At 44.5% G+C, this 72,089-nt stretch overlaps 3 protein-coding genes across 3 annotated transcripts in view; all 3 read right to left on the bottom strand.

Annotated features, from left to right (window-relative positions):
• Window positions 1-18,091, bottom strand: part of LOC308110124 (high affinity choline transporter 1-like) — a 19,684-nt gene extending 1,593 nt beyond the window's left edge. The window contains exons 1-9 of the mRNA XM_080464222.1: window positions 17,846-18,091; window positions 9,187-9,396; window positions 8,702-8,815; window positions 7,385-7,540; window positions 3,803-3,951; window positions 3,123-3,266; window positions 2,157-2,310; window positions 1,849-2,066; window positions 1-854 (exon numbers count right to left, since the gene is read on the bottom strand). The exon at window positions 1-854 is cut by the window's left edge and continues 1,593 nt beyond it. Coding sequence (XP_080320348.1) covers window positions 318-854; window positions 1,849-2,066; window positions 2,157-2,310; window positions 3,123-3,266; window positions 3,803-3,951; window positions 7,385-7,540; window positions 8,702-8,815; window positions 9,187-9,370 — 1,656 coding nt within the window. The 5' untranslated portion in view covers window positions 9,371-9,396; window positions 17,846-18,091 and the 3' untranslated portion in view covers window positions 1-317. The remainder of the gene's footprint in view (window positions 855-1,848; window positions 2,067-2,156; window positions 2,311-3,122; window positions 3,267-3,802; window positions 3,952-7,384; window positions 7,541-8,701; window positions 8,816-9,186; window positions 9,397-17,845) is intronic.
• A 16,170-nt stretch (window positions 18,092-34,261) lies between these two features.
• Window positions 34,262-41,665, bottom strand: LOC308110123 (high-affinity choline transporter 1-like). Its single transcript, XM_080464221.1, has 8 exons — window positions 41,438-41,665; window positions 40,025-40,138; window positions 39,787-39,942; window positions 39,569-39,717; window positions 37,804-37,947; window positions 36,612-36,765; window positions 35,665-35,882; window positions 34,262-35,112 (listed from the first exon to the last, which is right to left on the bottom strand). Exons 1-8 carry the CDS (start codon window positions 41,619-41,621, stop codon window positions 34,555-34,557), a joined length of 1,677 nt encoding a protein of 558 aa, XP_080320347.1. The 5' UTR covers window positions 41,622-41,665; the 3' UTR covers window positions 34,262-34,554.
• Window positions 41,666-44,177: 2,512 nt separating this feature from the next.
• Window positions 44,178-58,141, bottom strand: LOC308110452 (multidrug and toxin extrusion protein 1-like). The gene is made up of 16 exons (XM_080464741.1): window positions 57,974-58,141; window positions 54,780-54,881; window positions 54,579-54,647; window positions 54,244-54,392; window positions 53,605-53,647; window positions 53,153-53,197; window positions 52,941-53,038; window positions 52,141-52,238; window positions 50,573-50,754; window positions 50,396-50,504; window positions 50,075-50,150; window positions 48,747-48,816; window positions 48,525-48,657; window positions 47,386-47,480; window positions 47,244-47,307; window positions 44,178-46,230 (listed from the first exon to the last, which is right to left on the bottom strand). Exons 1-16 carry the CDS (start codon window positions 58,118-58,120, stop codon window positions 45,983-45,985), a joined length of 1,728 nt encoding a protein of 575 aa, XP_080320867.1. The 5' UTR covers window positions 58,121-58,141; the 3' UTR covers window positions 44,178-45,982.
• Between the last annotated feature and the right edge of the window lie 13,948 nt (window positions 58,142-72,089).

Genomic DNA, 72,089 nt, shown 5'->3' with positions numbered 1-72,089 from the left:
TTGGATATTTTTGGCTATGGAAACTTTGGTTGGTGGATTCTGCGGGAACTGATCGCATCTCTGTGAAAACGACGTCCAAATCTGGGACTGAGCAGATTGTGGTTGTAATAATCTATCGACCACAGTATTTATTTGTACAAATATACAAGTCTGTCATTTCTTTATGAGGAGGATTAAAGCAATCAGGAGGTAACAGTTGTATTTCTTGGCGGTCGAATAATTTTTCTTCGGGTTTTGTGCTGAGATTCAACGAGGGAGTCTTTGTTGGGGGGTGCTGACTCCATCTGCAGCTCGTCCTCTCTCCTCTGCGAGCCTCTTCAGCACCTGCTGGTGTCCAGGAGCTGCTTGTTCCCCGACATGTCCTCGGAGTCCGCAGGGTTGACGTTGGACACCTTGGCCGCCGGCGTCTGCCTGCGTTTGATCTTGAAGACATCCCACTTGTCGGAGAGCAGCCCCTTGTTGAAGATGATGGACGTGAGCCAGGAGAAGAGCAGGATGGACAGCAGCGAGGTGACCATGATAGAGGTGCGGAAGGGGAAATACTGCGTCATCTTGCCCTCGGCGTCCAGCCGGAGGCCGGGGAACTTAATGACGGGCGGCAGGCCGATGAGGGGCTCGCCACTCAGGACCCTCATGAGGATCCCCATCAGGTAGCCCACGGTGGCGCCGTAGCCGTTGGACACCTTGAAGAAGAGGATGCAGACCAGCTGAGGGAACATGATGGTGTAGGACATGTCCACGCCCACCAGCCAGAAGACCAGGACACTGCTGTCCAGGAAGGTGAGCGCCGTGCCGGCCACGCCCACCACCACCACCGAGATCCGGATCACCCACTGCATCTCATTGTCCGACGCCTGCAGGGCGAGATTAGATTAGATTAGAATAGAATAGATTAGATTAGATTGGATGGGATAGGATGGGATGGGATGGGATGGGACGGGATCAGATCAGATCAGATCAGATCAGATCAGATCAGATCAGATCAGATCAGATCAGATTGGATTAGATTGGATTAGATCGGATTAGATTTACAGCAGTTTTCAATGCACTCGCTCCCCATCTGAAGTAATCAGCTGACATATCCTCAAATCAGAGGCAGGAGACGTAAGACTCCACCTCTGAGTCTGGTTCTGCAGATTTCTTCCTGCTAAAGAGTTTTTTTCCCTTTCTTGCTGTACTTGCTCACATTGGAATTCTTGGTTTCTCTCTGGATGACTGTGTCGTATTTGACGTTGTCAAAATAAAATGAAATTGAATTGATTTGAATTCAAATGAGACGTGGCTCTGAGAGCCGACAGAGAACCGGCTCATTGTCTGGAACATTCCACCATGGATGAAACGCTCAAACACCTCGTTGTTTCGGCAGAGCAAACGTTGCACAGCGTGGGCTTTCTATACATTATGTACGGCTCAGTGAAGTCAATGGCTGCTTTGTAGCACTAACTGTCTTTGGAGAATAATGAAGCAACCGTAAAGAATGTAGACTGTAAATGTCTTGTAGCTGCCCACCTATGGCTTTCAATGATGACACACATTAAAGGAATTTTGTTTGTTGAAATTCCAAGAAAGGACAGATTTGTGAGCGGCTTCAGAGTCACACACATTGCACAATGAAGGACCTCACACACACACACACACACACACACACACACACACACACACACACACACACACACACACACACACACACACATATATATATATATATAAAATGAAGCATGAGCAATACTGTAAACTATGTAAATTGATTCTCCTGCAGCATTAGAGCCACAAGTTCAACGTTTACTTGCCTAAACTGAACTTCAACTGTACCTTTTAGGTTGTTTTCATTGGTTTCTCTCGCCTCACCTGCTTCCTGAGGATGTTCTTGTAGATATTTGATGAAAACAGCGACGCGGACGACAGCAGTGCCGAGTCCATGGAGGACATGACCGCAGCAGCCACCGCTCCGATGCCGATGACAGACACATACGATGGCGTGAGGAACTGCAGAGCGATGGGGAGGATAGACCCGGCCTGGTCTCGCTCATACGGTGTGGGTAACCCATAGCTGGTGGAGTTCCAGTCTGGGTGCAACATGAAGGGAGAGAAAGGAAACCTGAGTAACACTGAGCCAGCGGGAGACTTGTCCTGGGGCGAAAGTGAAGAGTGTGTACCTGTAGAAGCAGCCACAGCCCCCACCAGGATGGAGGGGATACCCAGCACCAGGCAGAAGGCAGAGGAGGCGAAGCAGGTCACCTGAGCCTGAGAGTAGGATGAGGCCGACAGGATTCTCTGGTAGAAGGCCTGGTAGGCCAAACCGCCCAGCGCCTAGTACACAGGGTTCACACACCACACAGTCAGTTGAATCCGCATCGGTAAACCCATTTCACCCCGGTTGACAGGGTCACGACCAACATGAAGAATAATCCCGTTTATGTAATTTTCATGAGCTACTAACTGATGACTAGGTTTCTGTGAGGTCGTTACTTTTATCAAAGATAAAAACAGTTTCCAAACTGACTTCTGAATGAGCCAAAGCTGTTATCATTCCCACTGACCTCCTGCGTACTGGAAGGAGGAGTGCTTCATTAATCTGGATTAACTCAGTTTCACTGACAGGCACAAGGAAGCTGTCCGACATCAATATTAGCATTAGGAGCCTTAAAGACACATTACTTTTATGGGACCTGGTAGTTTATCTCAGCTGTTTTGTTGCTGTATTGGAGGTAATCATTAAATTCTAAATTAATTTCATCCAGATTATAGAGCATCTTCCTCCTCTAACAACCAGATTATAGTCCCATGGGCTGCGCCAATGAAACAACCAGGCAGTTCTCATGATTGGGTATGGGACGTAAGCTCAAGTTGATGGCCCTGTTGCTGGCCACCTTCGATGAGGGTGTCAAGCTGAAACATCCCCTGATTCAAAGGTACATGACTGATCCAGATTATAGAGCATCTTCCTCCACTAACTTCATTTGAATTTAATGAGTGAATCAGACTGGCCCACACAAGGCTGACAGCTCAGCTATGTGTCTATTGAGGTAACTGTAATCAGGGACTAGTATTAGTATTTTAACACAGATTAGGATTACGTTGAAGTCTTCTTGTATTCGTGCGTTGACCTTCCTTACACTCACCAGCACCATGAAGTCGTCAAACCACTTCCCAGCCTGATTGAGCTCCACCGTGCCGACCCAGGGGGCCTGGAAGGTGTGGTTGTAGGCCGTCAGCGAGATGTCCAGGGAGTGAGGGTTGGTCAGCAGGAAGGGGACACACACCCACTGTAAACACAAACAAAACCACACAGCTCATCAGATTAGAGGGCCGGGAGGGGAAACCCAAAAGTTGAAGTCAGAGGTGTGGAGCTCAGTGGCTCACATTGTGAGAACCTCACAGGGGTTCATTGTTGACACATTCATCGCTCCACAAGATCCATTTGCTGCACTTTCTTTAAGCTGATGGAGTTTTCCTGAGCTTGTGATGGTTGTTTTCACCAACAAATCCTTGTAAGTGTGAATAAATTCAGTCATTTAGGAAAACTACCTGCTAATAAACAGCACGTGGCATTACCAGTTGAGTCTTATCTCCTCGTCTGAATCAGAACTACTGTGACCTCTGGGTTCAAGGAACTTCCATTCCGCCTGTAATTCAACCAGCTCGCAGAGCTCACAAGCGCCACTGAAACTGTATCTGCTTATTTGGTCCCGTTTGTGTTTCTTTATGCGGAGTGAGTCATCTGGTCCAAGCTTCGGTGCCGTTCATCATTGACTGAGGGATCGTATTCTTGGACAAACAGCTGTGTGTGGACGTGACGCACCAGGCTGATGAAGATGAGGATGAGCTGGATGACGTCTGTGTAGGCCACAGAGTAGAGCCCCCCCAGCAGTGTGTAGATGATGGCCACCACTGAGGAGATGAGGATGGAGTAGATGTAGGGCAGGTCCAGGATCACGGCCATAGTCCCACCTGGAACAACACAGCAGAGAGGTGAGGGTCCGAGGAGGGTTGTCACCACTAACGTACTGACATCTGCTTCTACAGGTTCATGCACACACACACACACACACACACACACACACACACACACACACACACACACACACACACACACACACACACACACACACACACACACACACACACACACACACACACACACACACGCACACACATGCATTCATTCTCATTACAGATTTATAAAGCTAAGATAAACCTTGTTATATTCTACTTTTAACAGTGAAACAGTGACACACTGAATCTGTGGTCGTTCATTTCAAAGCTACATTTGAAGTTTTAACCTTTAAAAAGCACCCCGGAACTTTTAAAGAGCAACAAGCCAAACTGTAAAGTGATAATGATGAAATTAGAACAGAACAAAACAGAAACGCAATAACAGAAGCAGCCTATTGATTGTGACGCTGAAAATAATCCCTCTCAAGTGGATTATCACCTTTTCAATTTTCATCATTTCAATTACAGTGTAAAAGGATCAAAAGAAAGGTAAAGAGGGAAAAAAAAGGAAAAAAAAGTTTATAAGCAAATCTAAACAAGTGAATAAAAAAAAGGACCTCTTGTTACTCAAACAAGACAAGCAAAACATCACTACCTTCACCGTCTCTTCTCCCACATTGCCAGGGTCGCCCCAGCCGCGGCCTGCAGCCACACCACAACAATGCCCTTAAACAGAGAAGTGTCAGATCGCCACCATCGATTGCCACTCAGCACCCTGCTGACCTCTGACCCCCCCACCCCCCCGCCACCCCCCTCCCTCCCCCCACCACCCCACCTCGTCCGTCCCTTTGCCCCACTGTTAATGCATCGTCATGCAGTGGAGGCCCCGTCGCTGTGCGCTGACCTTTCACCCCGTTCCTGGATTTCACTGTGTGAGTGTGAAACACTGTCGAATCCATCCACTGCATGTTTTCTAATGAAGGGCAGTTCTTTGAAACCAGACGCATTTTATCAGTCATTGAAACATTTGATGTGTTTTTAGGGTTTTTGACCGGAGACACTGGGAGTGGGATGATTCCCACCAACAATAAAACAAAACCTAATTAAAGATATTGAAAGTACGAGCTCTCTGCTCACACTTCCTCCAAACTCAGCATGTGGCGCCTCATCCAGGCAGACAGCGCTCAGGTTGTGAAATAGACGATAAAAGATTTTAAAGCGGCCTCAGAACCCCGCCTTGTAATTTTACCGATGATTTAGTTTAGTGATGTTTTTGACACGCTTCCAGGAAAGCAGGATCTGTCAGCCGAGAAGCTTCTGGAGCCATGCGCGAGCTGAAATCCATCTGCACTGAATGTGGACCTGATCTGCTGGAGTCTGGAAACACACTCAGGAGAAGCTACGGGACCAAAGTCCGGGAGAACCTGAGGCACGACGCCACATAAATCACTGCATTGTAAATAATTCCCGGGTGGTCTTCTCCTCCCAGATATAGCATCTGATCTCTAATCTCTGTCTCTATGCTGAGCTCTGCTCTTCCCCGCCGGGCTAAATTAAGGAGGAGGAAAGGTGGAGCGATATTCAGGGGCCTCTGGGCTTTAATGGGCAGCACCAGCGATGGACAGCAGCAAAAAGCTGGCTGTGTTGTTTTTAGATCTTTGTCACACACACACACACACACACACACACACACACACACACACACACACACACACACACACACACACACACACACACACACACACACACACACACACACACACACACACACACACACACACACACACACACACACACACACGTCTTTCACCATGACTGTGCATTGTTGAAGCTTCACGGTGACGGATAATGCAGAGTGTATTTTAAAAGTTAAACCTCTTAGTTTACGCTACCGATACACACGACAAAGGGTCTCCCTCCGGAGTGTCAAGTTTTTCTGCGAGTGTGTGAGATGGCGAGCGACGTCTGCATCGCGGTTGAGAAAGCGAGGATGGGAGGTTTTACTGAGAAGCGAGGGGTCCCTTGACTCTACACTGGTTTAATGTGTTTGGACGAAAGCGTCTCGGGAACATTCCTGCGTCGCTGCCCGTCCTTTTGAAGAGCGTCAGCACAGCTTTGGTGACTCCGACGCTTTCTTCACACTTCAAGTTCTACCTCGGAATCTAACGCTGAACGTCCGTCAATAAGTTTTGGTTTTGAGCTACAGAACAGAACTAAACAAAAAAGAAAAAAACACTGATCACCTTTCACAATCAACAGGCTGCTCGATGTTTAACCCCTTTTCTCAATTAACACTGGAAAAGAAGACAGCATTAAAAACACACACAGAAAAACATGATGAGCACACACTTTTTTCTCCCCTTCACACTCGCACGCTATAGAGCACATGCATAACACACACACGCGCAAACACCCACACACTCAAAGCATTAAAATAAATACGAGTGATAATAGAAGCACTGATCAACTCCGCTCTTCAAATAAAACGATATTCTCACGATAACGATCCACTTCTAATGGAGACAATGAAGCACAGCTGCAGTTATTTTTACCGACTGACCCTCATTTGTTCTCATGGTCGTCGACAACATTTGTGTTTTCATTTCAGTGCAGTGGAGTTGGACTTGAGTGGCTTTATTGCCTCATTATGATTAAAGTTATTTTATTGAATCGATTTCTGATTTATGACTATCTAATTTAAAGCTGAGCCAAAGCTTGTGTGGCTTTATGACTTCATAAAGTCAGAATAACAATAGAACTGAGTCATTGTACTTTTGGTTTCTGATATTAAAGTTTGACTCATTTGAAATTTCTGGAGGCGCAAAAGCACATTTCGAAAAAGTCAAAAACGGTGTCTTCAAATTAATTCATGACCCCATTATTAAATCAAGGGAACCTGATGTTATGTATAATATCCAGTAAATGTGTAACCAAGCACGTGTGGCTGGAGTACTTAATACTAAAATTATGACGCATTAGATTCTAGATTTTGCTGTGAAGTCTTTGTATTGAATTAGTTAACACCAAGTCACACTAATTTTGCATTGTTTATAATAGAAATTCACATTTTTGGAGCTGTGCATTCTTTTTTTTTTAAATCATAAAACAATAACTATGCTGTAAACAGTGTTATTTTCAAATACCATTAAACTGTAAAAACAACGAGATTGGTAAAGAAACCTCTTTTACTGTTTCCGGAGACGTTTATAGTTAAAACTTGACCTCACGATGCCATCAGGTTGTTTTTTTGACCTACTTTCTTTGAATACTTGACAGTAGTACTGATATCACCAGATTGATGTCAGAAACGCAGCAGAGCCCAGCTGGTTTTCTCCTCTGCGGTTATTTTACGCCATGTACTCTGATCTCTGGGTGCCTGCATGATTGCATAACTATGTGCATGCACACATTTCAGTGCCAGGCACTTTTACAGTGTGAAGTAACTTACCCAGGCTGACGAGGGTACGTGCGACCCACAGCACATCGGCCACCCACGCGGGAAGGATGAGCGCGGTCGCCAGGGCGTTCCCGTACTTCTTTTGGAAGGGGTCCATCATCGTCACGTACTTGTTTTCTCTCATAGGCTTAGCGAAGAATAAGCCACCTGCGGAGGGAAGGAGGACGTGAGCCCAACGTCTGATTCCAGAAAGGGTGACAGTTTTAACACAGGGCTCTATTGGTGCCATTTAAAAAAAAAAACAGATGGGAATGAGAGGAAGAGTGAAAGAACAACTGAGTGTCAACAATAACAGAGACAAGCGTTCCTTCCAGATAAAAACAAACACCTTCCGTGGAGCTCATGGGTCCACTCGGCCAACAATGGACCCCAACACAGCAGGGAATATTATATTTCCTGATGGGAGGTCAGCGTTTCCCCTTCCTATAACCCTCGTGCTTCACTGTGACAAGCAGGGCCTGTTGCACTTTCACCCTCCACCTGTTGCAAATGTTTACAGACGGGTTTGTCAGTTTGGTGAAATCAGGAGCTCCAGATCCAAGTGGCTGGGTAAACTCATCGCTTTGCACCTGTTGCCTTGAGTTCCAATCCTAAACTGATTTCGCATTGCGCTATTTTTACTGTGAGCAACACTTTAATTAGTGTGTGGAGTCAGATGGTATGGTGGTGGTGGTGGTGGTGGTGGTGGTGATGAGGGTACTGGTAGTGACCCTTCTGGGAACTTCTGCTTGAATCTGATGATGTCGTCATTGCATTGTGCAATCAAATGTGTCTGAGTTGATTAATGCTTTAAGTTCATGATGAGAAGAGCAGGAGACGCTTGAGCGTTTGGTGACAGATCGATGTGAACGCCGTCATCCCACTAAACTTTCACGAACCATTAAACAGAGGGGGCAGGAAACTGGTGATGAAACATTTTCTCTTTTCAATATGTGTCCCGATTTCAGCAACACAAGACGAATAACAGAGAAGAACAGAAATGGGATGTGTTGCTTCATGAAGAAGGCCGAGGATCACTTTGAGCTTTCCTGTGTGCAGTTTGCATCCGTGCATCTCTTCTCTCTCACTTCCTCTCAGTGTTTGGTGACCATCACTCGCTCAAGATCACCCAAGTTAAGGCGGCTGTGATTCAGTGAGGAGAGCTGGTCGTCTCCCTGGTTGGTGGTTTGATTCACCATCTTACCCTGACAATGTCCTCAAGACACTGAACCACAACGTGTCCCTGAGGTTTTTCTTTGGATCCCTCAAAGCAGGGATTCACTAACTTTTGACAATTGTAAACATAGGCAAAGGTGTGGATGTACTAACCTAAGAAGAAGGTCACAATGTAGGGCACAGGCATGAGAGCCCACACGGCGCCCAACGTCGGGTTGTACGTTGCTTCAGCTATACCCAGTATGAAGCCTCCACCCACCCAGGTAGCTGCAGGAAAAAGAAGCACATGTCAGTTGGAGAAATATCCCACAGACACTCACAAACCTGTGATATGATATTTTACACATGGAAATGAATAGTGTTCAATGGAAGATCTGACGTTATTAAAATATGATCGGAAAATGTTAGAAAACATAAGAGTTTCTAGCATGCCCAGCAGACCTGAAGAAATATACATTGCTTTTGTTTTAAAGGCTTGTTTTGGCTTTATTAGAGATAATCTATGACGAAAGAGACATGGGGAAGCTCTGATGTATACAACATTATGATATTCCAGTTTTTAACTCCATGTTTTACCCACAAAACATTGGAATTGGATGACTGGAAGTGACAGCCCAACCCCTCCCGACTGCTTTTACCAGTTAGAGTGAAGATTCCAACAAGCAGGTTGATGTTGCGTCCGGCCAGCAGCGTGAACACCATGCCATCCCCCGAGCACTTCTTCTCCTTCTTCTTGGAGCGCATGGACGCCCAGATGCCCGTGCCCAGGACGAGCAGGTAGAATCCGGCCATGACCACCAGACCCGGCACGTTGAGAGCCATCCTGAACTACCGTCTGTGTGAGACTCCTGTTGACAAACAGAATGAGGGAAACATTAAACATCTGTGGCGAGAACAGCCACAACCAGAAAAGAAAAACTCAAGTTTTGTTTGCCTAATAGAGTAAAAAAGAAAATAGAGTCATACCAGTGAAAAAAGAAGGGTGAGAGAGGATGAAATGAAAGTTTAATCCTTCTTAAACAATCAAACGAACAAACAAACAAACAAAAAAGGGCCACAGTGGCAAAAAAAAAAAAAAAAGAAGAAGTATCAGCATCTGAGATGAATGTTTCTGCTTGCTGGGGATGTGGGGACGGAGGTGAGGAGGGGGAGCTAGAAGTTGGTCAGAGGAGAGAAACAGTGTGGAGGGATGGAGGGGTGAGGAGTCGAGCAGGCGTAAGGGGTCTCTCACCATAATACTGGTCAAAGATGGTGGACAGATGTTGTCCCCTGTCTTCGGCGGTTCGGCGCCCTGAGTTTCGACCCCAAACATCGGGAAGTGAACACATCTCAGAGCCATGTTAGTGTGCAACGGTGTGTGTGTGTGTGTGTGTGTGTGTGTGTGTGTGTGTGTGTGTGTGTGTGTGTGTGTGTGTGTAGTTACTGCGACTCTATTCTGAACATCTCGTTTTTAATATCAGACATACAGTAATACAGAAAACAGTGGTGGACACCCTTAATATACCTTCACATCATCAAAACAATATTTAGTCGTCCTTCCATTAGCATGCAGTGGAGCTCTAATGCTGCTTGGCATGTTCCTCCACAAGTCCTTCAAACTGTTGACGGGTTACGTTGTCCTATTCTTCTTGAATTGCGACTTTCAATTCTTCTAATATCTTTGGTCGACACTTTGAAACAGACCTTTTGATAATCCACCACAGATGCTCAATGGGGCCGGGGATTGAGATGGCCCCTTTCGGACCAGGACATTGAGCTCCTGCAGCCTGCAGCCACGCCACACTGGCCCCGGAGAAGCAGCAAGGGGGACAATCTTGTTGAAACATCCAGTTTTGACCTCGACAGAACAGTGCATGTGCCGAAGGGAGCATGGGGGTTTGGTGAATGACACAATACTTGTTCAATGAGCCATCACAGACAGTGAGATGACCAACACTGGCAGCACTCGTGCATCCCCATACCATGATGCTGCCACCACCATGCTTGAGAGTAGGTATACGCAAGAGATAATGCTTCATTTGGCCATCTGTGAAGCTTCACATCAGCAGGAGGAAGACAAAGCTGGAAACTGGACTCATCTGAACACAGACTCTTCTTCCATTTACTGGCTGATCAGTTCTTGTGTATTTGGGCCCTCTGCCTCTCAATGACCAGGGGCTTCTTGACAGCCTTGAGCCATGATCTTATAACTCAGCTGCGTACAGTGCCGGTGGAAACCTGGACACCACTTTGGTTTGACCACTAATGCTAGAACTCCTGGGAAGTCATTTGCCGGTTGTCCCTGAACATGTGGATCAGGATGCACCATTTCTTTGCAAAGAAATGCATTTTCATGCATTTACATGAAAAGTTGCATCAGTCTGATGGCTGCTTTGCACACTGACGTGAATTAAGTTAATTTACTGAGTCAGCTGTGGCCAGTCCATACAATGTGAAGGACTAAAGAGTTCTCCTGGTGAAATATTACAGTCAAGCATTTCTCTTTTAATACTTTATTATACACAGGGAGTCATATATCATAGACACAGGGATATTTACAGTATAAAAAAAAGACATGGCTCTCTCCCAGTGCAGTTAAAAACACAAAGCATCCAATAAAATTAGAGGAAGAAGGAATGCATGCACGCATATACATTCAGGATAACAAGGGGAAAAAACAATTGTAAATGTAATGGACGTAAAATAGGGGCAGGAGGTGACTGTAAGTGTGTGTGTGTGTGTGTGTGTGTGTGTGTGTGTGTGAAGGCATGGAAGGAAAGGGTGAGGAGTTTGGGGGGGGGGGGGGGGGGGGGGTTGGCTCACAGCCAAAGTCAACAAATGCCTGAAAAGCTCCATCATGTGGGCCATGTGTTTTGCTGTGCTCTTTAAGGATGTGTAGATCTGCCCAGTGCACATACCAAAGACTTTAAAGGTTTCAAAACTGCAGCTTTAAGATACAGCTCTGAAGGTCCGGGCCAAAGCCATATAGGCTCCATGAAATCCGAAAATTGCAAACACAACTGCAAAACATTACAAGTCATGGCTCCATCCCAAGCCACAAATATATAGGCAGAAAAACATTTATTTTTTTCTATACGGCATTGTGAACTTTTTTATGGCGCCATTATGCTCTGACAGCTGTCGTTACAAGGTACACGTTCTCCCGGGTTTCATTGGGAAGTGTGAAGCTTTGAGTCCCAGTTGGATCTGTTCACAGTACAAACAGACCATCTTAACGCCTCACCTCTACTCAGTCAACTCCGACCCCGTGAGCGATTCCACGATAAAACTTCTTTCCGGTTCTTTCACCAACAAGCACTGAACTCAAAAGCTTCCCCTCAATGTGTAACTTCAACAATCTTAAAAGTCACAGCCTCTCACATTGCATGAGATGAACGTAAACATTCATGCCAGCAGGCTGTACGAACAAACGCTGACTCGCAGCCGGCGTGGTTGCGCAATCGCGAATTGCGCTATACAGATCGGGGAACAATAACCCGCCCGAAACTTACACACTGAACTTCAGCCTTGTGGCATTAATTTGTTTGGAAGGAAATCCCCAAAATCAGAAAGAGGAGAATATGGACGAGGTCGTGGCTCGGAGAGAGAGAGGACAACCTGGAGGGTAATGCCGCAATGGGAGCTTGAATTAAGTTGTTAGCATCTATTAGCATCTATCAGCATTCTACGTCAGCATCTACTGTCGTGGTTTTTCATTTTTCAATAATACACACTCAATGTACACAAAACAACCAGGAAGCAGGTTGTAGCAGCAGCTACGATCGCCCCGAATATCTGACACGGTCTGGTATTGATCGCAGACTTATGATCACCAACTCGGCCGTCTGGTGAACCGAGCACACGGCGTGATGTTACAAACATCGATTAAAGCCACGACCACCGATTTACTAATGATTCTCCCACAATCCAATCTTTCATCTCGGACGGCGGAATATCGTACAGTGTATGGGAGACATTAAGCGTTTGTTGGAGAATGTTTGGCACCTTTTCAGGGACCAATGAAACATTATGGGGCTTCATGAAACCACAGGAGTGTAACATGTCTCTATATGCTTTTTATATCAGCTTGTGAAAGCAAAATAGCAGAATAACTTCTGAGACTCCTGAGATATTCATCCTGAATAAGAATAACAAAGTTTGACATGATGTAGGTCACAAGTCAATCAAAGTTTGAGGCTTGCAAGTGGTTTTTAAATGATAATTAATGTCAATGGATCAAAGATAACGTTTAATGAGGAAAATGTAAGCGCCACCTACCAAGTGGCGCCCTGCATGTAAGTCTACGAAAGTCCCATTTACACCACAAAGTTTTCACGTGAAAACACAAATCATTTGCCAGACTATTGTCAGACTATTCAAACGGGGCCAACTCTTCTCTGTAACAGTATGTAAGACATTTCACAGAGCAAGGAGAAGCCTGGAGTCTCTCTGTAGGGATAAACTGTACATGCCTATATTGACCTCTTCTAGAGTTGGAAAAAAAGAAAGAAGCTCTCGCTCCCCTTTTTTCTTACTATGAATAATATCACACACACACACACACACACACACACACACACACACACACACACACACACACACACACACACACACACACACACACACACACACACACACACACACACACACACACACACACACACACACACACACACACACACACACACACACACCCTCAGGTCCAAGCAATACATTTTTCCAGGCATTTTTCTTTGATAGCAAAACAGAATACGCCCGTCATTCATAATGCTTTCAAAAAACAGGATATGCCACTGTCAAAGATCAGCACACGCAGTTCACCCAACGCACCAAACGCGTCAGACGTGTCAGACATGCCACAACAGCTACTGTCCAAAATAAACGACACAAGGAATAAGACTAAAGATGTTGTACATCAAATGTAAACAATGTAAACATAAAAACTATGAAAATAAATAATGTGCGGAGTAAGGGTATGTTGGTGTGACTCCAACACCCGAATCTCCTGCCAGAGGGCAGCAGCTCAAACACCCCCTGTCCTGGGTGCATGTGTTCTCAGGACGCTGCGAGCCCCACTGAGACAGCGAGTTCTGAAGAGGTCATCCAGGGAGGGGACAGGGTGCCCTGTGATTTTTTTTGAGGGCAGTGTTAATGACCCTGTGTATTGCCTTCCTGTGAGCCACAGTACAGCTGGAGAACCACGCAGAGCAGCAATGTGATAAAACACTGTCCATGGAGCAACGGTGGAAGACAGCCAGCATTCTCAGAAAGTAGAGATGCTTCTGGACCTCCTGGACGACCTTTAAGGTCTTAGAGCTCCAGGAGTGGTCTGCATCAATGTGCACACCCAGGAAGTTGAAGCCGACTTCCTCCTCCTGAAGTCATCACTTCTTTGGTCTCAGAGATGTTAAGGACCAAGTTGCTGGCTTCACTCCGCCCCACCAGTCTCTGAATCTCGTCCCCGTATCATTATATATTATCCCATATAATATGGCTTGCCATCCACTGAATGCCCAGATTGCTTGCAGCTTTAGGAGTCTGGATTCAATAAAAAAAAGATAGATTTTTTTTTCATTACTTACTCTTATAATTGATTTAAAAGAAGTGTGCTCAGGCAAGATTTAACTTGTGTGATTTGTGGGCCACTTCCAGTGCGTCAGTGCCATTAGAAGAGAAGCCACTCCAAACAGGATAATGTTCATGGTCACGTTGAGCTTCCTTCATTTTCTCAGAATGAATTTGTCATTCGTCTGTAACGGCAGTCCCCATAAATGATGCAACAGCATCCCAGCGCCCCTGCAGACGGGGTCATGCTCCTATCTTTAGGCTCTGCAGCCATACATGGGCCATGTGGGCAGGTTGAAAAGAGGGCAGCCATTCATTCACTGCATAACTGGGTTTCACCACACTTGAATGAGCAGTACTGATATTTATTTGTTGAGGACCAGATTTGTGGTTGCCAACTTCTTTCAGAGGAACGCTGCCAGATTTACTCTAAGAAAAGCTGCAGACCCTTTCTGCGATCCCTGTTATGCCAAAGCACTAAAGTGAAGTCAAATGCTGGACATACCCACTCCCGCCGACGCCGAAGAGCAGGAGCCTCCAACCTAAACCAATGAGCAGCTGCTCCGCTCCCCGTCTCTACAAAGTGTTTTCTGTCACACCTTTGCCAAATTGTTGCTTCTATAATAATGTAGGATTATCAAACGTGTCGAGGGGCTGACACGGACACACACCGGCCATGAATTCTGCTGATTTATGTCAACGCTGCCACACCTACACAACACAACCGACAAGGTCACGATGAAGAATCGATGACGTAAAACGCTCCGGTCTTGACATGTGTCCCACCTTCTGGAGGTAAACTGGGATTACTGGTAGCTCGCTCTGTGTGTGTGTGTGTGTGTGTGTGTGTGTGTGTGTGTGTGTGTGTGTGTGTGTGTGTGTGTGTGTGTGTGTGTGTGTGTGTGTGTGTGTGTGTGTGTGTGTGGTCAAGGAGGCTGACCGATAGGACGCACGGATACACAACAAGATGGTTTTACGGAAACATTATCGACTCAGATATCAACCACCCACATGACGATGTGCCCATCATCCGGCACATTCGCCACTTCAAACCAGTTTTCCCACTCATCTGCAAACTTGTAGATTTTCACGGCTCCTCCTACAAACCTACAGAATATATTCACAAAATTCAAGGTCAGATATTTTTAATTGTCATTGTAACAAGTCCGAGATTTAAAAGTGCAATCCCACCTGTGTATGGTTTATATATAATCAATCAACATTTTTAATTTACAGTCACTTTTAGAGGCAATCAATATTGATAATAGTAGAATTCATCATTACATTTTCGGGAGGAATTTGTGTTGAGATTTCTTTTTGTGATAATCACTCTAGAATTTCATCTTCCATTCCTTCAGCTTTCATTATTAAAACGTGTCTACGTGATAAAACAGCAGTTTGCGTGCGCCTCCACTGATGTAAAATGAAGGAAACAGTTGATAAAACTGATCAGTTCTGATCGAATGAATGGATCAACTGCAGTTTGGTGTCATAAATGATTCCTGAAACATTCACCTTGGGATGTTTGGGATGGGAAAAGCATCCAGGCTCCTTCTGGGTTGAAACATTTATCAGATTGGGCAGAATAATTGCTCATTTCTTTACATTACTTTCAGACAGATTACAGTAATTAAAGGACAATAATAGAATATGTGATTAAGTAGTTTGACTTGATGACAGGAGAAGATCATCTTGGGCAGATTATGGAGACTTTATGAGACTTCTGCTTTTCTCATCGTCACACTTTGATTTTGTCTCTTACTTGTGTATTTATAATGTTAAAGACGATAACATGTCTGATCACATTCACTGTAAAACTTACATCCAGCAGATTTATATCGAATTTCATTGTTCTGTGTGATTTTTGGTTAATTTTACATTTCAAAACCATTTTTGTGGAATATCACCAGATGGAAGTCAGCCGTACAATGCCTTCAAAAAGTATTAAAAGTTATTATAAACAACGGTGAAGTTTTATTTCTCTTAAGTGTTTCAGTAAGAGCTGTTCAGTTTGTCACTGGTTTTGAATGTCATGAACTGAAAGCTGTACATTTACTTTTTCTACAGCACAGCAAAGGCTGCAGGTGTTTAACGCTGACATGTTGGTATAGTTCAGGATTTCCTGCTCAGGGGCCACATGGCTGATGGTCTCTTTTCCTTTTTCTTCCTTTTAAAAACATTGTCTCTGGCTGATTGTCTCTTTGATTACACCATCTGAGGAAAGACGTGAACTCCGGTTGGTATTTTGTTTCATACAGGGGCAGAAGCATTTCTTGGCTTTTCTACAAATACTCCTCTTCCTCCTCATCCCACCTCATCGCCTCTCCTCCCTCATCCCTGTCTGGGTAACTTTCCATTTGCACACCGACTCTTCTGACTCTTCTCCAACGCGACCTCCTGCAGTTTCTGCAAGTCTAGTAACGCACGCAGGCACGCAGGCACGCAGGCACGCAGGCACGCAGGCACGCAGGCACGCAGGCACGCAGGCACGCAGGCAGGCACGCAGGCACGCAGGCACGCAGGCACGCAGGCACGCACGCACGCACGCACGCAGGCACGCAGGCACGCACTGAAATAGGAGTAATACTGAATAGATAAAGAAGTAGTGAGTCTAAAACGGATCGAGTTTCACACATGTGCCCAGGCAACAGCAGTAAACATCACATCAGCTACGCTCTGCATTTCTGTGTCCACTGAAGTGTGTTGGAGTGAAACTTTTATTTTTATTTTTTTTTCAGTTTGTTCATGATGAAATTAGGGGGGTTGGTGAGTATATGAAGGGTAAAGCAACAACAGGCTCAGTTAGAGGTTAAACTGAAGCTAATCTCTCTGGGTCCCATTGGAGTTGCCTCAGCACAGCGGGGATGACTTTGATTAAGAGAGAAGAACTTGAATGATCAAGAAAAGAGTGAGGAGAGAATACAGGCTGATAGTGAGGAAACTGAATTAAAAAAAAGAAGGGAAAAAAAAAAAAAAGCAGAAACAGAAACAACTACCAGAAAAAGACCACGATTTAAATAACAAATCAACCCATAGAGAACAGATTTCTTCAGGATAGACAGTATATAATACAAACTGCCAATATTCACCGGTCCAGTACAGCCACTTTAAACATCATATCATAGAATACATATAATTTTCATCAAACAGCTTTCTTCCAAGAGTTAACAACAGCATTTAAACATGAGTCAGCAAAACACGAATTAGATCAATTTACAGAAAAGTCTCTCTTAGTACTTCTCAGACACAGAGAGGAGGAAAATCACAGCTCATAAAAACAACTGATAGCGAGGATACAAACATGCAAAACAAAGATATGGTTCTGAAGAGCCAGTTTGGCACCGCAGGAGTAGTAATGCCCCCCTCAGAGCTATTTCTAGGTTAGGCATGCTCTCTCTCTCTCTCTCTCTCTCCTCTCTCTCTCTCTCTCTCTCTCTCTCTCTCTCTCTCTCTCTCTCTCTCTCTCTCTCTCTCTCTCTCTCTCTCTCTCTCTCTCTCTCTCTCTCTCTCTCTCTCTCCTCTCTCTCTCTCTCTCTCTCTCTCTCTCTCTCTCTCTCTCTCTCTCTCTCTCTCTCTCTCTCTCTCTCTCTCTCTCTCTCTCTGACCTGATCTGTCCATGTTAAAATATCCCTTGTTGCAAGTTTTACATGCACACAGCTTTTCAAGAGTCAAAAAAGGGTTTAAAAAAATACAAAATCAGAGAGCATTAATTAAAAGTGAGCACAGGAGAGTGAACGATGTTTGGATACATACCTACGAGGGTGAACAGTACGTGTCAGCTCTTAGTGATGGAGGCTATTCAGGGAAAGAGGCCCAGGTGATAATAAATTCAGTCCAAGATTCATAGAACCCTTCTCCTTCTCCACAGCGTTGGGATTAAGCCAAGAGGTTGAGAGCAACACACACAAACAAACAAAAAAGTATTTTGCAGTGAAGAGGGAGATGAGTCTGAGATGAAGTTCAAAGCTTCAGTGTGGACGGATGGAAGTCTCTCGAATCGACAACCGCTTACCCCCCTGGTTTTAAAGCTCCCAGGGTGGGAGGGGTCAGATGTATACAAAGCAGAGGGAAGCTGCCACAACAGCTCCCTGATTGGAGACTGTGCAGGGGCAGACCGGCCCTCCTCGCCTTGGTACACAAGGATGGCTTTAAGTGTAAGGTGGCACTGGCACCACAGGGTGAGTACACAGCAAGCACAGGGAATCACTCTGCTGCCTTTTGGACACAGCCACTAGATGGCAGTGTGGAGGGGATGGAGACCAAAAAGCACCAACGAAACACAGCATGGCGCTGACAAACATAGGTATCAAAAACATGAAACACAAATGAGTGAATGAATTAAAAATCTCATTTTAAAATGCTGGCAGTAGTTTGGGATCAATTTATAGTAGTACATTTGTTTCTTTATTTGTACAATGAGTTGTTGTTTCTGTAGCCCCCCCCACCGGCCAGCCCAGTTGGTAGAGCATGAGACTCGCAATCTTAACGTAGTGGGTTCATGTCCCACGCCGGGCGCCACCTTCCCGTGGGCTCTCCACCTGTAGGAAAGGTTCTTAATCAGTGCTATGTGATCTGGGTGACGGTGCTCAGACTGCCACCCATGTGACCTGGAAACGGATAAGCGGGAGAAGATGGATGGATGTTGTTTCTGTCCTATTCGCTTCTATTTGCTGCATTGGGGGGGCAACTATCTAAAAAACGCTCGGGCTCCGTCTCCATGGAAACGAACATCAATTCCATGACAATGCCACGTAAACACAAAACCTTTCTGATAGGAAAACACAGCTACGATGTTCACGAAGCTCTGATTGATAGAAACAGCTGATTCTTATTCTGACATTATCGGCTGTTTCCAACTGAGACTAATTGATTGATTGATTAAAATCCACGATACTCAGCTCAGTGGGTTACTCGGCCACACTGCTCAGGAGGAAAACCCACTGCTTCTTGAAAAGCACCCTTTTTCCCTTTGACCGTGTTTCTCTTTACCTTCCCTGACGTGAACTGACCCACGTCTGCAGCTCCTATCGACAAAACCTCATCCACCAGGCCTGAAACGTTACCAGAAGTGATTTACTCCACTTCTCCATCCATCATGTCTCACCTACACGCTGCGTTTCACAGCGACTGTACCGCCCGCATGACGAATACCACCGAAATCCGCGAGCGGCTGCAGCGTGTGGAGGAAAACATCTCTTTCCCCACTCAGTTGTATTGGTGTGTGTGTGACTGTGGGCGTGGAGCCTCCCCACCCGGGACCTCCACAAAGCTTCGCCTGTTCTGCCCTCATGGTTTAATGCACACGTGTCGAACTCCAGGCCTCGAGGGCCGCAGCCCTGCACGTTTTGCATGTCTCCCAGCTTCAACACAGCTGATTGCAATGAGCAGCTCGTTATCTGGCTTTGTGCTGAATGTGATGATGAACCATCAGGACATTCAGGGGAGGGAGACATTGAAAACGTGCAGGGCTGCGGCCCACGAGGATCTGAGTTTGACACCCCTGGTTTAATGCATCAAGCAGTTAGTAAATCACATGGGAAGAGCCATACAGAAACTACAGAGTCACAGAAGGGGAGCGAGAGTTGATTAAAAAAAGAGAATCCAGTCAAAGATTTTTCAGACACTGTTCAAATATTCTCACATCAGTGGGGAAATAAAAATAAACCGTTTCACATTCAATCACTGTGACATACGTGTGAAATCTTTTCCTTTTACAGGAGTATTTCAGCAAGCCATCGTTCAGTGGACAAACGAGGATGACATGTACCAACCCCAATCAGATAAACAACACAGCCATGGAAATCCAATCCAAGACAACTGCACATACTAAGAGGTCCGTAAAGATTGAAACTACCACAAAACAACTCTTTTTACAGCTCATATAATAAAACTCCTGACAGAGAGCAGCACAGCAGCACCACGCATCAACTCCACCTCGTCTCGGCTGGAATTTTCCCGCAGTCACAAGCATTTACCGGCGGATTTGTCCCGTTTGTATTTTTTATCTTTTTTTAACATTGTGTTTTTTCTGCTTCCACCAACAACAAGAACAGCTGTGAGGAGCAGAGGGGACTCTGTCCCTTTAAGAGTGCCTTGCCTGTGAACATGAACAGATCAGGAGCTCTCCACTTCAAGTGTGTGTGTGTGTGTGTGTGTGTGTGTGTGTGTGTGTGTGTGTGTGTGTGTGTGTGTGTGTGTGTGTGTGTGTGTGTGTGTGTGTGTGTGTGTGTGTGCTCTATCTGATCAGACTTCTCTTCCACTCTGTCTTGCATGCTTTTCAGCTCAGCTCACTCTCTATCTCTCTGAGTTCTGTTTTCAGTTGTTTACATCTCTTCAAGTGATGAGCGACTTTTTTCTAGCATTACAGCAAACTTTCCATAATTTCTGCTTTGAACCCGGCGGCTTAAACAATGACGGTAATTTGTGGATTCTTTAGGGGTAAATGAGCTTCACTGAATACATGGGTGATGCGTTCAGGTGCATCGCGTAACTCCACCCTGCTGCACTCCGGGGCGGACCAATCGTCTTCCTCAGAGGAAAATCTCCTCTCCTCAAAATCTCAATCAGCAAATACTTTATCAACAGAGATAAAACCCTCAGTGTTTGTGTATTTTGGCAGTAATTCGCCTGCCCTCTCTCCCTTTCCCTCTCTCTCTCTCCCACTTAAACCTTGTTTAAAACTAGTTTTTTTCTTAAACAAACAAGCAAAAAAGAGAACTCAACCCCACAGTGAAATTCATGCCCTATTACAACGCGGACACCTCTGCCTATAGACAAGCCTATACTGCATATGTACAAATTAATCTTTTCTTTTTAAATTTGGTGGGTGCAGCTTGAGTTCATTTTTTATAAATAGTGTACACTGTGGGTCAGATTTACGAGATCATCGACAACATCAACATTTTTCACAATTGCACGTTTAAATCGCGCAATACATTATATTACTGTACCGGAAGAACATATCCTGAAAGCTCAAATGAAATTGTTTTCAGTAAACTGCACCACATCCCTGTCCTGTCCATTCCTACAGGACCCCAGGCACTGCTGCGTCAATTTTCATCAGGATTCACAGCAGCAATTTTGTTCACAATCAAACACTAAAATCACATCTAATGAAAACTGTTGCTGTGAAGGCAGATTTTTAAAAGACTGAAAAGAACTACGCACCGTCTTTTCATTCTCTTTACAGACATTTACGCAGAATTGTGTGAATGCTGAAAGAAATCGCAAAATTACTTCTCAGTCTTCTGTGTGTTTTTTTGGCTCACTTCATCCAATTTGGCCTTTCGACGATCGAAACGTGCAAAAGTGTATTTCTGCATAACTTTAAGCTATGAAAGTAGGATTTTTGAATTTGCTGTTTGGTTAAAGTTCCAAACGCCAACGGCTAACGGAGAAGATAAAGAGATTTGGTTGCAGATTTATTGTCAAAACCATTTTCAAAATGGACTTTTCCAATCGCACGGAGATCCTGTGCAAGTTACTAGCTCACTACAACTTCCATGGCCGGATTCAGGATTATATTATTTGCCATTATATTATTTTCAAGACCCCGAAAAGCTGACGTTTGTCACCCTCCTTGACCTCCAGAAGCTTCAGGAATAGCAGCTGCTTTTTTTTATGCAGCTGCAGCAGAAGGAGAGTTGTGAACTCCTCTTTTTCTTTCCCATCAATAAAGGTATTTACTCGGGCTACACGAGTATCTATCTGTGATGCAATGGCTCTTTATACTGCGTTTCTGCATGACAATATTGTTTTTGTCGCCATAGAAAAGTTATTGAGGGGTGGATTGACTCAGACCAGCACTAGTGAAGCCCTGGGTCTGAGATGCGCGGCCCGCCACTGGTATCCATACGACACTCCTGGGCTCACTTCTGTGCGTTTTCCATAACTTCCCCTGATGATCCCGAAAATATCTCCACTTCTGGCTACGGTGTTCTCCTTTCCTAAAGTTGTTTATATTTCACTCTGGGAGTGAAATTTCCAACTTGGAGGTTATAGACATTGAATGAATCGAGGTCCGAAACTGAGTTTGTAATGTCAAAAGTTCTCACAAATGTGAAAGTTAAAAGTTTGTTTATCCATGTCAGTGCTGACCAGACCTCACCGTGCCCACTGAACAGTAAACTAAAAACAACCTGTGCCCGAACAACAGAACAAAATGCACAAGTGCATCTGCGGACATCATCACATGGTGTAAACAGTCCAAACAGTTTGGACATCCAGTCTTGGACGGACACACAGAGAAATCAGAAGTGATGACGCCGGTCCAGCTCCGATTGCTGTGATGCTATTACAGTCCCAGCAGGTTGGAGGCCGACTCCCTCCAGCGATGTTTGTTCCCTCACTCTGTTTTTGTGTTGCTGTACAGGACAGGCTGCTTCTCTGATGTGTTCCGCACTCGAGCAAACAGTTTCAAGCGACGAGAGCCAAACTGTATTTGGTCATTTGGCCAGAGGTTATTTTTGGCCGCCGAGGAATTGGTTCATGCGTCGCTCTGCTGTTCCTCTAATCACCAGCGATTCAGAATTAAAGAAGAACCAACAACATCCAATGCAGTGACATGTGGTTAGGTCCTCTGCTAGAAAGAATGGACTTCTCATCATGAGAGAAGGTCATTTTTGAATGATCATTTCAAACTCCACCTGCCGTGTGAACGTGATCGGACCAGTTGTTTTCGGGCCCCAGAGCGCAGAATACGACGTGAAGTCACGCCGAGCACGCCATTTTCACATGGCACACCGGTCTCAGCACCCGGGTTGCCAGATGTGACTCACTGTTTCCAGCCTAAACAACGTAAAACCCACACACGTCAATAAATCTCAGCTTGTGTAAAAATGATGATAAAACTGTAAAACTATTATATGTGAAATAAAGAACACGCCATAAACACACAAATGCACGAAATAAACAAAGTTAAAAGGTAAGAGTGTTTGGCTCCCCAGTTAGTGATATCGCCATACCTGGCAACGCTGGTCAGCCTGTAGATCCATTTTCTAGTGGTTGTTAAATACGAGCCGACGAAATCTAGACAACATGACGAGGGAAAGAAGGAGAATGAGGCAAAAAGAGCACGGCTGTTAACATTGTTGACGGAGCCACTTCCTCCGGCGTTAATCTGTGATGTCAGTCACACGTCTAAGACAAAACAGTCACATGTACAAAAATATCTGAATTGGTGCCTCATATGATCGAGGACTGAGTCTGCTGTGAAATAAAAAGGAATAGCACTTTCACACGACCATAAAACAGGTCGGATATGGGTCACTTGGGCGCAAAAAATCTGAATTGGGTCGCTTTTCCCTGCAGTGTGAAGGAGGTCTGTGAACAAAGACCACCGTCGAGACTTGAACCAAAGTTCTTCCGACAATGGAGCCAAAAATGCTTTATAACTTTTCAAAAGAGAGAAACTACAACTTTTGCCTCAGGCCTCGTTTACACAGCAAAACCTTTGTTCAGTTCTCGGTGTCTGTTTCCATGACAATGATGCTCAGAGCCACTGAAAATGCAGCTTTTTGAAAACGGCTCCCCCGGGTGGAACTTTTCGAAAACGCTCTTGCTCTATCTCCTAGTAGATGGGCGAAAATGCTGCTCCGGGTTCTCCTGGGACTTAGTGGGGTTTTTTTAGTTGACAAAATAAATGCATTGAAGAGTCATAAAGACGAGCAGTGAGATTGTGGGAGTTCAGCAAAGCACTCTAACTAATCTGTTCAACAGAGAAATAATCAGGAAGGCTAATGTTGCTCTTCCCCACCGCTCTCAACCCTTACACGCTGAGTTACAGGTTTTGCCTTCTGGCTTTTTGCTCAGGCTTCCAGGTATGAGGATCAGGTACAAACACTCTGTGGCAGAGAGGTGGTTAAGCCCTTGAGCCCCTGGGAATCAGGTGTGCTGCCTCACCTCTCTGCCCATAAAAGGAGGAGCCGCCAGACACACCGGGTGACAGGCAGGAGCACAGAGACTGAAAAGCCTGTGTGCGAACATCGAGGTTTGAGTTTTGTTTGTGATTTGATTTAATAAAAGTAGGATTTGGGGAACGTCTGACTCTGCGTCTCTGTGGGGGAACCCAACGGTGGCGTGCTCCACTGCCACACACTCCTTCATCCCTGAAGCCATTTCTGTTCTGTAGGAGGCATAACTCTGCACTGATGTCCCTTTAATATTGCTGATCTCAAAGCTGATAGTCTGTAAAGGCCGACCAATTTTAATTTATTTCACAATCTTATTGTGTCACTACAACCGATGTTCTTTCAGCTCACTGATTTACCTCCTCACGCTTTGAGTTTTAAATGTTCTATGTTATGTATGTGTGTAGATATGAGGTATGTATGTGTTAATACATTGCAGCAACACCAATTGCCCTATGGGGACACAAACGCGGGCAATCTCCGAGATGTGTCGTTCCACAGGAGACGTTTTACCTGAGGCCCCGTTTACACGACAACGAATTAGAGTGTATCCGCAAAACTTTCTTCACTTTTGGGGGGTCTGTTTACACGGCCCCAGTGTGCGGATGCACTGTATCCGCAAAGTTTTTAATCCGGCTCCCAAGGTGGAAAGATTCTTTCACGGCCGCTAATCCCTCCTGCAGAGACTGATGGAGGCTACAGAGCCTGTTACTGCACATCTCTCCCCCCTCCCTCCTGCTCATCCAGTTGTAAACAAACATGGCGGCTCAAAGTGGTACGACCCGCAGTCCATATTCTAGTTTTATCGTTCATGTCAGTAGTTTAATAGTTGAGACTCTCCCCTGATGTCATCCGATGCGTCATCAGTCCATGCGGATGTCGGGTTCTCTCCATTTTCTTCACGTTTATAGTGTTTTGTTCTCTGCACACGTCTGTGTAGTTTCATTACAAAATCAAGCAACAGCGCCCTCCCGTGGCCCAGCATACTAACTACATCATTGTCTCTGTGTCTGCTGCAATGTAAACACACTTCTTTTTTTTAGCGGATTAGGTGTTGTCACGTGAAACCTTGTCGTGTAAATAGGGCCTGAGAAATAAGCAATGGAACAAACGAGACATTATTGCAGCATTGGTTTTTTTTTTCCACCTGGAGCTTCAGCCCCGTGTGTTTTTGATTGCATGTGGACAGAGCTAGTGTCGGTGGGCTCCCCATGAGCAGACCAAGGCAAACGCCACAAACCTGAATCCCCAGATTCCTGCTCTGATCGCTGTGGAAAATGAGCTGATGACCAGTCCAGTCCTGGCTTTCCATGACTGTGTGAATTGCATTTCCAAACTGAACCAAGTCCATATTTCATGAGGCGGTGGTCTGTTTATGATGCGCTCTGCACCCCCACGTCCTTTCATTTGTACAGCTGGAGAAGCCAGGACGATCAGACCAGGACGACTCGACACATGCTCCGGTCTTTTGAAGGTTGGTACGAGTGCGAGGGATCGCTGGTAGTCAGGCAGTTGGAAACAAGCCAGAGAAATTTTTCTGTGGAGGACATGCTCACGCATCCCCACCCCCACCCCCACCCCCGCACCCCTCCTCTATGACACAAATAGTTCCGAGACTGCAGTCAGGGATTCAGCAGTGGATTTTCCCCTTGAAGTTTTCTCCTCAAGCTTTTATCTGAGAGACTGTGGTGGGGGGGGGGGGGGGGGGGGGGCTTCAAATTTTGAGTTTTCTTTGTTGTGGTGCAAAGTATACGAGATGGAAATGTTTATATTTTCACACAACTGAATGAATTACTATCGTCTCATCATAAAGCCAATTTTGATGAAACCTTTTGGTCCAAAATACACTAAAATGTCCAGAAAACTTCTAGAGCTGTTGCATTCTGGGTGTTTTCACAAACTCAAGTACTGAGACTTGGAGAGTACCAGGGAGTACGACCAGACTGAGGTAGCATGAAGGACAGAAGTATCTGAGGACAAGATTATAAGTTGAGAATTATGGTGATAGTCAGTGTCTAATCCTTGTCAGGTGAACCTTGAAAAGGTGTAGTTTGGAAGAAGCTACACCTTGAAAAGGTGTAGTTTGGAAGAAACCCAGAGTTGAGCCACCGCTGGGCCACATGGACAGGAAGCGGTCGACGTGGTTCAGGCAGATGATTCATTAGATCACAGGAATTTCAAAGGGTTAAATGAATGCAACCTTTGAACAAAAAAAGCCCTGTTTTGGATCAAGGGAACCTTCACTGACACGCTGAGTCATTCCAAACAATTGTTCAGCAATTTAATCTCTGTGGCAGGAGAACTTGAAACCACAACAAAAACACAATGAGTGGCGTTGGCAGAGGGAAGAAATCCTGAGCATATGAACACTTCAGCTACGACTTCATCCTTCCTTCTGCAGGACTATCAGTTTTTGTACTCATCCTCTCCTCTAGTCTCCACATGACCTGGCCTTGTCCGTTATGGAAGCAAATGTGACTCAAAAATCAATTTGAAATGTATTAACAGAAACGCTTAAACTGCATTTTTTGACTGATGAATAAAAATGAATAATCAATCATCCAAACTGCTTTTTAATTTTCTTTGACAATACTGCTTATTCTGTGACTTAATGAAAATGAAAAAGAAAATGATGATCAAGATTTAATTCTAAGAAATAAATAGCAAATAGTGACCAAAATTCATTTAGAATTGTCAAATTTGAAAATCAAAATGCATTTGCAAAAATGCTTTTTCATTTCAGGGATATAGCTGCATTATGTGACTCATAAATGGAATCATAAATTTGTATTTATGACTCAAAAAAACCCAGTTCAATCTGAAAATGAAAAAGCATTTCGGTTAATACATTTCAAATAGATTTTTGAGCCACGTTCGCTTCCATAGTCCGTCTCCCCTGGGTCCTGCTTGCTTTCTGTTAACTGTGTGAATGGCTTCAGTTGTCCTCTTTCCAGGACTGTGTGTTGGACAGGAGCTCTGCGAGGTTGTCGGTTGGGGGATGAGGACTGAATATGTCAGACATTGTCTCAGTTGAACAAAAAACTAACTTCGTTTCAAAACAGAAACAAAAAATCTAAAAACCAGTGGGAAACTGCAGCACAGACACAGGAACGCTGAGGGAACACGGAGGGAACGCGGAGGGAACACGGAGGGAACGCGGAGGGAACGCAGAGGGAACGCGGAGGGAACGCGGAGGGAACGCAGAGGGAACGCGGAGGGAACGCAGAGGGAACACGGAGGGAACGCGGAGGGAACGCAGAGGGAACGCGGAGGGAACACGGAGGGAACGCGGAGGGAACACGGAGGGAACGCGGAGGGAACGCAGAGGGAACGCGGAGGGAACACGGAGGGAACGCGGAGGGAACGCAGAGGGAACGCAGAGGGAACACGGAGGGAACGCAGAGGGAACGCGGAGGGAACGCGGAGGGAACACCAAGGGAACACGGAGGGAACGCAGAGGGAACACGGAGGGAACGCAGAGGGAACACGGAGGGAACGCGGAGGGAACGTGGAGGGAACACGGAGGGAACGTGGAGGGAACACGGAGGGAACGCGGAGGGAACGTGGAGGGAACACCAAGGGAACACAGAGGGAACGTGGAGGGAACACCAAGGGAACACGGAGGGAACGTGGAGGGAACACCAAGGGAACACGGAGGGAACGCGGAGGGAACACGGAGGGAACGCGGAGGGAACACCGAGGGAACACGGAGGGAACGCAGAGGGAACACGGAGGGAACGCGGAGGGAACGTGGAGGGAACACGGAGGGAACGTGGAGGGAACACCAAGGGAACACGGAGGGAACGTGGAGGGAACACCAAGGGAACACGGAGGGAACACGGAGGGAACGCAGAGGGAACGCGGAGGGAACGCGGAGGGAACGCGGAGGGAACACGGAGGGAACACGGAGGGAACACCAAGGGAACACCAAGGGAACACGGAGGGAACGCAGAGGGAACACGGAGGGAACGCAGAGGGAACACGGAGGGAACGCGGAGGGAACACGGAGGGAACGCGGAGGGAACGTGGAGGGAACACGGAGGGAACGTGGAGGGAACACCAAGGGAACACGGAGGGAACGCGGAGGGAACGTGGAGGGAACACCAAGGGAACACAGAGGGAACATGGAGGGAACACCAAAGGAACACGGAGGGAACGCGGAGGGAACACGCAGTGACGCAGACTGACCGACAGCCAGAGCTCACGAGACAAGATCTTTGTATACCAAAAGGCACCAGGTGACCACAATCACACACTAAATGCAAAATGTACAGGTCAGTACACTTATAAAGAGAGGAGTGGGCTGCAGGTGAGAGTAAAACAAATCCTATGAGTCAGACACACATGAGTGGCTGAGCTGCATCCAGAGACAAGAGACGAACAAAGGTAAAGAAAGAAAAACAATTTCCAGCCAAGTCAACACCGTCCAGCTTTCACCATCAGACTGCAGTGAAGAAGAAAGAAAAAGAAAGTCACTTCTTCGAAACCTTCTTTGATTATCTTTAACTATTTAGTTTTATTTGACAGATTTCAGCATAAAGCAGCTTTCAATTAAAATATTTCTTACAAAATGTGAATACTATATTAAAAAAATCATGTTAGCCTGATTGAAAGGCTTAAAGTAATTGCACCAATTTAACTATTTTACTTAAATAAAGGTTAAAAACATACAGGTTCTGAAATCTGGAAAATATTTCTCTATTTTTTTTTTTAAATTTTTAATTGATATTTTCATGGTTCAAAAAATTCTTCACGTAACATTTTGCCTTTGGCATTTATCTATACATTACATTTAAATCTCCACAAAACATCCAAACCTATATAAATGGAAAAAGATTTATTAACTTCAATGGCACATAATGGTCTCATAATAACTATATTTTGCTTCCCCAAAAAAGAAGACATTTGGCTGAGCCTCTAATATTTGAAATGAGACAAAAATAAAAGTCAAGAAAATCCTATCTGGCAACTTTCCCAGTTCCCCGCTGCATGAATTCAACAGCCTTTAAATTAGGAACTAAAATCTACATAAAAATGGTATACTCCTTTACACTAACACTAAATATTGATCAAGAAGGACTTCCTACAATCTGTTGATGGACATCAGTGTTAAACATTCTGTTGTTTTGTGCTGCTACAAGCATTCATATGTCATCATTGTCTCTGGCTTTACATGTCTCAGTCATGCAGTCTGTGCATTCTCCTTTTTAATGAGGAAACACTCCTGAAATGAGAAATATTCTGACAGTTCTGAAAGCTGGAAGCAGCAACGAGTGAATCTGCGCAGAGCAAACCAACAGATGGACTGACGCGACCACGTCAGCGTTTTCTCTGACCTTCACATTCACAGAAACAAAAACAACTGGTCACAATGTCCAAGCTTGGAATCAATGCGATTTCATCACTGTGGTACGGTGGAGCAGTGGTTAGCACTGCAACCGCACATGAACATCATGCCCAGTTGGAAGCTTCGCTGAGGAATTCAGCTTCTTCACACAATCCAAAGACTTCTCATATTAATGAGGGACTCTATAGTGTCAGCAGGTGTGAACGTACATGTGGATGATGAAAGGAGCGTTTGTTTATGGAGAGTCGACGAGCAAACATTAGAGATTTCATCGTTCTCATTTTCCTCTTTTCCCTCACAGCAACACGACGACAACCGGCTCACGGCTGGATTTCTTTCGGCCACTTCCAGTGGACCTGCACCCAATCACATCAAAGCCCTATATCATTGTGTTTATATCTATTTCTTGGGGGACTCAGAGAGGGTCGTCTTCCACTCCCAAAGTTGGCGGCTTGATGCCACATGTCACTACATGCACGTTTTGAAAGGGTCCATTGGCGAGACATTAGACGCAACGTTACCATGAGTAATGTGTGAAATTCCTTAAACAGTCAAACAAGCTTGACATACCTGTCAAGCTTGTTTTACAGGATGAATCTGATACTGGAGGCACGAAGCACTCCGACGCTCCATAATCCAAATGTTTTCATGGTTATATAGTGAATGCTGGTGCAGTTTGTGTTGCTCTGTGCAAAACGGTGAAAGTAGAAACCAAGACCCGCTGTGGAGGTCAAACAACAATGAAATGAAATCATACTTGTTCATGTTTACAGCAGCATCCCTGGAAACCCTGATTACGAGAGAGAGAGAGAGAGAGAGAGAGAGAGAGAGAGAGAGAGAGAGAGAGAGAGAGAGAGAGAGAGAGAGAGAGAGAGAGAGAGAGAGAGAGAGAGAGAGAGAGAGAGAGAGAGAGAGAGAGAGAGAGAGAGAGAGAGAGAGAGAGGGAGAGAGAGAGAGAGAGAGACAGAGAGACAGAGAGAGAGAGAGAGAGAGAGAGAGAGCGAGAGAGAGAGAGAAAGAGAGAGCAAGAGAGAGAGACAGAGAGTGTCAGTGTCAGTGTTTTTCCATCACGTGTCACCAGTGTGTGTGTGTGTGTGTGTGTGTGTGTGTGTGTGTCCCCTCTTGAGGTTATAACAGTTCATTGAAACGTGTGATTGACATTGTAACTCAATAGAAAGGATTGAAGACGTGACTGCAGTACAGGAGAAATCAAAAACTGCAGATATCATCGGGTGATTATTGATGAGTAAGTGAGCTGTGACATATACGACTAAAACAGAAGCATCATGTCAAACTCTGTGACCTCAATCGGAGGAGTTACAAGTTCCCTGAAGTCGTCTGAATTGTAGTGAAAACATAAAACTTCTGTTGTGTTTTGGGTTCGTTTACACAACAACGGTGCTCGGAGAAACTTTTTGGAAGCGGCTCCCCAGGTGGAACTTTTTGACAAACGAATGTCCATGTTCTCCCAGTGTTCATGTTTAGAGCTTATTGTTCTCCGCTGCGCGTGTTTGTGGTTTCGGTACAAAAACACACAACAGTGCCCACGAGTGGCCCAACATGCAAACTACGCCATTTTCAGTGTCTCTGCCGTTTCCATGGAAACGGACATTGTTTTCAGAACTTTGCCAGATGATCGGAGAGAGTGCATTGACGGAGAACAATGATATAAAATGTTGGGAAACTGCAGCGTTGGTTTTGTGCGTGCATTACACACGCACACACGCAACCAGTGTCCACAAACCGAAGTAAGAGTAAAGATTTTTTCCAAAAGGACCTGAGGGCTGTTTGGTGCAAACCCATAAAAAACTGTAATGTAACTCATGTATAACAACCATCCTACAGGAACAGATTCAGTCTGCTTGTGTTAGGAAAGCCACTTTAATCTTGAACTCTACAGGAATGCAACCCGCTCCTGATTCCTCTTGTCAAAGTGAAGGTGGCTGAAAGCAGTAAACAATCTGCTCCCGCTGCAACTGGAGGCAGGTGTGATATAACCGAGGCTATTACTCTATGAGACAAGGGGGCTCGTCTTTCAGCCACTTTCACAGAGTACTTAAAATAAAAGTACTGCATACTCGATAAATACTGCCCTGCCCGTAAATCTGCAGCTCATATCTTTTCAGTAATTTTAACATTACATTAACTTTAATCTTATAAATGATTGAAAAAGGAAAAAAAAAAAACCTGTAATGAAAAACTTCAGAATGAATAATTGATGTTAATGGATGAGCCAAGCTTCAAGAGGGGATAAAGATTACTGCATGTCATTGAACCGAGCATGAACTAGGCAGGAAGATGAACATCCATCCATCCATCCGGAACTCGGTGAACTAAAACATAGACGCTGATAGAAAACAAAGAGTTTGGGTGTAAGTTCAGGACCGTTTTGTGGCTGTTGCCAGACGAGCAGGTCACACAGGTCAAACACGCAGTGAATGTGGACGACAGGAAACGTGAAACCCGCAGGGAGCGTGCTCCAGGAACAGGACAGGAGCCAAGAAGACAGACAATATGAAGCACCTCCAAGACAGCAACCAGGAAGTGGACCTGGTTGTTTTTGTTTCAAGAGTGCCGACTACTACATTCCAACTGTCTGATTCAGTCACATTGAAAAGACGTCAGTCAGCACCTCCTAGGACAGGGGTCTCCAACCCCGGTCCTCGAGGGCGCCTGTCCTGCATATTTTAGTTCTCTCCCTGCTTCAGCGTACCTGAATCTAATGATGATGTCATCACCAAGGTTGTGAAAAAGCCCAATAACGAGCTCCTCATTGCAATCAGGTGTGCTGCAACTGGGAGAGAGTGAAACCCTGCAGGACAGGAGCCCTTGAAACAAAAACAACCAGGCCCACTTCCTGGTTGCTGTCTTATTCTCTGGAGTTTGCATGTTCAACCTGTGCATTGTGACTGTTCACCCATTCACGCAGCAACGATGATGGTTGCCATGCAAGGTGTTCAATCTCCATTGGGAGCTTCAGCATACGACCGGGGATTGAACCGACAACCTGAGCCACAGCCGTCCAATATTTACCAGCTGCTTATGTGAGACACCCATCAATCTTCTTTAATCTGTTTATTGAACTTCCTCCGTGGGTTTGAGCCAATAGCTGATATTGGCCGAAAAACAAGGTATGTCCATGACAGGTCGTCAGTCAGTCACCGGTTCAACACTGACAGACAAAAAAACAGACACACATTTATTCACACCTCGAGGCAATTTAGAACCACCAAAAAAAATTGTCCCTGCGAGGCCAAGCACATGCAAGACAACACAATATTATCTTATGTGCATCACAGTCATCACTCAAGTTCTAACCAACCACAATCATCTGAACTGGGGTGTGATACATAATCCGAGCACGGTGAAAGCCATCTGGAAGCTTTTCAAGCACAGCCATTCAACCCCCCCCCCCACGAGTCACCACCCGTCTTGTTGACAGCACAACTTAAGCTTTTAAATCTATGTTTCAATCATTATTGGCTTGCAAGGCCTTAACTAGGATTCACTTGTGACGGTTAAACAATTTGTTTTTACAATAAGTCATGAAACAGACATTTCGCACCTCCTACCAAAGGCTTCTTCAGGTAAGTCAAACTGGCATCTGCTGCTCAGGCCACGTACCCTTGATTCAACCCTTCTTCTTGGGATAATATGACCTGGACAACAGAGGAACGTCAGACATCTCACGCTGTGATGTAACATCAATCGGGCTGAAGGTTGTATATGTGCAGAGGTGCTCATGGCGTCTTTTAACCTTTATCTCAAGTGTATAGCAGCTGTCTTTGGGGGCTTTAAATACAGAGCTTCCCCATCAGAAGGGCCGGTCAGCGGCCAAACAGTTAAGGTACTATTTCTGAATTCTGGGGCAACAATCCAGGGCATCAGTCATGGCAGCACGGCTCGCATTGGACACACTGAGACATGACACTCATGACAAAGAAACATGAGTATTGAGGATTCTTGTCTAAATTTACGATCTGAATCTATAAATTCTACCTGGTCAAAAATAGATTGACCCACATTTTGGCTGGGCGACCTTTTTAGGCCCTATACTACCCTATCCATCTGTGTCATAAGCATTTGGTGACAACCCCATGCTGGCCAAAGTTCAGCTGGAGACTTCCTCCTGGAGACGTTAGCCTGTCTTTACAGATAAGACATTCAGCTTAAGAGGATTCACCATCCCTAAACTGATGAGCCCCGATAGCATTGGGAACGTAATACTCATCAAAGTACGTAGCTTGACGGAAACAATCGTGGGGTCTACAGCGGCAAAGGGACATGTGCTGAGAAGTATCTGCCCGTCGAGGCTTGTGTTACGCTTATGAGCGAGCAAATATAGCTCACCGAGGACGTAATGGGATGATTTGTTGACAAAAATTATTACATAACTCAAACATGCGTGAAGAAGGGAGGAGCTGCGTGCAACACGGAGGAATGACACGGAATATGGACGATCCTTAAAACCAACTTCTGAATGACACGTGAAGGTTCTGCACAAAACGTTTATGTACTGAACGCATATTGAAGAAGCCTTGGATTTGATGTTGTTGCTTTTTGGTAAAATGTTCAGGTTTGGACCCAGAAAAAAAAAGATTGAAAGGAAGGCTGATGTCCCTCTTAAATATTAAAAACCTGACTATAAACGCCCCCCAAAAAACCTTCCTCGTATCACTTTTAGACCCTGTTTAGAATAAAATAGAAATACTGTATTTATCCCAGAGGGATATTCCATTACACAGCAACGTTTTCAAGTGATTTCATTATAAAAACAACAAATAGCACCTACTAGTGGCCCAACATGAAAACAACATTGTTTTCTGTTTGGTGTTTCTGTGGAAACGGAAATGATTTTCAAAACGTTGCCTTGTAAACACAAACTACTCTGAAATGAAAACGCAAAAATGATTTCAATTTTCAATGGAAACCTTGTCGCGAAAATGGCATTTTAATTTGAAATTGCATTTCCTTTTCACGATACAATGAAAGGTGGTGGCTTCAGAACTGATTGACGTCACTATTAAACAATGATGTTTGGTTTTTTGTTCTGATCTCACTCTCACCAGGACCAACTGACAGAACGCCACTTTCCTGTGACTATTGAGCTTAATTGTTTCTGTGTTTCTGGCTAAACTGTTCATCTTGACCATGAGGGTCGACTTGCGGTAAACCTGAAACAATGAAATATGGAGGAAAGACATCAGTTACAATTCAGTCTGCGACAGCGGCTGTAGTTCGACTCCTCGACTGTCCTCATCACATTCTGCGTCACTTCCGGCTCCTTCTCTCTTCTCAGCAGCGCCCTCTTGTGGTGCATTAACACTTTGTTTCACCTTGAAAACGTCCCACCTCTCAGGAAACACGCCACGGTTAAACACGCACTGAGCCAGCAAGGAAAAGAGTAAGATCATCAGTAAAGTGCAGAGCATGGAGATAGTTCTGACGGGGGACTTCTGCACCAGGACGCCGTCCTCCAGCGTGCAGCCGGGGAGCTGCAGGGTAACGGGAAGCCCGACGGCGTTCTCCCCCAGCAGGACCCTCAGAGTCAGGCCAGCGACGTAGCCCGCCATGGCGCCGTAACCGTTCGTCACTTTGAAGAAGAGCACGGCCACCAGGTGGGGGAACATGAGCGTGTAGGACACGTCGGCGCCCAGCAGCCACAGGACCAGCGTGCTGTTGCAGTAGAAGGTTATGGACGTACCGACCAGACCCACCACCACCACCGTGACCCGGATCACCAGCTGGACCTCCCAGTCGGAAGCCTGCGGAGAACCAACCAGCAGACAATCAGTCATCAGGCTCCGTTTACACTTTTTAAGAGAAAACGATAAAGTTTCATTGCATTTTGGGTCCGTTTACACAAGAGTGTATGATGTTTTCTGAACAGAGCAACTTTCTGAAAACGCTTCAACTCCGTCTCCGTGGAAACGGGGAAAACTGCTACTGGTCCTGGTCACCACGGCCATAGTATGCTCAATAGCTGGACAATCAGAACAATGTTTCCTCCAGAGTGTCATGACTCCCAGTCCATATTCTCCTGGGACTCGCAAGTTTTATTTTGACAATCACCGTAATAATAATCCAACTTGGCCGTCTGTCCACTAGAATGTCCGTGTTCTCCCATTGTTAACGTTTATAGTCGTTTCATTACAAAAACAAACAGCACCCACTGATGGTCCTACATGCTAAATACCTTGTTTTTAAAACGTTGCAGTGTAAACGGAAACTCTTCTGAAACGACGTGTATTAATTTGAAATGTCATGTAAACGGGGTCTTTTTCTGACCCACCCCACCCCTACCCCCACCCCCTCACCTCGGTGCGCAGGATGTTCTTGTAGATGTTCTTGGAGAAGACGGACGTTGCGGACAGCAGCCCGGAGTCGGTGGACGACATGACGGCGGCGGCCACGGCTCCGATTCCAATGATGGAGATGTAGGAGGGGGTGAGGTACTGGAGGGTGAGTGGCAGAACCAGAGCGTGCTCACCTCGGACGTGTGGCGACGGAGAGCCGTACTGGGTCAAATTCCAGTCTGACTGAGACGAAAAAGCATTAATTCCTCTCGATGAAGACGCAGCACACAGAGACAAGATCGACTTTTCGCTTTCAGCAAAGTAAAAGTGATCGGCTCATATGGAGATGAAAAAATAAATCATCATACAACCAAAATGTCAAGAACTGGAAATACAGTTATGAACATGAATTTGTAAGAAATATCTCAGATTTTAATAAAAAAATCTTCCAACAATTTCTTCTTCTGCTATTTTTCTTTGATTTTACATTTAAGCTTTCAGTAAAGTATTTCTAAGTAAAAAAAAAAAAAAAAGACTAAAGTAGTTTATACACTATTCAGTTCAAAATGACAAATTCATGGTATATACATCTTATATTTTTTTGTCACGTTAATTATTTAGTCATTACAGTTAACAACAACGAGTTTTCCAATTTATATTAATTTGGAACATTTTCTGTTGATAACACAAAATATTATTACTAATTTCAAACTTAAAAACACAACAAAGTTTTATTTACATTGATTTCCATTCATTATCCAAAAAAGACAAACAGATTAAAGCTAAACCAAACTCCTAAAAAACACATTTAAACATTTCACTATTTCTCATTAGATACATGTCATTTTGTTTTCAGTGTATCTCCACGCCATACGCACAGTAAATGGGTTGTGTCATTGGATTCCTGCACTCAAACAGAAAATGAAGCCTGTTGAAGTGAATCCTGAGTTTTAAAAGTGATTTCCCACCTGTGGAGGCGGCCACGGCCCCGACCAGCGCCGGGGGGATTCCCAGGATGGAGATGAGCAGCGCAGCGGCGTAGCAGGTCAGCTGTGCTGTTCGAGACGAGCGGGAAGACAGCGTCCTCTGGTGGAAACTCTGGAACGAAACACTGCCGAGGCCCTGCGGACGGAGCAACAAGAGCAAAACGCAGAAAGACAAAGTCAGGATTCCCCCATTTCAAAGTTTAATTTAATCTCACGGTGGTTTTCTGGAGCTTCAATCGTTTGAAAAATCATTCAAAGCAACTTATTTAACTCGTTTACTACGGAAGAGTTTTATTGCCACTGAAGAAATTTTTTTTTTCGGAGGCTACAAAAAAAACAACAACCTTCGTGGCCCCAGAAAAAGTCGAAAATCAAAGTCGAGATTTTTTTTTTTCACGGTGAAAAAAAAAATCCGTCCATCCACATGCCAGCGGTGTGACTGCTTCCTCAAAATGCAAATCAGGCGGTTTAATGAAGTGATGAAAAGACGCTTCAGGACAGAATATCGCTCATAAACACACTCCGTTATCATCAGTATCAGGACCAGAAGAGACAGAGCAGCCTGCTGCCTGGTTCTGTAGAGGAACACAGTTATCATCAGTATCAGGACCAGAAGAGACAGAGCAGCCTGCTGCCTGGTTCTGTAGAGGAAGTTCGTCGAGTACGAAGGACAAAGACACGGGTCCCGGGGTGCTTATTTAAATGTTCTTATTAATCAACCAGTGTAAAATCACACGTCCATAAGCAGTAAGCAACCCGATATAGTCAGAATTAAGTGATTTAATGTGAATTCACATCTACGGGCAAATGATGAGGGACGGACAGACGATGAGGGACGGACAGACGTCTCTCCGTGAAAAAAAAAAATCTCGACTTTGATTTTCGACTTTTTCTGGGGCCACGAAAGTTTTTTGGGTTTTTTTGCCTCCAAATTTTTTTTCTTCTTCAGTGGCCCTAAAACTCTTCCGTAGTTTACAAATCACACCCACCACTATTTGGACGATATTTACTGAAGATGTAAAATAAAGTATCAGCTACATCCACAGTTTGAACCCTTGCTAGAATGAACCAATCACTGGAACGGCTGAAGGTTTCACCGGAACATACGTCAGACATGAACACCTGGAGCCGTCGTTACGTTACACAAGCTGGACGAGGATCAGACTCGGTTCACCAGCATCAAGAAGTCGTCGATCCATTTCCAGACGTCGCCGTGCTTCAGGGTGCCGACCCAGGGCTCCTGGAAGGTGTGGTTGAACGCAGTCTGAGCGATGTTAGCAGACGTGGCGTTGATCAGAAGGAACGGGACACACAGCCACTGCAGACAGACACACCGTGTAACCGTGAGGGGAATCTCAACAATACCAAACTTTAAATATCTAGCGCTGCAGGGAACACATGGAACCCGGAAGTTCTGCTCTTCTGGTGTCCGTATTCAACTATTGTTCTTCATCGAGGAAGACGATTGTTTTCAGATGACTGTGCAGTATTGAAATAAGCTTTTTTTAATGGATGTTGGACGTCCATCCATCCATCCATTTTCTTCCGCTTATCCGGGGCCGGGTCGCGGGGGCAGCAGTCTAAGCAAGGAAGCCCAGACTTCCCTCGCCCCAGACACTTCCTCCAGCTCCTCCGGTGGGACCCCAAGGCGTTCCCAGGCCAGCCGAAAGACATAGTCTCTCCAGCGTGTCCTAGGTCTGCCCCGAGGCCTCCTACCGGAGGGACATGCCTGGAACACCTCCCGAGGGAGGCGTCCATGGGGCATCCGAAACAGATGCCCGAGCCACCTCAGCTGGCTCCTCTCGATGCGGAGGAGCAGCGGCTCTACTCCGAGCTCCTCCCTGGTGACTGAGCTCCTCACCCTATCTCTAAGGGTGCGCCCAGCCACTCTACGGAGGAAACTCGTTTCAGCCGCTTGTATCCGGGATCTCGTTCTTTCGGTCATGACCCAAAGCTCATGACCATAGGTGAGGGTAGGAACGAAGATCGACTGGTAAATCGAGAGCCTCGCCTTTTGGCTTAGCTCCTTCTTCACCACGACGGACCGATACAGCGACCGCATAACTGCAGACGCTGCACCGAATGTTGGACGTATCCTGCTCAGATCTGAAAGAATAAACCGTCGTTATTTGGCCCTTAAGCCTTCACGTTTCCTTTGACAGGTGACACGTTTCCTAAATGTGGTTTCACCCAAACGTTAAAAAAAAAATGTAAATCATAAAAATGAAAGACATTTTTTTTTAAATGACACAAAAGATGTGATTTGCCGACGTGTTTCGACAAATCACCGCTTCCACGCAGCCAGTCAGTGAGTTTAACCAGAAAGTTAAAGAAAATTACTCTCAAATTCTTCTCTCAAACTATATCTGATCAAATTTAATGAACGGGAAACACGTGAACACAACAGGATGGAGTTCAGAATGCATATTCATAATGCAGGAAAGTAGGACGTGTTTGTATGTCGGCTGTGAGAATAAGATTGCTTTGAAATATTTATACATTTTCAAGCTGAAAATTTCCATTGGATCGCATTATTACTAAATTGTGTTTTTTTTTTTAATTGTTGTGAAGAAAAAAACAACTAAAATTGAGAAAAACAACTCAATAACTGCGTCCATTCATCTTTCAGTGTCTCGCACATGCACAGAATGTGCCTTAATGTGTTCGCTCGTAGAGGAAGACGTTTTTAGACTTTTTGTCTTCTGTCCATACAACTGGATGATGGATATGTTTCTGTTAATATAAATCATAATCTGCCTTCTGTCTACCTGCTTCGGCTCCATTTTCCCATTGATGTAAAGGAATAGATAGAGAGATGTTCATTCTGTCTAATAGATCCTTTGATAAATGAGAATCACCGACTGTGTTTTCATGAGTTGGCCTCTTCCGTGCTCACTAAACAACACTTTAAGATTAACAACCGGTGAGCTGTGTCTCACCAAGCTGAAGAAGATGAGAGCGAGCTGGATGACGTCGGTGTAGGCCACCGAGTAGAGGCCTCCTAACAGAGTGTAGACGATGGCCACTGCTGCCGAGAGCCACACGGAGTAACCAAATGGCAGGTCCAGAATCACGCTCATGGTGGCGCCTGTTGCAGATACAGACACTTGAAAATTTGACGGCGTGGCATGTTCATGTGCCAGACCGGTGTACTTACCCAGACCGAGCAGCGTGCAGGAAACCCACAGCACGTCAGTGAGCAGGCACGGCAGCACCAGGGCGGCGCTCATCAGGCGGCCATATTTCAGCTGGAAAGGGTCCATCATGGTGATGTACTTCCGGTCCCTCATCGGCTTGGCAAAGAACAAGCCGCCTGACACAGCGGGTGAGATGTGAATCATCGTCGTGTGTTGATCCGCCGCTTCATGCTGCCTACCCGGTGTGAGTCGTCTTACCAATTATGAAGGACACGGAGTATTGGACGGGCATGAGAGCCCAGATTAAGCCCAGTTTGGGATGGTACACGGCCTCAGCGATCCCCAGGATGAACCCGCCTCCGACCCACGTAGCTGCAGGGTGAAAAGACAGAGTAAGAAAAACACGAGTTACCGAGAGCAAGAGTCGTCAGTCCTTCAGAAAGAATACGGTGAATGAAAAACTAAACATTTCACTCCATGAACACGATTGAAAATAATGTTACAAATGTGATTATATGATTCTAAAATAAAATGATAGATAATAATGACAGTAACCCAGTGGAAATGTCCAGCAACGTAAAGACATCTTGTTCTAACTTTACAATCACAAACCTTTTCACAACTGTTAACACAGTAGAGGCAAGTAAAGGCGCACACACACAATGAACTCTGTGTGACGTTTGCATGTTCTCCCTGTGCCCACAAAGCTCGGACAATAAGTGGGTTTGGGATCCTCCTGGTATCGTTGCTCCGGCACAGCCTCAGGACAGGATTCGCTCAGCCGCAACACACCTGACTGCAATGAGATGCTGCTTATTCCAAGCTTGATGATGACATCATCACTAGATTCAGGTATGTTGAAGCAGGATGCGTCTAAGGCCCGGTTTACATGTGAAAATCGTTTTAATTTCATTTTAGAAAAGTTTCGCGTTCACATGAAAACATTTTGAAAATGATGTAGTTAGCATGTTGGGCCACTAGTGGCCGCTGTTTGTACACTATAAACATTAACAATGGGAGTATGCGAATATTCGTAGGGACAGACAACCAAATTGGTGACTATCAACTATAAAACTACCAAGTCCCAGGAGAATATGGACTGGGAGTCTTTGACAGTCATTTTCAGTTTCTCTGAGCTCCGTTGTCGTGGAAACAGACCCCCTAAAACACTATGAAAGTTTAAAAACATTGTTTTGTAAACGGATCCTAAAACACGCAGGACGGAGACCCTTGAGGACGCCGCTTTGATTAGTATCAGCGTCTCAAATTATGTTTTTAATGCATTTCTTTTAAATTCAAACGTATGTTAAACAAACATCCTGTCAGCATAAGCATCCATCCATCTTCTTCCGCTTATCCGTTTCCGGGTCATGGGGGTGACAGTCTGAGCACCGTCACCCAGATCGCATAGCACCTAATTAAGAACCTTCCCACAGGTGGTGAGCCCACGGGAAGGTGGAACCCGGCGTGGGACACAAACCCACTACCCTGAGATTGTGAGTCTCATGCTCTACCAACTGAGCTAGCCGACACTTCAGCATAAGCAGTCAGTAAAATAAAGAAGAACTTGTCCTATAAACAAAAAAAAAGAAAACAGTCGTGCAATTGTCACCATAACGCCCTCATTATTGATCATTCTGTTCATTTTCACAGGATTAGGTCTCCATTTACCGGTCATGGTGAAAACTCCCACCAGCAGGCTGATGTTTCTGTCCCCGAGCAGGACCACCTCGGTCCGTTCTCCGACGCTCTTCCTCTCCGCCCTCCTGGACTTTCGGGCGGCCCACAGCCCCGTTCCCAGGATCAGGACGTAAAACACCACCACGGCCACCACGCCGGGGACATTGAGGGCCATGGCGGTACCTGGCTGTGCTGCACACTGGCAGGAAGACGCTCTGGCACCACAGCAGGTATCGCACATCCACACGGGGGAACAAAGTTCACCAGAGCAAACAGGAGCAGTCCATGTTTTGATGCTCTGCGGAGTTCACGGAAGGCAACGCTGCAGCTGAAAGCATCACAAGTGGACATTTGACCATTGGAGAGACAATCACAGGAAGCTTTGGTGTTTGAAAACAGCTGCAGCGACACAAGAGACGCTTTTCCTTCTTCACGTCTTTTAGAGGATTTCTAAACTTTCATCAGTCTCCTATGACGTTTTAAGAGAATCACATTTTTTCCAACTACAGAGAAACTTTCTGAAATACTACTTGCCAATTCCTGATTCTGGACTTGAGCCAAAAAAAAAGTGAAATATATTTTTGTATGCATTTTTATTATTTAATGATTCAAATTATTTAAATTTCAGTGCGTCAAATATAATTAAGATGAAAAACTGATAAAGTTGCATCTACATGGTGCATCGACCTTCACAAGAAAATGTATCTCAATCTATTTTCAATTGGAAGAGCATCAAAATAATACCACAGTATTTTACAAACCCAAATATCCCAATTTGTTTAAATAGAATTTTTATGTATTTTTTATAAATGTAGTTTTATCAATCAACATATTTGTATAAATAAACACAAGTGTATAATATATTAATACAAATACAAGCATAACTTCATGATATATAGAAAACTGTCAAGTAAGTGCCTATAAGACAAATTCATTATAAAAATGATCCATATTCAAATGTGAAAACTATAAGAACAGACCTTGTAGCCTTATTAAACTACAAAACTGACTGAATACTTTCAATGATTTAGTGACTTTTAAATTCAAGATGAAAGTTCAGTGGTTTGTTGAAACAGTTTGTTATGTAAGACTGGGAAAGTGAATGAGGGCAGCTGATGAGCCAAAACAAACAGGAATCTCTGCGTATTTACCCCCGCCGTTATTAACAGGCTTTGTGTTCATGGGCTGCATCGCAGAGGGTCATTGGTCCTCCTCATCCTCATCTTCGTCTTCCTCCTGCACCCCACCCCCCACCCTTCAGATATATAGGAAGGAGGCGCAGGACGACACTTTTCTACTAAAGGAATGACAACATAATACACACTATGGTCCACAGTTTTTGCACACGGTGTGATGTGATGTGGTGGTTGGACTCACAACAAGAGGCTCCCTGTTCAAATCCAGGCCAAAGCTTTTGTGAGTTCATTTTCTCATTATACAGGCATGAAGAAACATACATCAGCCGTAACAGTATGACCACTGACATGTTGAACCACACAGATGGTTTTTTTATCCTGGTTGGGATTCACAGTATTTTGCAGAAAGTGAACAATTTTGCTCAATTTGACATTGGAAGACTAAAAAGATGACGTGAGGCGAGGCGAGGCGAGGTGAGGCGAGGCGACTGAGGAAAACGTTACAAGAGAAAATGCTTTCAGAACACATTTTTGTTTCACGGGTTTCACGTTTGCATGGCAATGTTTTCAAAACGTCTGTTTCCGCTGCAGTGGTAGAAAGACTGATGCAGTATGTAGTTTTCATGTTGGTCCACCAGTTGGTGCTGTTGTTAGTTTTTGTAGTGAAACCACAAACACATGCAGCAGAGACTAACAATTGAAGAACAGTTGGATTGTTATTACGGTGACTGTCAAAATAAAAGTACCAAGTCCCAGGAGAATAGGAGTCATGACACTCTGGAGGAAACATTGCCTTGATTGTCTCTACTGAGCATGTGCACAACTATACTCGTTACTGCGGCCGTAGTTACCAGGACCGGGACCAGTTGCAGCGCTTCCATCTTCTACTCGGGCCGGAGCCCGAGCGTTTCCACAAAGTGTCATTTCACCGTCAACACGAGAGAACGAACAGTTTAAAAAATGTCCACCTTGGGAGCCGTTTTCAAAAAGTCTGGTTTTCAGTGGCTCCGAGAGCCGTTGTCATGTGAACATACAATCAAAATGATCCCAAAGTTTTGCGTTTTCACTTGAAATCGAGCAACTCATGTGGAGAATTACAGGAATTAATAAAAACTCCCCAGCGATCTGGTGGAGTGCGTACCTCAATGGTCTGGTTGGTTTTGGCAGCCAAACGAGGCTCCGCCCACAAAATATCGGGGAAAAAAATTATTGGTGTATACTCTTTACTTGTGCATATATTGTATGTAGCGATCCCGTCAGAATAATTTTCAGTTTTGCTTTATAAATGTCCTTTTCTAAAAGTATGTTAGAGATTAAAAAAATAAAAGCACCTTTACACAGATGACACTGAATTTTATCATCACAGGTGGAACCTCTTGGTGAAATTAAGCCGAAATACAAGCGTGACAGCAGTTTAAATGATAAAATACTGCAGCTGAGACGCTTCAGTTCACATTAAAGTGTGGAAAACTGAACACGAACCAAAGATGAACAGCTCATAGCACCAACAGTGGAGTTAACGTGAACCCAAGTGTAAGAATGGAAGTGATACATGAGACTAGGTATGTGTAAAAGGAATAAAAAGGACAACTATTACAATTCACAATGTTTTATTAAATTTAAAGGCTGACCGAGACTCTTTTTGGTATGTCTGATGTTGCGTGTGCCAGTCAGATCGAACACGGGTAAGCAAAACTCTTCAGCCCCGATCTGAACCTAAAATCTTGGAATATCCCGCTTTGGTCACATTAAACAAACCTGTGATGGAAGATCTTTGTATAAATACAATCTTACAGGGGTTGATGTTTCTTTGTGGACCCTGTATTGTACAACAGTGGATTCCAGCAGCTAATAAAAAGGCAATCAATTCCTAGTTAGTGAAACCAGAATGTACAGAATGTAAACATTTAAACATGTACACTAAAACTTCCTAAAAACCCCTTTTCTGTCACCTCTCCAGCTACTGAAGGAAGGTCTGTGGATGAAAACTGTTTGATGGGCTGGAAAACCAAACATGGTGTAGATCTGCTCCGTTCAGACCCTTAATGACTCTTGATGGGACGGAGACCAAGTTCTCTACAACAGGCGTCTGCAACCTTGACAATTCAAGTTTTAAGTTTTCGAGAGCAGCAGAAAACATTTACCGTCAAAAATACAGCAACAAGTCACCCAAAAATAAAACAACACAAAAGCTTCTGGTAGATTACGTAGTTACAATGATAATTCTTGATAATAAATGTTACTTTTTAAAAAGATGAATTCCCTTTTTGAATGGTGCCACACTTGATTGGAACGACCCTCGGTGAAAGACGCTGATCTTTTCTATGTTTCATACTTTAGTTTGGTGCGAGCGCTGGCACCAATTGCTTACTGGAATCTCTTTCAGGCGACATTCACCAAACACACGACAGTCCAGTGGACGTGGCGAGACCGCCGGGAGGAAACTGATCTCTCCCGGAGAAACAGCTTCCCCGCCGTCACACAGAAGACTCGGCAGAGACGAGGCTTCCTGGTGGAGCGCAGGAAGAACGACCTTCTACCACTCCACCATTCAGAGACTAAAGTCACACGTTCATCGATTCAAACACACTCTGCAATTCACAAACTTCTTCGACATCAACGCAAATATAAACCTTTGTAGTTGCTATTGTGTATATTTTGTTATTTTTTTACCTTCGCCAGCGAAAGTTGGGGGAAGGTCATGTTTTTGTGTGCGCGTATTTATTTTTTTATTTATTGGTTTGTATATATGTTTACCAACTTTTCGCAAAAACTATTAACCCAAATTGCATGAAATCTTCAGTGATGATTTGTCATCCTCTACGGACCAATCCATTGGATTTCGGGACATTAATGGCGAACTATGTTCAAATAAACCCGAAAAAAACTGAAAAAATGTCCCGTACAAAGTCCCATGAGAGGCCCCTCATTGAGGAGATCAAAGGAGATCAGTGTCTGTTGCCATGGAGACACACTGGAGGGCTGCTGCTGCCGTTAGCCGTCTGCTAGCACACTGCTAACGTCATTCCCCACCCCTTTCTCCACTCTCAGCCAATCACAGGCCAACTCGCTCTAATGGTGCATTCAAGTAACAGAAAAGAATAGGCACCAACAGAACATCATCATTCAACCAAACATTTTAACATTGCAAGGTGGCGTTGGCGAAGGTCTGCGCTCCACCGAGTGCCCGGTCGACTTGCACGATTTTCTGTTCCATTGCAGGACGAGAGGAGCGGCTCTCTTTTCTCCTGAACAAGAGCAGAGGCTCACAAATGACTCTGGCACCATTTAAACAGGAATGTGTTGGTTAGAACAAGGAAATATAAAAAAAAAAAAAAAACACAAACAAAAACACAAGTTTCGCTGAGTTTCTGTGCCGAACGCTAACCGCCTTGTCTAATTAAGGTTTCAGCGGCTTTGTCAAGGTTAACGTGAGGATTCCGATCGCGAGAATGATGACCACGAAGAGCAACGCCAGGCAGCGCCGTACGACCAGCTGCTTCACCGACAGCACGTCTCCCACCGTGGTGGCGGCGGCGGCGGCCGGCGCTGAAGCCGGCACTTCCCGGTAGATGTGGTTCTCTTCGGTAGCTTCTGGAGAATTCTGACCACTGGCCGCGGTGGCGCTGACCTCCATCTTTTTTGATCCTAAGGAGTTTTAAAAGACAACGTTTAAAATGGTGCTTCCCCCCTTCGTCTCAGGAATCCCGCTCATCGGTACCAACTGCAGCTTCCTCGTCTTAAATGTGTCAGCATTTCTTTTTCCCCCTCACCGTACAACGCGGTGAGGATAACGCGATGCCTTGCATCACACGCAGATACGCAAAAGAGCGCAAGCAAAGTTTGCGGTTTGGATATTCTCTAAAGACTATAAACTACGATTTAAGAGGAGGTGAACAATAGTTTGTACAACACTGGCAACTTAATCACCGGAGACATTTAGACCGGCAGAATTTGCCTCCAAACACCCAAAATCTTAATAAATTATAATCTGAACAAAGAAGTCCAACTCGAGGAAATGGCGCCTCAGCAACTTTCAGGAATTGAAGGAACTGCTGCTAAAACACTGAAGCCAGAGCGACAGCTTGCCTTTAGGACGGAGTCCACACTGTGATGGGTGGAGGCTTGTTGGGGACTAATACTGTACATGAACCCTTTATGATGGTTTGTTTACAAGAGACAGCATTTCTTTATGGGAGCTTCAATGTTGTTGGTCCACTCAACATCTGGTACATATAACTAGAGATGTGTCTTATGATGGTGTAGTAAATTTCCCCACAAACATTCTGTCCGTACATGTGCGAGTAGATAAAACTATCTACCGCGACCTTCAGTACGACTGAGTATTTCAGGTCTTTTTCCTGTTTAGAAACAGACTGGTGCGTTTGGGAAACAGTACACTACGGGACCTGTGACTTCCAAACAGCCACAACTCGAGGAAAATTGACCCTTTTAGCTTTAAAACATGTGACTGGGGCCTTGGGCAGGAGGTGGTGCTGATGTAGCTGATCGTGGTCTTATACCTTTCTCATCACGTCTCTTCCTGTTTGATCTTTGGATGCCGACACTAATCTGAAAGTTGCTGATTGTCTCCTTTCCAATAAGAATTAACACACAGCTCTGGCTTGTTTAAAGAGCTCTTTGAGTCCCGTCACGCTCACCTGGATTCTCCTTCTCAAGCATCTCGTTCCCATCACTGACCTGGACTCCTGCTCTCTGCCGAGCCTGATCGGGGACAAAAGGTTCAATAAGAGCATCGTCTCATCCAGTGAACCAGCTTGGTCAACTGCTGTGCGTACCCACCTCTGTACTCGCCACGCTCCAATCAAGTCTATAAAAATAAGCAAAGAAGAAGGATGCCTGCGACAGTACGCAGATCGTGAGTCCCGTCCACAGACCTGAGGAGAGAAAACACGTCCAGGTGGAAACTCAAAACTTTCATTGTGTTTTGTGTGTCTGTTTAGACGACAACGGAGCTCTGGCTCCATGGAAAAGGCGGAAGGGCTGCTACCGCACATGCGCACCACAGTCGTAGTAACTTATTTACTAGCAGAGAAGGTTGTGCGCATGCTCAGTAGCTGGCCAATCAGAACAAAGTTTCCTCCAGAGTGTCATGACTCCCAGTCCATGTTCTCCCGGGACTTGGTAGTTTTATTTTGACAGTCACTGTAATAACAATCCAAATCGGTCGTCTGTCCACTAGAATGTCTGTGTTCTCACATTGTTATTGTTTAGAGAGGATTGTTCTCTGCTGCATGTGTGTGTGTGGTTTCATTACAACAACAAACCAACAGCATCAACTAGTGGCCTGGCATGCTAACTACATTGTTTTCAGTGTTTCTGCCATTTCCATGTAAACGGACATCATTTTCATAATGTTGCCATGTGAATGGGAAAGCTTTTCTGAAACAAAAACACAAAAGTGATGCGTTTTCACTTGAAATGTTGTCGTGTAAACGAGGCCGTAGAGTCTAGCAGTGATTCCCCAAACTGTAGACCGAGGCCCCCTGGTGGGTCCTGAAGGAACAGGAGAAGGACCCAAAATGTAATAACTCAAAATATTGTAAAATATAATGTAATAAAACCCAAAATGTAATAACTGGTTGATAATTTAATAAAAATGCTATAACAAAAATTTTGTAAAGCCCAAAATGTAGTAGCTGCTCAATAATGTGCGTTTTGTCCTCTGCTGCATGTGTGGGTGGTTTCATTACAAAAAACAACAGCACCCACTAGTGGCCCAAGAAGAAAAATACATCGTGTTCAGTGTTTCTGCCGTTTCCGTGTAAACAGATATCGTTTTCAGAACGTTGTCCTGTATACCTGAAACTTTTCTGAAATGTAAAGGCTGAAACGATGCATTTACAGTTAAAATGTCCTCATGTGGACGAGGCCTCAGGTTCCTTTCTGACATTCTGCAGCATTTCGTCATCCCACTGTACCTAAAATCCCCATGCCGGCTGGAAACATCAGCGACAGCCCGATGGGCACGCCGATGAAGTAGTATCCCACGAAGCTACACAGAGCGCCGATCTTCTGTTTTCCTGCTCCCCGGACGACGCCACCGAGGACGCCCTGGAAACATCCGACACAGGGAAGGTCACTCCTGACGTCACTCAGCATCGGTGTGGAATTCAAAGAGCTTGAGGAAAAGGCTTTCTTACCCCAATCCCGTCAAAAAGATGCATGAAAGCAAACACAATCATGACTTCAGAAACTCTGTCTATAATCTCTCTAAAAAAACAACAACAAAACAGGCAGATGGAGATTCAGTGAATCTAATATCAGTCAGAGATGATTAAAACGACACACATGTACAATGAGATCATGCAGAGCTGGCTAACACTTCTGTTCGCTGTCACTTTGATTATTAAACGAATTAAAGAAGAAAGAGACATTAAAGTGGACTGTTATCACATCTTAACTCATCCAGATTCTTACAAATTCATCCAATTCAAGGTGACATTAAATCTGATATAACTGGGCAACTGGATGGACACACGCGTCACAAACACGTGAAAAAAGGTCCAATTAAAACAGACAATGAGTGAAAAAGCCAAAAATTCAAAAGAGTTCATGAATAAAAGGAATTAAAAAGTGGAGAAAGCTGCAGGAAACGATATTTCACGGACTGATTGTTTGAGCAGGACGTTTGTCCCGTTCACCCGTTAGTGTGTTTCGATCAGATTAAGGCCCCGTTTACACGACAACGGATACGAGTGTATCTGCAAAACTTTCTTTACTTTTGGGGGGTCCGTTTACACGACACCAGTGTGCGGATGCACTGTGTCCGCAAAGTTTTTAATCCGCTAATCCCTCCTGTAGAGACTGATGGAGGCTGCAGAGCCTGTTACTGCACATCTCTTCCCCTCCCTCCTGCTCATCCAGTTGTAAACAAACATGGCGGCCGTAGTGGTACGACTCGCGGTCCATATTCTAGTTTTATCGTCCATATCAGTAGTTTAATAGTTGAGACTCTCCCTGATAGCATCTGATGTGTCATCAGTCCATGCGGATGTCAGGTTCTCTCCATTTTCTTCACATTTATAGTGTTTTGTTCTCTGCACACATCTGTGTAGTTTCATTACAAAATCAAGCAACAGCGCCCTCCAGTGGCCGGCACACTAACTCATCGTCTCTGTGTTTGTGGCTGCAGTGTAAACACACTCCTTTTTTAACGGATTAGGGGTTGTCACATGAAACGTTGTCGTGTAAACGGGGCCTTAGAGACAGAAAGACTCGAGTGAATTTAAATATAACTCAAAGTGCTTTAATGACTCTTACGGAGATATCCAACAAAATCAGAACATTCAAGAGTTTGTTTCATGAAAACGAGCACACATAATCTGAAACCATTCATTTGATTTGTTTCCTTGTTAGTGAAACAAACTAATGCATTTTCTTTACAGTTAATGTGCAACAATGTGAACCTGAGTCAGTATCTACTGCAGGAATGGAAGAAAAACTGGTGAATTACTGCATTTTTACTTACTGGTCGGAGGTGAAAATGTAGCCGATGACGTCTTTCAACAGAACCATTGTGGTGCCGGTGCACACCACGACCACGACTGAGGCGAAAAGAAAACCACAAAAGATGCAAAGAAGAGTTGATTTAAGAGTATTATTGGGCCTAATGTCATATTTCAACAGGCCCGGGCCAGTAAAGGGTTAAATTAACTGCTTTGAGAAATGATTCCTGTTGTTAAAAGGTGTGTGAAACAATAAAGACTGACTATATAGACTTTAATATACCATAAATGTCCTCTGTCGTGTGTGTGTGTGTGTGTGTGTGTGTGTGTGTCCTGGCTCTCACTTGAACAGCTGACAGAGGTCTTGCAGGATAACTTGGCCTGCACTATGTTCCCGGCGCCGAGCGCGCTGCCGACGCGCACGCTGGCGGCGGTGGCGATTCCCAGCGGCGCCTGCAGGGAGAAGCCACACGTCTGAAACCGAACGTTCACCCGTCAACGTGTCCGGAGGAGTCGGTCACCATGAAGGCTACGAGGGCCATCTGGTACATGACGGACTGAGCGCCCAGCTCCACCTCGCTGATCAGGCCCGCCAGGAAGCCGCCCGCCTCGAAGACCCACCACTCCAGACAGAGCATCAACATGCTGGGCAGCGCCAGCTTGACGAAGGTGCCCCACTCCTGCAGGCAGTCCAGGGACCAGCCTGCAGCCACGTTTAGACAGATTAGAGCTCAGGAAGACAACCAAACGCACTAATGCAACATCAGTCATCTTTTAAGCAGAACTTGTTATACAGATGCAGAAAAAAAAACTTGTTATCTTTAAGAAAATATACTTCTCAATAACGGAAGTGACTAATTTGGAGTCACTCGTTGGGGATAAAGGTTTTAAAACAAGACGTTTCAAAACTTTTACTATTGTAACTCTCAAATCTTAATTAACATTGGAACCTATTCTAATACCAAGAAGTCTGTGGAAAAGTACAGACAGGATCACCCAGTTTTTTCATGATTTTAACCTTGAAGTTTTTCTACATTGTTCCACTAAATAAACCTTTGCGAAGCCTTTTTGTCAGTACTAGTGACTTAGAGTACATTTTTAGTTTAATATGGCAAAAAAGTGCATTCAAGGGGTTCTCTTTTTGTTTCGCGTGTGGATTTGTTGCCAAGTCACTCCTCTGACCTCTCCTCGACACCACGCTGCATTTCGTAATTAAAGAGTGAATGATCGTTTTAAAGATTACACAGAAATTTGTTAAAATTCCAACTGTTGGTGACAAACAAGAGAATGGCGACGAGGTGAAATGACGGCTCTGAGCTCAGTTCGAGTACTTTTTCCCTTTGAAACATGTTCATCTTTTATGAAGTATATAATCTGATAAGCAATTTTACATACAAAAACTACTTTAAATATGCAAAAGTCTTCAAAATCAAGTAAAACATTTTTTTAATTGACCCCCCCCCCCACCAGCAACTGAGAAAATTAAACCAATCGGCTCATTTCGTGTCCGAGACTTGGGGACTTTTTAAATGGCCCCTGGCCAGACCTGTTCAGTGATTGGCTTAAAGTCCATTCTGGTTTGTTCTGGCGTGTTTCTATGAGATGTTGAGATGAAGACAACAAGCGGTGAGTCTCTGATTATTAACTCGGTCACATCTCTTCTAATTTACCGGTTTGAAAGAAGAAATGTGGCTGAAAAGTTGCAGGACAAGTTCAACTTTCTCCAGTATAGTTATTTTTTTGAGGTTTTTTTTCAAGAGAGAGGAATTGATGTGTTGTTTGTAAATATACCTGGTCTACCTTTTGTTTTCCCAAAACTCAGACTGTCATTTCCAGTAAACCAGCATCAAAACACATTCACTTTCTAAAAGGGACAAATGAAGCTTCTGCTTCTATTTTTTTTACAAGTATGTGAATAAAAGAGTCTTAATAAGTGCTCTCTGTTCAATAGCCGTTTAAATGTTTCGGGGGGGGTAATAATGAAGAGCCCCACCTAAGAAATTTATCACCAGCCGCCACTGACGCTGAATGATGTGTTCTGATTCTTATAAAAGTGAAGAGAAGCGGTGCTGCTGGTCGGTGGACTCACCGCCCCATGTCTTCTTGTGCAGGCCCCTGCAGACGATGTAGATGAACAAGATGGCCGCCAGCAGAAACTGGGACAAAGTGTTGGCGAGCGCAGATCCACTGCGAGATAAAATGAGTGTCATGACTCCCAGTCCATATTCTCCTCGACTTGGTAGTTTTATTTTGACAGTCACTGTAATAACAATCCAACTTGGTCGTCTGTCCACTCGAATGTCCGTATTCTCCCTTTGTTAATGTTTAGAGATGATTGTTCTCTGTTGCACGTGTGTGTGGTTTCACTACAAAAACAAACAACAGCACCAACTACTGGCCTGGCATGCTAACTACATTGTTCTCAGTGTTTCTGCCATTTCCGTGTAAACGGACATCGTTTTCATAATGTTGCCATGTGAACGCAGAGCTTTTCGGAAACGAAAACACAAAGGTGATACATTTTCACTTGAAACGTTGTCATGTAAACGAGGCCATAGAGTCTAACACAGTGATTCCCCAAACCGTGGGCCGAGGCCCCCTGGTGGGTCCTGAAGGAACAGCAGAAGGGCCAATTAAATAAATTCAGAAATAGTTTGCTATTCAACTTTGTAATCATAAATAGAAATGTAATTAGATTTTCTTTTTTTAATCTGATCATTATATTGGTCTTGTCGTTGGTTTTTCATTGGGAGGTTACACACCTTAAACAGCACCTGTGTAAAGTCTGGAAACCACAGTCATTTTTTCTGGTCATTTCAGAAATATTGATTATTTGAATATTTATTGTGGTGCAGAAAAGAAAGTAGTCATGTAGTAAAAGATACTTACGCAACACCCATGTCCAGAATGTAGAGGAGAATGTAGTTGGTGACCGCATTAATCACATTGGCAATGGCTCCAGTAATCAGCTGAGGCCAGATAATGCCCTGCAAAACACCACATGGAGAGAATAATGGACAGAATAATGGACAGAATGGTGGACAGATTTCCTCCAATGAATTTTATTTTTATTTTTAAATGTGTGTGATGGGAAATTGCACCTGATTCTGAAGGTAGCGCCCCTGCAGGTGGAACATGAACGTAGCCTGAAGACAAAGACCAAAAACATGAAGTTAATGATGGAGTTCAGCTCAGAGCAGTTAGCATCATGCTAACCGTTAGCTCCGCGCCATCATGGCACCAAAAATGTCAAATCAGTGCTAATGAGAACTAAAAGTAGGTCTAAACCTAATGAAATACATCATGCTGAATGTTTAACTCATGCACAAAAAGCAAGGAGATTTGGTGGATCTGAGTGTTCTTCTTCCAATAAACAATCGGATACTACTGATTATTTCCTTTTTGAATGGTGCCACATCTGGAATGGACATGCATTTGTGGGATGAGTCCTTGTATTCCAGGTGTAGTTTATTAAAATGGTGCTTGAGGAGTCCTAGGATGAAACCAGTGAAAGACGATAAAAGTCAGCTTAGTGAAAACGTGTGAGACTCACGGGCAGAGCAGGCGTGAATATCTCCACGTAGAGCTGGGCGAGTCTGGAAGCAGGACGAGATTCAGCTTCAATCTCAAAGTTTATAGAAAATTCTACATGAAACAGACTCATCCAACTCATCCAACATAAAGTCCCAAATGAGGATGAGTGAATCAATCTGATGTGAACAGAATCTAAACTACTTCAAACACGAGTGTGTGTACTGAAGATAATGAGTTTCCCTTAATGATCTAGAACCATGTGGCCATTAAGATTGTGACACCCCATTTTTAAGTGTTATAGCGTATTGTTCTCGAAGTGCTTGCAGTTTCATCACAAAAACAAAGAACAGCACCAACTCATGGCCCAACATGGCAACACCATCGTTTTCAAAACGTTGCAGTGTAAATGGAAAACTTTTCTGAAACTAAAGGCAAAAAACGAAGCTTTAAAATGTATTTATTGTTAATGAATTTAGACATAAATCTGCATGTTTGCAGAGTATCAATAGATGAATTTGTTGTTGCTTGTCCCTGCAGCGATCTGGTGACCCTGCTGGTGCCTGTTGTTTCAGACGGTGAGACACCCCGGAAGTTTGGGAGACTCACACTCCTGAACTCACTCTAAAAAACTTTAACACGGATGGAGAAACTAACTGACCTGGCAACTTCCGGACTCTGTCGGAAGAGTATCAGGAGGGGCTCTGTGTTAATGAGGATGGCCCAGCAGGGGAAACAGGCCAGCAGCAGAACCAGGATCCCCCTCTGGAGGATCACACCCACTTGCTTCAGGTTACCGCTCCCATAGGTCTGCACAGAACCGGTCGACAGAAACTCAAACCGGCAACCAGCACGAGGTATGACCAAAGAAAAACAGCTCCACACAAGAGCTCCACAAGCAGACCCCAGGACGAGCTGGGAACGGAGCCGCGGGGTCTCCCGTTGGCCTCGGTTGGACAAACACAGTGCAGAGACCCCCCGCCGACGAGGACGTACCTGAGAAATAAGCGTATCGCAAGTCGACGACAAACCCATGCCAATGGAAACACCAGTGACGTTGACCGCCTGCAAGTAAAGGAAAGAGAAGCATGAAACACATGGGAACGACAGGTGGGGGTGGAGGGTGTGTGTGTGTGTGTGTGGGGGGGGGGGGGGGGGGGGGGACATGCTGGGACACGAACAAACAAGAATCCTCACCGCGACGGCTAAAGCTACGGCCGCCAGCTCGGTTTTTCCCAGGTGGCCACAGAACACGGTGCTGATGAAGCTGATGAAGAAGGTCATCAACTGGGAAAGGCACTGCAACACAGAAAGTCCTGCTGTTACTCATACAGACACGCACACACAGAGCTCACTGAGCTTTTCACACTGGGTTTGAACACAACGATGCAGTGGTTTGCACCGTCACCTCACAGCAAAAAGACCTGCGGTTTTCTTTGTTTTTCTCCGACACCATCCACAGACAAGTTGGCAAAGCTACACAAAATACAGATGGCAATAGAAGTGAGGAAAAGCAGACAAAAGGATGAAAGAAAACATGAAAATGACAAATAGAGCCAATGAACTACCTCATTTCTGAAAGAGAAGGTTTTTCCCCTACCACTAATAGAGTTTGTGTAAATTAGAGGAAAGTGAAAGAGAAAAAATAATCTCCAAACATAAAGACATGTAAGCCGGTGTAGGTGTGGATGAGACAAAGATTTGAACCAGCAACCCTTCAGGTGTAACCTCCGGACCAACTTTTTCCTACTGGGCCGCCATCATTTCCATCTGGACACACACGCATGCACACACACTCTCTCTCTTCAGGGATTGTTTAGTGAGGTACTGAAGAACGTCGTCTGCGTATAGGGAGAGTTTAGTGAAGTTTGTGCTCTAGTCACTGTGAATCACTGACATCATGGTCGTCTCTGATTAACTGCGCCAGTGGTTCAATGCAGGTGTCAAACATCCACATTCCAGTTCCAATCGTTCTGACAGAAACACATTTGCTTTGACTACGGCCCGTGGGCTTGAGTATCCGGTCTGGATTCCCAAAACGCATTCGTTAATTTATAACTTTAAAAATCTGCCGGACCTGCCGTTCTGGCCTCTTTGAATGCTGCAGGTGCGAGAGAACAACAGTGTTCCTCAACACTAGAGATGAAGCTTTGAAACAGAGAGCAGCTTCCATTGAAAACTTCTGTACCTGCTTTATCCAAGTTAAAGTCGGAGAAACTCCGGTACGCAAATCCCACCCATTTAGACTTGAATTAATATTAATACAAATGAAATACAGGACTAACCGACAAAAGCTGACAAACATTTACTCCCACTGACAACCCAGTTACCAAACAAACTAATTTACTGAGAGAAGTCCCTCGGACACAGTTAGAGTGAACAAGGTTAGGTTCAGAAGTTTTATAGTGAAGTAGAACCACTGTAGTCATCTTTTAATAACCAACTCGTCAAAAACATCACATTTACATAAATGTGATTGTACAAAAACCTGAGACAGCACAGTCTTCATTATCACAAAGGCTTTGTTACAGGGCTGCACGGCACATCATTAGAAATGATCAGATTCTGCAAATGAAAATACAAAATAGAGGGAAAGAAAACTACAATGAACTCCAATAATAACTGTGTGACTGATTACAAACTGAAGTGATTGATAGGCCTGAATATTTCATGTGCTTTGGCCAAAAGGAAGAAAACTGCCACAAAAAAAAAACCAAGGAAAAAATCCTCAAAACAAACTGCTAATATTTTGAAAAGTACTGGTAGGAACTGCAGTCACAGCTTATGTAATTCATGGTCGAGAGAAAGGGCACTGTTATCTCCATGAACAAATGTACTTATTGCCATTACCTTTATCATGCAACTCTGGGTTGTTAGATTTACGTGCAGCTCAACATAAAGTGAAAGTAAGAAAGGAGCATCTGAACCTGATGGTTCAATAAGTTACGGTTCAATTCCACGTCTGTGTGCAGTTTGCATGTTTTCCATTTCCATTCATGTTTTTTTCTCTAGAAGTCCAAAAACCTGAGTTTGATGTTAAGGGGTTCGCAAAGTATTTGCTGCTGCATGTGAGCCTGAATTACATCAAGTAGTAAAGAAGAGGAATAAATATTTAGATCTGAGTGGGAATCTTAACATATATCATTCACAGCTTGTAGTCAAAATATCTATTAATCCCCAGAAAGCTTTTACAAAGCTGTTGTCTCATCCTGCAACAAAATGTGTTTTCAATCAGAAAAGTGATGCATATTTTATCGACTTAAAGAAACAAGAACAATCTGGACGTTCGTTTCACCATGAAAACTGTAAACATATAAAAGTGAAAAGCAGAAGCAACACAGTGCACACGGTAAACAATCACCAATAACCCCAAGCATTAGAGCCCTCTGGAAGAACATGGAAACCACAGAGGAACGGCTTTGCTTCCGTTCGTCTCTTCTCTCCATGGCTGGCTGACTTTTCTGCACAGGTTCCTTCAAATACATGAAGGTGAAGTTTATTGGCGACCGAACTGCTGCAGGTTGGTCACCGTCACTCTGTGTTCATTCTCTTACTGACATTAGATACGTCACACTCAAATTTAAACATTGACTCATCTGCTTAACCACTTTGAACCAGGACACTTTCTGATGACCCATGCTGACAAAACAACAACAACAACAACAACCAACCATGACAAAGAAATTGCAAACGACCCGTCAGTGAGGCCAGAAAGATATCAACTGTAATTATTGCTTAAGTACTGTCAAAAACCATCAAATTCATTATTTTCAGTTTAACAAGCCGATTAAATAGTTCATGAAACTGGAACATTTGGAATGAAATTCTGTGTTTGACAGCAGACTAGTCTCCCCTCCATACTGCCACTAGTACAAGTTCAAATAGCAACAGCAGTGTGTGTGAGAGAGAGAGAGAGAGCGAGAGCGAGAGCGAGCGCAAGCGCGAGCGAGAGCGAGGTTATCATGTACAGTTTATGTAATAACAGTAAAGGCTAAAAAATATCAATGAAGTATCAGTCAAGGTTAAAAAGTGTCATTAAATTACCAGTAATAGTGGAAAACTAGATGACCTGCTCAAATGGTCACGCATCATGGAATAAACCAGTTTGTTGAATATTCCTGCCATAGATACATAATCAATAGTCTGATTAGTTGATGATCATTTCAATGCAAAGTGAATTCAGTCCTCAAAATGATCATTTATATCGATGATTGATGTCCGTGACATCTGCATCATTCAGGATGAATTCATCCTTCATCTGGTTCCTCCTGCAGGAATCTGACGCCCAGTCACACTTTTACTGATACAAAACAAACAAAGCAACAGAAAAGAGAGAGAGACAAAAAGAGAGTGTCTTTCCTGGACAGAACGTTTGAAAGCAGCGGACTCACCACCGGACCGGCCAGTTTGAGGACCTGGACCAGCTCGTCCCGGAACTCGGCAGAAACGACCCCCCGCAGCTTCTCCAGACATGAGGCCGGGACGCCCCCGGACCCGCCCGCCGCCTCCTGCCGCTCCGAGCCGTCCGGACCCTCCATGAGCCGCAGCGGTGTGTCCTGTAGAGCGGCCCGCTGCAGGCGGAGCGCAGCTTTAAAGCGGAGCCGGGCAGGGGATCGAACACGTGCTCCAGAGGAGGGACCTCACGAGCAGCCAGCCACGCGTGATGGGAGAGCCTCGGACACACACCGGAGAGCGAGAGACAGTGTGTGTGTGTGTGTGTGTGTGTGCCTTGGAAAGAATCTCAAGTCACATTTACAAGATTGCAGGACGAGTCCATTTCAGAATTTTTTTGAGAAAATAAATCTTGTACAATAATACACTTTTACACATTGTTAATCGAATTGATATTTTATATATTTTCCATATATCTAGTATATGTCCATATATATTTAGTATAGTATCATATGGCTTTGTTTCTGTTGAGAATTGCTCATATTGAGCTTATCGCACCTCCACTGGCCTGCTCACACCTCAGATCTAACCCTAACCCGAAAGACTGCTTCATAGTGAAATCTTATATTTTTGTGTCAAACATACTTAATAATCCTTCCAAATATATGAAATATACTTTGAAATCCTTCAAATCAAAAATGCTGAAAAAAAAAATCAGCCATGGATGATATGTCCGGAACCACATGGACGAGCTGTCCAGGGTTGCAGTTTTGTGGACGAGTTGTCCGTGGACGAGTTGTCCATGTACCCATATTACACATACCTGATTTTTACAAAACATTTCCCCCTTTACATTTACAAAACAATCCCCATAAACATGGACCACCATAAACACCTGCTTCAGAACTACTATGAGCATGCCACACCTGTAGGGGGCAGTGTAACAAGAAGCATGAAGCCATCCAATCAGAGTCTGGAAAAAAAAAAACGCCTTCAAGAATGACGCTGTTTATTTCCTGTTGTTTCAACAAAATAGTTTGTCAGGACCGATAAATGTGGCGTTAGAATATAAAACAAATAAAGCACAGAACCAGCAGCTTTCACTGGATCCATTTTCATCACTGTGTTCAAACAGTAAACTCGGGTCGCACACTGATCACACTGATCACACTGATCACACTGATCACACAGATGATGTAAATCTCAGTTTACCCCTGTTTAGATGCAAATGTTCTCCATTTGCATCTAAACAGGGGTAAACTGAGATTTAAATCTCCTCTGTGGCTGGAGTTTTCAGGAATCATCGTTTGTGGTGACTCGTAACTGTGTTTATGTGTTAATGTACCCGGGTTGTTAACGTGGCCTCAGTGCAGTAAAAGTCCAAGAGTGTCTGGCTGCAGGACCTCCACTCTGGCTCCCTCCACTGTCAGACAGGAAGCTCTCATTCAAAATAAAATGCGACAATTCAAAATACAATGCACAGAATGAAATACCGAACTGCTCTTGAAAAATTCAGAATGAGTTAATTGCAACGCAATATTAAAAACTACTTTCTTGAAGGTAGTACAGTATGTATCCCTTTTTTTCCTTTTTTTTTTTTATCTATATAGCATGTGTAGTATGAGTATTTAGGGCCACAAATGATTGTATATTATACTATTTCTGAATGTGTAATATACAATCAATAATAGTATCTTCCATGCAGTATTTTTGATATGAAATAAATGACCGGTGTCTCAAACTCCCCCACCACGATAAGATAGCAATTCAAGGGAGAGTATTCATTTATATTCTAAGACTAAATAGGCTCGATTATTTTTTTTTTTTTGTGTAGCCTATATAGTCTTAGGATAGAAATGAATACTCTCCCTTGAACTGCTACCTTATCGTGGTGGGGGAGTTCGAGTATCTGACTGATCCTAGGAGCTACGTTGTCGGGGGCGAGTCAGACCAAAAGCAGTTCAACAAACCCCCATGAAAAATCACCTGAAGAGGAAAGTGTCGTCGCCCGGTAAGGCACAGCCGGGGCCTCACCCTGGAGCCAGGCCTGGGATTGGGGCCTGGGGTATGTGAGCGCCTGGTGGCCAGGCCTTTGCCTGCGGGGCCCGGCCTGGCCCAGCCCGAAGGGATGACGCGGGTCCCTCTTCTTCCTCCTGTGAGCCCACCACCCACAGAGGCTACCGTAGGGGTCGGGTGCAGTGTGGATTGGGTGGTAGTCGACGGCAGGGGCCTTTGGGTCGGGGACAGGTCTCTGAATGTTGTCTCGGCCTACGGACCGAACAGCAGTACAGAGTACCCTACCTTCTTGGAGTCCCTGGGAGGGGTGCTGGATAGTGCTCCAACTGGGGACTCCATTGTTCTACTGGGGGACTTCAACGCCCACGTGGGCAAAGACAGTGAGACTTGGAAAGGGGTGATTGGGAGGAAGGGACTCCCTGATCTGAACCCGAGTGGTGTTCTGTTGTTGGACTTCTGTGCTAGTCACAGTTTGGCCATAACGAACACCATGTTCGAGCACAGGGGAGTCCATAAGTGCACTTGGCACCAGGACACCCTAGGCTGGACGTCGATGATAGACTTCGTGGTCGTGTCATCTGATCCCCGGACACTCGGGTGAAGAGAGGGGCAGAGCTGTCAACTGATCACCACCTGATGGTGAGTTGGATGCGCTGGACGGGGAGCTGTTGACCTCAACTGGAGATGTCGTCTCACTCCTCAGCCTCCCGGGGAAAGTCAATTCCAGGGTACTGGAGAGGAGGAGACGACCGTATGTCGAACCTCGGATCCAAGAGGAACAATGCGGTTTTCGTCCAGGTCGCGGAACACTGGACCAGCTCTATACTCTCCACCGGGTGCTCGAGGGCTCATGGGAGTTCGCCCAATCAGTCCACATGTGTTTTGTGGACCTGGAGAAGGCTTTCGACCGTGTTCCTCGGGACGTCCTGTGGGGGGTTCTCTGGGAGTATGGAGTCCAGGACCCTTTGCTAAGGGCTGTCCGGTTCCTGTACGCCCGGAGCAGGAGTTTGGTTCGCATTGCCGGCAGTAAGTCGGACCTGTTCCCAGTGCACGCTGGCCTCCGGCAGGGCTGTCCTTTGTCACCGGTTCTGTTCATAACTTTTATGGACAGAATTTCTAGGCACAGCCAGGGACCGGAGAGGCTCTCGTCTCTGCTTTTTGCAGATGATGTGGTCCTGGTGGCTTCATCAAACCAGGACCTTCAGCGTGCACTGGCGCTGTTCGCAGCCGAGTGTGACGCAACTGGGATGAGGATCAGCACCTCTAAATTCGAGGCCATGGTTTTCCACCGGAAAAAGGTGGCTTGCCCCCTTCAGGTCGGTGGAGAGCCCTTGCCCCAAGTGGAGGAGTTCAAATATCTTGGGGTCTTGTTCACGAGTGGGGGGAAGATGGAGCGTGAGATCGACAGGCGGACCGATACAGCGTCTGCATAACTGCAGACGCTGTATCGGTCGGCCGTGGTGAAGAAGGAGCTAAGCCAAAAGACGAGGCTCTCGATTTACCGGTCGATCTTTGTTCCTACCTTCACCTATGGTCATGAGTTTTGGGTCATGACCGAAAGAACGAGATCCCGGATACAAGCGGCTGAAGTGGGTTTCCTCCGTAGGGTGGCTGGGCACACCCTTAGAGATAGGGTGAGGAGCTCAGTCACCAGGGAGGAGCTCGGAGTAGAGCCGCTGCTCCTCCACATCAAGAGGAGCAGCTGAGGTGGCTCGGGCATCTGTTTCGGATGCCCCCCGGACGTCTCCTTAGGGAGGTGTTCCGGGCATGTCCCTCCGGTAGGAGGCCTCGGGGCAGACCTAGGACACGCTGGAGGGACTATGTCTCTCGGCTGGCCTGGGAACGCCTTGGGGTCCAGACAGACAGAAAAATTACCATTCCAATGCTGCATCATTAGTATTTGACAGACAGAGACTGAAACAAGACTCCTCTTCCACTGTCGTCTCCCCACATGGTGGAGTGACGTCCAATCTGAAAGAAACATTAGTGCTCTGCTCTTCTTAAAACATACATAAACACATAAACATGTAAAATGATCAGTTTCAAAGCTCAAACACAAGCAAGACACTATTGGGGTTGTGAAGTAATCCACACTGACATTATATTACTCATTTTAAGAATGGCTTATTGTTGGCTTCAAAACCGACAGACATTTGAACTCAACACTGTGTGACAGAACAAGACAACAAAACAAAACATCACAAGATAACACAACTTATAGAAAACTAATGTTTTTATGAACATTTGATAATGTTTACCAATTAAAGTTAAATGTCACAGTGAGCATCCTTACTTACAGAGAGCAGGGCGTGAGCAGGTTTCCACACAGGAACCACAATGGCATCTTTGACTGCCGCATCGTTCTAATGTAAAGGAATACTTTGAATTAAAACAGTGAAAATGCTTAAGAATTACAATTTTATTGAAAATCAGTATGTCAGGGGCTATGTTAGGGGTAACGTTTTGAGTGTGTTGCCGGCCGTTGGTTGTCGCCATTTTGGTACATCATAGAAATCAACCACAAAGATGCTTTTCCACAGTGGAATACATGGCAAACACATACCCATATAAAAAATAGATAACAATAAAGAAGAAAATTAAAACCAGGCACTTTTATCAATCACGGCTGGATCAATATTACTCCTGCATCTGATATATGTTCATTTCTTTACTTTAACTGATTGAAGTTGAGCTATTTTTAACAACTTTAGCTACTAATATAAACTACAGTATTGAATTATGTTGCTTTAAGTTATATGTTGATACTTTGGCTGTCCTGTGAGCTGAGAAAAACACGTTTTCTACTTCATTGCAATGCATTGGCTACTGCATGGAGGGTTCATCGCTTGCTGTACCCTTTACAAACTGTTTCACCCATCAGATATACGAACAGTTACTTTACATCATGTACTAGATGTACTAGAAAAGGGTCCAGGGTGTCCTGAAGCAGCACTCACTTTAAGCTTTATTAAATAGAAAAGGTATGAATGTGAACCTAAAAGTGTAGATTGTGTCAGCCTCCCTAGAGCTGAGAGCTGAGAGCTGAGAGCTCTACCTCACATTCTACTTGTAAAAAATCTAGGAACCTCCAGGGGGCAGCACTCTGAGAAGCAAGTGTTCTGCTGGGTCATATGGGACTAACAGCTCTTTGACAGATGATGGAGCTGCTTGTTATTAAGGATCTATTGTGGATTGTACCGGTAAGCCAATGAAGAGAAGCTCATATTGGAGTGATGTGATCTCCCCTGCCGGTTCCTGTCAGGAATCTCACTGCAGCATTTTGAATCAACTGAAGACTTTCTAAGTAGTTATTCACGCCCTGTGACTTACAAAAGTCCACTCTGGAAGGAGGAAATGCATAAATTAATTTTTCAGCGTCACTCTGAGTCAACATGTTAATGATTTTAGAGACGTAGTGAATAAAAGGCAGTCTTGTTTAGTGTGGGAGTTGAAGGATGAGTCCTGGTCTAAAGTAACTCCCAGGTTCCTCACAGTGGTACTGGAGGTCAAAGTAAAAACATCCTGTGTTACTACATGTTTAGATAATTTCTTTCTCAGATGTTTTGGGCCAAATATAATACATTCTGTTTTGTCTGAGCTGAGAAGCAAAAAAATTATGGTTCATCCAAGTTTTTATATCTTAAAGAAAAGCTTCTAGTTTAATGAGTATCTTCTGGTTTCAGAGATAAACTGATTTGTGTATCATCTGCTTAGCAGTGGAAGTTAATGGAGTGTTACATAATGGGTCCTAACACAGAACCCTGTGGAACTCCGTGGTTAACTTTAGAGTTGAAGAATGAAGCTGTTAAAGTGAGATTGTTTGGAGTCTGAATCGGCTGCTGCTCGTCTTGTTGATGAGATCAGTTCCTCGTCCTGCTGCTCTGTGCAGCTTCCAGACTTCATTACAATCATGTTTTGACTCGCTGGTCTGCGGCCAGCTCACAGTCGCTTCCTGCCACGGGGGCAAATGACACAAACACATTCGCTTTTACCATTTTTTGGGGGGATTTAAGATCTAAATTTAGATTTTATGCACACATTTTTTGACCAGACGTCAAAGCTGATTGTAATCAGGCTTTAGTTTCTGAGGCCTCTTGCACATTAGTTACTGACGTAGTTCAACAACCTTACATATCCTCATGAAAGCAAAATGAATATATCTGAAGGAGCTCTGAGTGACGTAATGGTTCTGCTTTTTGTACCAATGCCACTCCTTCAGTCATCCAGACGCACATGAGGGCTGTGTGTGTCAGAGGTCGAGCTATCAGGGATCAGATTAACACTGCCCGCTACATATTGATGGATTTCTACAGACGGAACACAGCGCTGAATTTCCACGTCATTGTTCTCCTGTTGCTTCATGTGAGAGGACGTCTTGAAGGACTACTTATTAAGAATGAAGCAACTCATTCTTGCGTTCGTGTGACGCTGAGTTTTCAAATGTTCTTGGTGTTCTTGTCACGGGTCAAAAAGCCACAGAGAAACTTGTTGCTTCCAGACTCCAAGTGTGAACACGATTAGCAGGTTATATGTCGGCAACGAATGCCCATGCAGTTCTTTCAGGATGTTAGAAATCGTCTCTTTACTTGAATGTAAAGTCAATACTAGATGATGAGTGGACGTAGTTCTAGGAAATCATGTCATTGCATCAGGAAAAACCATTAGTATCTTCTTTGTTATGCTTCACACCATAGTTTCTATTGTGTGTGACTTGAATCCGTTTCAAAAGTGCTCAGTATTGTATGTTTGAAGGTTGTACCTGCTCAGACACAACTTTAACTTTATCATTCTTCAATAACTTCAACAAGTCCAGGTCGGGGGGGGGGGGGGGGTCAGTTCCTCACCTGCCTCCTGTCCAGCCTCTCTCATTCTAACTTTAGCCAGAGAGCTTTTAGAGACAGATTAGCTGTAATTTAGTTTTCTGTAAATTAATTGTGTATCCAAATAAACCAGCTAATACAACTTTTTCCTTCACCGCTCCGTCCATCTTATTTTCATTTTAATCAGGAAGTGACAGTACATCACAGGTCAAACACATTCACATTTCATTCCTGCTGCAAACTTTGAGCCACAAAATCAAATCAAACTTTATTTATATAGCACTTTTCATACATTCTGTAGCACATAGTTCAGATATTACACACACACACACACACACACACACACACACACACACACACACACACACACACACACACACACACACACACACACACACACACACACACACACACACACACACACACACACACACACACACACACACACACACCCCCTCAGGAGGGTGAGGATCCATCTGGCAAAGAAAAAAAACATAATAATAATAAGTAGAATTAACCAAAGTCAGTCAGAAATTGGTGTATTTATGCCATGAGCGCCATTCAAACACCAGGCAATTCACAGCTTTATAAACAAATAAAAGAAATACATTAAAGCAAGCAATGAAGAATCTTAATCTCCAGATTTTTAAGTACTTTACTGATCGTTTCCCACAACCACTGACCATTCCGTCCACTTTGGGACCACGTGCATCCTTAAGATCAACTTTACGTTTGACGTCCCAAATCACCTACAAATATTACGTTGTCTCGACAGAGAGCACCCACATCACGTTGTACCTTCGCAAACAACGGACTCCATGCATCCAACATACAAATATCAAAATTGTACCTGAGCAGGGGAACTCCACGCACTGAGCAGAAGGAATTCCTACATGAGCGGAGGAAGCATCGGCATCAAGGGATTTAAAAACAGCATCAAAAGCAGAATAAATACGAAAGAGCTTTATTAAGATAAATGTAATAAAGTAAGTCAAGTCGATTGTTTATTCAAAAACCTGTGCAAATAAGAATGTTTTAAGTCCTGATTTAAAAGAAGTGAGGGTGTCAGCAGCCTTCAGGTGTTCAGGAAGTTTGTTCCACAGACGAGGTAGGAACTAAAAGCTGCTTCACCTTGTTTGTTTCTGACTCCAGGGACACTGAGTAAACCTCTTCCTGAGGACCTCAGAGGTCTGGAGGTTTTATATTCTACCAGTAAATCTGAGATGTATTGAAGCCCGAGACCATTCAAAGCTTTATAATAATAATGGCTTGGATTTATATAGCGCTTTTTTCGCACTGACTCAAAGCTCATGATCCAGTCACACCAGTCCCACCAGTGATGATAAGCTACGTTGTTGCCACATGCTGACAGAGGCGTGGCTGCCATTCTGCTACCACCACCAACATTCATGCACCGTTCATACGAGGCAATGTGGGTGAAGTGCCTTGCCCAAGGACACAACGACAATGACTGTTTGATGGACTGGGATTTGAACCGCCAACCCTACGGTTATTGGACGACCGACTCTACCGCAGTAAGATTTTGAAGTCGATCCTTCGATATAAAATTTAAAAAAAAATGCATGAACAAGTTTCTCTAAATTTGGTTGGGTCAGAAATCCTTTTATTCTTCAGAAGGAATTATTTTGTTTAATTTGTATATAGTGTCACTTTTCATACATTTTATAATTTTGATTTAATTTTCTGTTCCATGGAAGCAGCCTGGACGGACTGGAAGTTTGAATCTTTTCTGTTCTAAGTAGTTTCTGAGCCGCAGACGAGCTCAGATCTCACCTGGTCCTGATACAGAAAGCAGAGTGTTGTTGGATTAGACATGTGACCCACTGAGCTCTGCTCCAGTTTACGTAAACTCGCAATGTGAGTCTCTTCTCTGCGTCACCACTGTTGAAAATTAACAAAATAGAAGACTACCCCGTCATGTATTAAACACCCGGACGCTTATGTGTTGTGTTTTACTATGTTTTTCTGTCTGCTGGATTATACTCTTACAAAACGGTGATCGAGTTCTTTTTCTTTTTTTTAAAGCATGATCAAGTTTTTCTTTGCTTTCTACTTTCATCGAGGCTTTTTGGATGTTTTGTTCCTCTAATTTTTTATTTTGTTTAAATGGCAGCAGATTGTGGGCGTGAAGAAAAACACCTTAAACATTCACATGGTACTACAACACAATGATTCTGGGCTTTTAGGGAATATTCACCAGATTAAATTTCGAGTGTTTCAGGTTAAAGAGCAGCAGAAGCTGCTGTTTCTCTGTCCAGCTCTAAAGCACCATGAGCATGAGCACTTTCCAAAGCTGTGGTCTCTTTTTATTTTAACTCCTGCTCACTGGAAAAGCAACCCAGGGCCTCAAACATAAGGTCCATGGGCCAAAACCGGCCCGCAGGAGGCACCAATCTGGCCGCCAAATCACTAAGAAGATGGTACAAATTTCAAGGAAAACACAGATTTTTTTAAAAACAAATTTCTTAAGAGCAGTGACACAACACAACACTGGGACCCGAGTTGAGATATCAGTGATACTGCCATGAAAAGTCCTATAAAACTCGCCTCGAAGCCAAGATGTCAGGGGGAGTTTGTAAAAATACCCAGAATGCAACAGTTATAGGAGACGTTTTCTGGACATGTGACTGTATGTCATTAAAAGTGGCTTTATGTTGAGATTATAGTCATTTTCTGGAGTAATTATTTGTTTTTTGTGAAAACTTAGTGTATACGGTGCCCCACCTCAAAGAAAAACTTTATTGTGTTTAAGTTTACACTCCGTTATTCTGGTTCTATTTTACCATCCGACCCACTCAGCATGAAACTGGGCTGAATGTGGCTCCGGAACTGTTTGACACCCTAGCTTTGACAAAGAGGACTAGATTCTGACAATGTGTGTACATCCTTCGAGTCAATGGCTCCACTATATAGATAACTGGCCCAACTCCAACCAGTGACCACTGTTTACCTCCACCCAAACCCAACATGGACTTTATTCATGAATTCTCCAGCTTTCTTGCTCATTCCCCTGATCATAATCCTGCTGGGAGATCTGAACATCCACATGAACATGAACAACTCTGAGGATCTCACATCACGTCTGGACTAAACCAGTACATTGAGTTCCAAACACTTTCTGAGGTTCATTTTCTAGAGTCTGCTGCTCTGGTGTCACTTCCTGTAACCGCTCACCAAATCAGCTCACGATATCCAACCACGTGTTAATCCCATTCAATCTGAACCTGAACACTGTCCAAAGGTAAAACACTCCCGACCGCCTCATACTGTAATATCAAAAACATTAACGTCACAGCTCTCCCATCACCTCCTGCAGTTCTCCTCCCCTCTGGTGCAGACTCTCAGACCTCATCCACAATCCAGATCATCGACCTGACAGCTTGACCCACCAACAGCTCAAGTCGGATCATGTGACTCCTCCCTCTCACCTCCACTAACCATCCACCTGTCAAACATGTTTGTTCACACTTGGAGTCTGGAAGCAACAAGTTTCTCTGTGGCTTTTTGACCCGTGACAAGAACACCAAGAACATTTGAAAACTCAGCGTCACACGAACGCAAGAATGAGTTGCTTCATTCTTAATAAGTAGGCCTTCAAGACGTCCTCTCACATGAAGCAACAGGAGAACAATGACGTGGAAATTCAGCGCTGTGTTCCGTCTGTAGAAATCCATCAATATGTAGCGGGCAGTGTTAATCTGATCCCTGATAGCTCGACCTCTGACACACACAGCCCTCATGTGCGTCTGGATGGATGAAGGAGTGGCATTGGTACAAAAAGCAGAACCATTACGTCACTCAGAGCTCCTTCAAATATATTCATTTTGCTTTCATGAGGATATGTAAGGTTGTTGAACTACATCAGTAACTAATGTGCAAGAGGCCTCAGAAACTAAAGCCTGATTACAATCAGCTTTGACGTCTGGTCAAAAAATGTGTGCATAAAATCTAAATTTAGATGTTAAATCTTGGTTTCCTTGCAGTCACCAGACACACAAAAAAAAAATGTTAAAAGCGAATGTGTTTGTGTCATTTGCCCCCGTGGCAGGAAGCGACTGTGAGCTGGCCGCAGACCAGCGAGTCAAAACATGATTGTAATGAAGTCTGGAAGCTGCACAGAGCAGCAGGACGAGGAACTGATCTCATCAACAAGACGAGCAGCAGCCGATTCAGACTCCAAACAATCTCACTTTAACAGCTTCATTCTTCAACTCTAAAGTTAACCACGGAGTTCCACAGGGTTCTGTGTTGGGACCCATTAGAAAAACAATCTCTCTTTAGCAGAGATACGAACCAAGTCCTCCTCTCAAACACCCAGAGAAAATAGACTTGATCATTTTAAAGAGTTAAATATTCAGACACTTTTAATTGACTGTCAGATTGACAGAAAGACTCAAAACACACAGAACAGTTTGATCTGCAGCCAAATGACGAAGCGCATGACCTTTATTATCTTTGAAGAGAAACTGCAGGGAAACAAGACATTTTTATTCCCACATGAAAAGTTTACTTGGTTGGTTCACTGACCGAAAGGTTGAAGTTGAACAAACGTGTTTGTCTGACCTGTTAATTTGTATGGATTCCCATCAGACCGTCATGGTTCGGACCGTCATGGTTCAGTCAGCGGAAAGACTGGGAGCTGAGTTAATGTGTCTGAGAGGAATTACAGAACAAACTGTGTGTGTGTGTGTGTGTGTGTGTGTGTGTGTGTGTGTGTGTGTGTGTGTGTGTGTGTGTGTGTGTCTCCTCAATGGCTGAATGTTTGCACATGCACGCTCACGTGCGTACTTTTACACCGGCAGTGTCAGACATAAGACCCAGGAGGCTAAATCGTCTCGCAGGAGGCTCCAATCCAACCAAACCACCAAGCGAATGGTCAGAATTTGAAAGAAGAGATGATTAAAAAAAAATTGTTTTCTTAAAAGTATGGACAAAACACGACACGGACCCGAGCTGAGATATCAGTGATGCCATCATGGAAGCTACCTGGTTGTTATCAAACTCTCCTCATGTCATGTCGGGACGTTTGTAAAAACACCCACGATGCAACAGCGAGAGGAGACAGTTTCTGGACATTTTACTGTATTTTACTTCAACAAAATTGGCTTTATGTTACGATTGTAATACATTTTCTGGACTAATAGTTCATATTTAGATAAATGTCAACATTTTCATCATGTATACTCCGCAACACAACAAAAAAACAAAAACTTGAAAGGTTATTATGTCAGTATTTTAGCAGGCAGGCCCACTCAGGGATGCTATTGGGCTGAATGTGACCTCTGAACGAAGATGTGTTTGACACGCCTCTTTGACACCCGAGATGTATGGAATAACACTGTAATTAGAACAGGATTATGGGAAATGTTCAAGCTCATATATTGGAAAACAACTGTAGCGTAGTGGAAATCCTGCAGGGAAACAGCATTACCTTCACCCTCTATCTCGCATGTTTCTGTAAATAGCAAATAATTATGGGTAAATCAAATTATTAGCGCATTGTCAACGACTGCAACAGAAAACAGCTCAAATGTTGTGTATATTACAATAAATATTGAAGATTTGTGGGTAAATTTAGGCCCACGAATGAGCTTTCCTACTGAGAGACGCACAGTGTTCTTTTAAAAACAAATATTTTATGGCTAAATCTAAGTTTCTTACAATAGATCATGGGCGGTTTGTTCATAAGGGCGATCAGGCGACGCCCCAACAAAAGGGAAAAAGGAGGGATTTCTTTCTATCATATTCTTCCACAGAGTTACAGGGCTGTGACAGTTCTAGACAGTCTGAGCTGCTCTCTATATCATTGTCCAATCAGCACAGGGCTGTGCTCAATGAAGTACCGCCCCTTTTGGGCGACCTCAGTCAATTGAGAATCGCCCAGATTGCTCTCATAGACTCTAATGTAAAATCAGTTTTTTTTAGGATTTCAGTCGTTACAATGCATTCCTTATGGGTTCCGGGAGGGCTCGCCCTAACGTGCTTTTGTCATACCTAACGTGAGCATAGCCGGCGTAGCTAAGCCACCGCACCGTGCTAGTCACGCTCGAGGTCAGCATGGCAGTGAGCGTACGGAGCAACTCCATCCTTTCATTGACAGAAGTCCCTGTCAGTCGTCGTAGTATCGAAGATAAACGAAACAATTTGGACCTCCCAGACCAAATTTAAACATAAAACAAGTGTCTACCAAAGGAGGGAATTCAGATCACCGGGAATTTTCGCGGAGCTGGTAGGAGCGGAAAACCTGGCTAGCAGGCTGTGAAGCAGCGGATGCATTATTCTGCTACACCTGCACACTGATGGCAGCATGGCGGACACCACCGCATGGACAACTACAGGAGTCACCGACATGCATCATCTGTCTGAAAAGGTGAAGATACACTAGTCCTCTAAGACCCACATGGACATTTGTCTGAAGTTTTCTGCATTTGGGCGGGTGAACATCGCAACACAGCTGGATGAGAGCTACAGGCCCGCGGTTCGTCGTCACAACGATGAGGTGAGCAAGAACCGACACACCCCAGCCCGCCTCATCGACTGTGTCAGGTTCTGTGGAGTGTTTGAGTTAGCTTTGCGAGGCAATGACGAACGTGAGGGCTCCAACAACCCGGGCATTTTTCGTGGTTTGGCTGACTTGGTGGCTTCGCTGGATGAGGCGTTTGAGGAGCACCTGAACACGGCCACAGTCAAAGACCGTGCGGAACGAGCTCCTGGAAAGCATGCTGCCGCTCATCAGGGGACATATGACGGAGGAGGTAGAGTCCACTAAATGTGTTGCCATTCAAGCGGATGAGACAACCCCCCTGTTGCTTGTGTTGGGATACATGGACTCAAACTACGTGGTGCAGCAGCGTTTCTTTGAGTTTCTGCCTGTTATGGATGCAACATCTGCGTCGATTGCTGGCGTGCTTCTGGACAGACTGAACGGCCTTTTTTCCGAAGGTGAGAGAGAGAAACTCATTGCGCAAGCATATGATGGCGATGAGGGGAGAGCCGGCTGGTGTGCAGCAGAAGGTGCGTGCGCATTTTAAAAAGGCCCATTATGTGCATTGCTATGCACATCAGCCGAATGTGATCATGCAGCAGGACACTTCTCACCTCCCAGCAGTGAGAGTTTTCTTTTCGGACCTGTGCGGTATTGCAACTGTCTTTACCCGGTCACCAAAACGCATACTTGACCAGATTTTTGAAAGAAGGCTGCCAAGAGCTTCATCAACAAGATGGAACTTCAACAGCAGCATCGTCAACACTGTGCAGG

The sequence above is a fragment of the Lipophrys pholis genome (assembly GCF_963383615.2).
Source record: "Lipophrys pholis genome assembly, chromosome: 5".
NCBI lineage: Eukaryota > Metazoa > Chordata > Actinopteri > Blenniiformes > Blenniidae > Lipophrys > Lipophrys pholis.
Note: the sequence above shows the minus strand (reverse complement) of the source record. Positions and strands in the feature narration are given on the sequence as shown.

Excerpts from the sequence above, each read along its gene's own strand:
- LOC308110452 (XM_080464741.1), bottom strand. The coding sequence starts at position 58,120 with ATGGAGGGTCCGGACGGCTCGGAGCGGCAGGAGGCGGCGGGCGGGTCC. Across the intron at positions 50,151-50,395 it reads GACCTCTGTCAGCTGTTCAA|TCGTGGTCGTGGTGTGCACC; the intron begins GTGAGAGCCAGG and ends TTTTCGCCTCAG. Across the intron at positions 47,308-47,385 it reads GGAGCGTGGCGAGTACAGAG|GCTCGGCAGAGAGCAGGAGT; the intron begins GTGGGTACGCAC and ends GTCCCCGATCAG.
- LOC308110123 (XM_080464221.1), bottom strand. The coding sequence starts at position 41,621 with ATGGCCCTCAATGTCCCCGGCGTGGTGGCCGTGGTGGTGTTTTACGTC. Across the intron at positions 40,139-41,437 it reads GGGAGTTTTCACCATGACCG|CTACGTGGGTCGGAGGCGGG; the intron begins GTAAATGGAGAC and ends TTCACCCTGCAG. Across the intron at positions 35,113-35,664 it reads AGAACATCCTGCGCACCGAG|GCTTCCGACTGGGAGGTCCA; the intron begins GTGAGGGGGTGG and ends GGTTCTCCGCAG.